The sequence below is a fragment of the Melanotaenia boesemani genome, assembly GCF_017639745.1.
Source record: "Melanotaenia boesemani isolate fMelBoe1 chromosome 2 unlocalized genomic scaffold, fMelBoe1.pri SUPER_2_unloc_6, whole genome shotgun sequence".
Taxonomy (NCBI): Eukaryota; Metazoa; Chordata; class Actinopteri; order Atheriniformes; family Melanotaeniidae; genus Melanotaenia; species Melanotaenia boesemani.
This window is the reverse complement of record NW_024580587.1, coordinates 32,392-94,328: the sequence shown is the minus strand read 5'-3', so window position 1 is coordinate 94,328 and position 61,937 is coordinate 32,392. Positions and strand designations below refer to the sequence as shown.

The 61,937-nt window shown below is 41.3% G+C and overlaps 2 protein-coding genes, 5 long non-coding RNA genes and 1 pseudogene across 7 annotated transcripts; 2 read left to right on the top strand and 6 right to left on the bottom strand.

Moving 5' to 3' along the window:
• Positions 1-13,336: 13,336 nt before the first annotated feature.
• On the bottom strand, positions 13,337-14,933 carry LOC121636092. The gene is made up of 3 exons (XM_041979403.1): positions 14,717-14,933; positions 13,406-14,634; positions 13,337-13,364 (listed from the first exon to the last, which is right to left on the bottom strand). The coding sequence occupies exons 2-3, from the start codon at positions 14,632-14,634 to the stop codon at positions 13,337-13,339; spliced, it is 1,257 nt and encodes a 418-aa protein (XP_041835337.1). The 5' UTR covers positions 14,717-14,933.
• A 1,374-nt stretch (positions 14,934-16,307) lies between these two features.
• On the bottom strand, positions 16,308-24,760 carry LOC121636100. The gene is made up of 3 exons (XR_006009638.1): positions 24,673-24,760; positions 18,953-18,963; positions 16,308-16,318 (listed from the first exon to the last, which is right to left on the bottom strand). It is a non-coding gene; the product is annotated as an uncharacterized LOC121636100 (long non-coding RNA).
• LOC121636096 (putative nuclease HARBI1) lies at positions 16,357-23,414 on the top strand. Its single transcript, XM_041979405.1, has 4 exons — positions 16,357-16,769; positions 16,850-17,244; positions 17,315-17,422; positions 23,156-23,414. The coding sequence occupies exons 1-4, from the start codon at positions 16,480-16,482 to the stop codon at positions 23,278-23,280; spliced, it is 918 nt and encodes a 305-aa protein (XP_041835339.1). The 5' UTR covers positions 16,357-16,479; the 3' UTR covers positions 23,281-23,414.
• On the top strand, positions 17,431-18,050 carry LOC121636097. The gene is made up of 2 exons (XR_006009635.1): positions 17,431-17,695; positions 17,817-18,050. It is a non-coding gene; the product is annotated as an uncharacterized LOC121636097 (long non-coding RNA).
• A 2,924-nt stretch (positions 24,761-27,684) lies between the features above and the next one.
• Positions 27,685-32,793, bottom strand: LOC121636091 (annotated as a pseudogene).
• Positions 32,794-44,378: 11,585 nt separating this feature from the next.
• LOC121636098 lies at positions 44,379-44,987 on the bottom strand. Its single transcript, XR_006009636.1, has 3 exons — positions 44,926-44,987; positions 44,630-44,665; positions 44,379-44,447 (listed from the first exon to the last, which is right to left on the bottom strand). It is a non-coding gene; the product is annotated as an uncharacterized LOC121636098 (long non-coding RNA).
• A 2,849-nt stretch (positions 44,988-47,836) lies between these two features.
• Positions 47,837-50,593, bottom strand: LOC121636099. Its single transcript, XR_006009637.1, has 3 exons — positions 50,541-50,593; positions 47,972-48,103; positions 47,837-47,875 (listed from the first exon to the last, which is right to left on the bottom strand). It is a non-coding gene; the product is annotated as an uncharacterized LOC121636099 (long non-coding RNA).
• A 3,209-nt stretch (positions 50,594-53,802) lies between these two features.
• LOC121636095 lies at positions 53,803-59,086 on the bottom strand. Its single transcript, XR_006009634.1, has 2 exons — positions 59,042-59,086; positions 53,803-54,080 (listed from the first exon to the last, which is right to left on the bottom strand). It is a non-coding gene; the product is annotated as an uncharacterized LOC121636095 (long non-coding RNA).
• Positions 59,087-61,937: the final 2,851 nt, after the last annotated feature.

Below are 61,937 nucleotides of genomic sequence, written 5' to 3'. Positions count from 1 at the left end.
GCTGGGTGGGACGTTTTGACCCAGTGGTTGTTGTTGGTGGTGGTGGGGACGTTTTGACCCAGTGGTTGGTGGTGGTGGGGACGTTTTGACCCAGTGCTTGGTGGTTGGTGGTGGTGGTGGGGACGTTTTGACCCGGTTGTGCTTGGTGGTTGTTGGTGGTGGTGGGGACGTTTTGACCCAGTGGTTGTTGTTGTTGTTGTTGGTGGTGGTGGGGACGTTTTGACCCAGTGGTTGGTGGTGGGACGTTTTGACCCTGGGGTGGGACGTTTTGACCCAGTAGTTGTTGTTGGTGGTGGTGGTGGTGGGGACGTTTTGACCCGGTTGTGCTTGGTGGTTGGTGGTGGTGGTGGGGACGTTTTGACCCAGTGCTTGGTGGTTGGTGGTGGTGGGGACGTTTTGACCCAGGCGGAGAAGAGAAACCAGGGGCGTTTTGACCCAGGTGCGAGCCAGGAGAGCGCAAGGGTTAAAGTAATAATCAGCTTCAATCAGAAACAGCTTAAATGCTGCTGTTGGGTTGTGAAATGTACTTTTATGGATGTGGAATTTTCCTCCTAAAATATAAAGATTGACAAAAGTGCCTCATTTTTTTCTTTGGTTCAAACTAAGTAACGATGTTCTTCCTTCTATGTTCATTTCATGAGTTGTTCTGCACAGAACATCGTTCTCACCTTCTTTCCAACATGCTTTACTGTCTGGAACCAGAAAACAAGCTGCTTTTAATAAAGCTTTATTGCTTTACAACATGTCTACAAACATGTGGGAAAAGCCACTATATCCATGTTATCCGTGTTCTATGTGTTAAGGCGGCTCTTGAACTCAGAGGAATAACATAAAGGAGAACAGAAAGGGGATTAAGAACAAACAGCAGGTGGGTCTCAGCCTAGTAACATGAACAAGTCCATCCAGGAAAGAAGTCTTTGGCTTCTTTTCATTTTCTACAAAGACATTCTGAGAAGATTTTCACTTCATTCTTCCAACCATTAAAGTGGGTTTAGTTCTGGCAGATTTACATCCATGAATAAAATGTTTGGCCAGCAGATCAAGTTATTCCCAAGAAATTCCAAGTTCTTCTCCTTTAATGTTCCAGCAGTGACTCAGCACATATTCAGAGGGGCGCTGGGATATTTTCTGAGTGAAGTCACTTTGAAAGTCGTCCGAGATTCATACGCTTGTTTGCAGTAGAAAAATAAGTTCTGTTGTTTCCATTTCTGTCTCACAGAATCCACATGAGTTGTTCTCCAAGTTAAATTTCTCATGTAGGAAGTTGTGTGATGGGAATTTTCCATTTAGGATTTTAAAAGACACTTCTTTAGTTGTAGGTAGAAGTGGATGAGACAAATATCTTTTCCTTCTTTTCCTCTTGTTTCTGTATCATCGTCCTTAAGAATGTCCTTTCTTTTTAAGTGGAAAGGGTAATAGTGGCTGTTAAGCCGTTTCCAATGAATCTGTTATTGAAGTCAAACTGTTCAAGTGTCGCCGCTGATCCAGAGTGGCTTCAGTTCTACTGGAATATCAAAACGCTCCCTGGTTTGTTGGATCATTCTTCTCACAGTAATGGGAACTGCTTTTAACTTTATTATACTCTTGAATTGTGCCGTGAAATTTCAGTTAATTACAGGAATCTGGATCATTTAATAGTTCACCTGTATCGTCCATTAGGTGGGTTATAGACCAGATTCCCTTTCCATCCGAGTTCTTAAGAACATTGATTTTCTATTCCATAGGATGCATCGGTTGTTCCAAAGGGGTGTATTGTGTGGTGTAACATGATGGCAGAACAATAACTTCCAGTAGAGGAGAACTTGCTGGTGGAAATCTGATCATTTGCAGGTAGTTTGCGTACATCATCGTCACATTGTAGTACAAAGTCAGTACCTCCCATTTTTTGGAAAACTGCCCTGGGAATGCAGAACCAGAAGGAATCTCTGTGTCTAGTAAAGGAATTTAAGCATTTAAGTTTTAAAGCTCCTTTCATTACAGAGAAGTCTATGGCATGGAGCAGGACCCACAGTTCAAGATAAAGATACTCCATCCGCCTCCTCCTTGTATTCTGACCAGTGATGCTGGTAACGCGTTACTAAGTAACGTGTTACTTTACTATGACCACTTTTTTCAGTAACGACTAATCTAATGGCGTTACTATTTTCAAAACAGTAATCAAATTAAAGTTACTAATCCAAGTCACTGTGCATTACTATTTTTGTCATTTTACTTAAAAAATATATATTTCCTTTCTTCTTGCATCTCGGGGAATTACGTCACTTATGCAACTTGTCACGTTTTTAGCCTGTCAAACACACCAAACAGACGTAAACAACAATGGAGGGAGGAGAGAGATGCGCGTTTTCTAGCTGGAAATATAGTCACTATTTTGAATTTGTGTCAGCTAAAGATGACAATATTAAGGTTCGTTGCACACTCTGTGCTGGCGACAAAGTGCTATCTAGCTTCAAAAACACTACGTCAAACTTGAAGAAACATTTGGAATCGCAGCACAGCACAGTCAAACTTACAGAGAAAGTCCCACCAGGTGGTGCGAAGCATGGAGCCGCGACGAATGCAAGAGGCCCCCCACCACCCAAACAGCAAAAGCTGGACTTCGGTCTGATACACAAGGTCTGATCACACCTCAGAGCAAGCCTAATGGTCCATCTACAACCAATCAGATCTATAAAGAGCTTCCAAGAAAAGAAGCTGCGGAAAATCACACTTTAAATCTGCTGAGTCATGGTTGGTGTTTTGGACACTCTTATTTTCTGAGTAATCCATTTGCCAAACAGGAAAAAGAGACGACACACACTGAAAAAGGACCCCGTCCTCTAACCATCATACCAAGCAAGATGGCGGCACGCAACCTCGTCTGAGCAGCACGTCTGGTGAATGAATGAGTTTGTACGAGAACAACGAGTATACGTCTCACAAGTGCTGAGTGGAATTCGTGTATCTCACTTTTTGTTCATGCTGGCCATCCTGGTCTCCACCGATGAAGTACTGGCACTAGGATCTACTGATGAAGAGTAGCCGGCGGTCGTCACTGGAGTCCTGGCATGCCGCCTTTGTTTGATGGGCCTGATTCTTCATCAGTAAAGCACCCGCTCATCATCCCGCTCCCATGGTGATAGCTAGTGGCTCCGCTCAAAGCAGAGCGTAAATCGGGGCATATGTTGTTCTTTGATGGGCCTGAAATTCTTCTCATAAAGCGACATTGGTAAGTCTTCCTGCTTACGTGTGACATCACGCTGAAACGGCATCCAAGCTGGGAACGGAAAACCCGGACTGGATTCAAAAGAGGAAAACGGATCCTGCACCTTCCTATTCTATGTTTCCTGCACCTTGTATACTACTATTCTACGTGTTTTATAATGACAAGGGCAAAATTGTCATTATTATTGGTCCTAGGGACATTAACTGTATCCTCCATTTGTGACTTTGGCATTGGACCCAGCGGGATAAATAACTCCCGTCCAGTGAATCCACTCCCCTGGGGTACAATCCGGGGAGGAACGAGGGCATCAGTCTGTGCACCACGTTTATTTCATTTGCCTTTGTATCTTCACGTAGAGTCCACTGATTTGTTGTATTTGAGCAGTGTAATGGCCCTTCAAGAGAATCTTGTTATAAGCTCAATATTTGTCTCAAGAGTATTTCCATCCATAGAATCTACAAATGTATCGCACAAAAAAACACAGTTTCTAAAATGCTTGATATTTTTATTGTTATTAATCTCTGGAAATGTCCCACCAAACCCTGGACCAGATTCCCCTGTTTTTAGTACCCCTGCTGAGTTTAAATCTAGAATTGGTCTTGGCATCATCCACTTGAATGTAAGAAGTCTGTTGGTAAAAATGGATATGATGCACATTTGGGCAGTCTCAACTGATGCAGATATAATAGTTGTCTCTGAGACTTGGTTAAATAAGTCAATCCCAGATAATGACATACTCATAAAAGGTTATAATGTCTTCAGAACTGACTGGCTAAAAAGAGGGGGCGGTGTAGCCATTTTTGTTAAATCAAAGTACAAAGTAAATATCATTTTGTCACAATCATTGACAAAGAAATTTGAGCTTTTAGCTCTTGATCTCGAGGTTTCTGATTCCCTACATATTACTGTAGTTGGCTGTTACAGAATGCCCTCGGCTGATAGCAGTGCTCTTTCTTCCTTGTTTGAACTGCTATCATCTTTGAATAACAAAGAAACTGTAATCCTTGGGGATTTAAACTGGAATTGGCTCCAGCCGGTCTCAAATGATCTTAAATCATATTGTGATTCTTTAAATCTGTTTCAACTTGTAAATGCTCCCACAAGACCAAACCCAAAGTTTCCTGAAAAGTCTTCCTTGATAGACCTGATTCTGACTAACACACCCTCAAAATACTCCCCGGCAGCTGTATTTGCTAATGATATTAGTGACCACTGTGTCATAGCAACCTCTCGGAACACAAAAATACCAAAAACCAAACCACACATTATTATAAAACGTAATACAAAACAATTTTCTGAGCAAGGTTTTTTCCATGATCTCTATGAATTTGAATGGGACAGAATAACTATGATTAATGACATTGAATTTGCCTGGAGCTATTTTTACAGTGGATTTATAAAAATAATTAATAAGCACGCACCAATCAGGCACTACAAAGTAAAAAGCCGTATCAATGCATGGTTTACTTCTCACCTGGCTGACCTGTTGCATGAATGTAATGTAGCATGGGCACGAGCAAGACAAACCGACAATGCTGTTGATTGGCTTACATTCAGGAAACTACGCAACAAATGTACAGTTGAAATAAGAAAGTCCAAGTCTGATCATTTTATTAAACAAACAACTGAAAACCTAAATAATCCATTAAAATTTTGGAAAACAATAAAGTCCCTATCCGACAATAGCTTAGGCGTTCAACTACCAACCAGCATAGTGAAAAACTCTCAAAGCATCACAGATAAGGAAGAGATGTTGACATGTTTTAATGACCATTTTATTGCTTCTGGTTCTTTGTTCAGTTCCCTCAATCTCTCACAGGACTTACACTTTTCCTCAGCAATAAATTATGAAGTCTCAAAACATAATTTTGTTTTTCAGCCGTTTACCATCTGTGAGGTATCACGTACCCTCAAGGAATTGGATATAACCAAAGCAGCAGGCCCTGATGGTCTAGAACCCTATTTCTTAAAACTCGCAGCAGATTTTATTGCTCCGTCATTGACATATATTTTTAACTTGTCCCTGGCCACAAATACAATTCCGCGAATCTGGAAATCAGCTCATGTTTTACCTCTGTTTAAGGGAGGTGACCCGACAGATTTGAACAACTACCGTCCAATATCAAAACTGTGTGTCCTGTCTAAAGTCCTGGGTGCTCATTTATAAAGCTTGCTTACGCACAAAAAGCGGCGTAAGTGACTTTCTACGGAAAGTTTCTGATTTATAAAAACTAACGTGGCGGGAAAATGTGCGTACCGGTACGTAAACTCTGAAACTTGCTTACGAACATTTTGGAGACGGGAAACTGGCGGTGCTGCTGGTGAGGTGATGAACTTCACCTTCATTCATGCATGCCATCATGCCATCATATCCGACACTAGTGCCATAGAATCATAAACACAGAAGCCTGAAATATAGATGCGTTCCTGAAATCATACCTGTAGCCGACTTATAGGCACCCCGTAGGAATTTAATGTTGTCAGTGCAGTATCCCACTGAGCGAAGTGACGTCCATACGACGTCTTTTTAAAGTCATTTTTGGACGTCCATTTTACGTCAACTGAAGGTGCAGACTGTTACTCCAGGCGACGTCTTTTCCCGACGTCTATTGAACGTCCATTTATGACGTCCAAAGTACGTCCATTTAAGAGCAATTTCGCGTCCAAATAGGGTCTTTGTGGACGTTTTTTATACGTCATTTTGCAGAGCCATTTTGACGTCATCTTCGGGGACGTCTTTTGGACGTCAAATTGGGACTTATTTTTGACATCGATCGATTTCTGTAGTCTCATCTCAGGTAGGCCATCATTTGCAATAAAGATGGGGAAAAAACGCTAGATTGGATTGATTTATCACCACTGTAGTCTCATGTCCAGAAGGTAGGAACCTGTTTACTTTACCAGTTTATTTTCCTGAAGCTTTATTTGACTCACCAGCAGATGGCCACTTGAATTGTATACCAAGACATACATTTCCATGTTTAATCTGCTGCCGAGCCAAATGAAGCTTCTGTAAAAATTAACTGGTAAAGTAAATAGGTTCCTACCTTCTGGACAAGTGACTAGTCATGATAAATCAATCCAATCTAACTGTTTTTCCCCATCTTTATTGCAAATGATTGCGGATCATTACAAAACATGACCACCAAATGAATACAACAATTCTCAATGCTCTTTATTTATATAAACATGTCAATGGACAAATGACAAATTCCATTAATTAAAAAACAAAAAAAACAAGAACATGTTAAAATATAGCTGACATCTATCGGACAAACGGTCCAAAAGTTATTGGCAAATGTACCTGCAAATTTGACCTGGTTGTGGCGCTAGAGGGTTGGGAACCTGAACTTTCTTGAGAAAAATCTTGACATTTTCCCGTGAACGGTTCTATGGGCTGCCATAGACTTCCAGAGGAGAAGAAAGAAAACCTACCTACGCAGCTTGGCCCCTATTAAAACAAAAACCTACGATTAACTTAAGGTCCCTTCGCTGCTTAGCCCTTAATAAAACAAAAAAACGAATCACTTTAGGTGCCTTCACAGGTTGTGAAGCCCCCTCCCCCACTCCTTTGCGGTGCATGCTTCAAATGGTCTGAAGCATACATCTTGATGAGCTCCACTGTGGCCGTAGTGTCAAATTGCATGACTCCATCTGTGCAAGCAGAAAAAGATAGATGATAGATGATAGAAGAAATATGCAAATGAAAACTGCGTTGATACACAAAGTCTGCATATCTGTAAGCAAAAATACAGCCTTGGAAGAAATTTACAGACCACTTGGAAATTCATTATTTTCTTAGTTTACTACTGATAGGCATGTGCTTGAGTAAAATGAGCCTTGTTTCATTTTTAAACTACTGACATTTCCTCCGAATTTCAATTAAAACGATTGTCATTTAGCAATTTTATTTGCACCACAAGAAAGGCAAGGAAAACGATAATGTTCCCCTAAACTCCAGGCCCAAACCCTGCTGAAAACCTCAGAAATGTGATGAAGAGGAAGAGGGATAGTCACGAGCCATCAACCAATTCTTGCACCAGGCCTCATCCAAAACAATGTGAAAAATTGATGGAAAGCATACAAAAACAGTAATTAAATAATAAATAAATAAATAAATAAATAAAAATTCCGGCCAATTCCACCAAATATGGATTTCTGAACATTACTATTATGTTTTTTTTTTTTAAGTGAACATCATTTTGTTTTCCTTGGCTTTTGTGATGTCTAAAAACATTGCCTCAGTTTTATTTTGACCATGTCATTATCTGTAAATAAAAGCTCTAAATGAATTGGAAATTCGGATGGAATGTAGTCAGTTGTTCAAAGAATGAAACAATGTTCATTCTACTCAATCAAGCACATGCCTTTAAGTAGTAACCAAACGGTCTTTTAATGTCCTCCAAGGCTGTATGTTGCTCATGGATCAACTAATAAAACAAAACAATCCGCCACTGTAGGCAGTTGGCATTATATTTGAAATGTTAACGGGGAGGAAATGTTTTGTCACAATTTTCAGAGATTAGCAGGACCAAAACCTTCTCTCTTCCAACATAAAATACAGGCTTACCTTGGATTGCTCTGAAAGTCTTGGTCAGTTCCAGGGGTTTTTTGGCCTTTTTCCCCCTTCCCTTCATGTTAAACTGACTCATGAGGGCATTGGTGAAGAGTCTAAAGAGGAATAAATTACATTTATAAATCAATTTGAACAATATACAGTTCAAAACGTATATTTACATACACTGTATGTGAAAAAAACACGTTTCCCTCTCATTCCCTGACTTCAAATCGGACAAAACCTGTTCAGTTTGAAGTCATTTAGAATTTATGCAGTCATTTCCAAATGCCAACATTTCCAGATCAAACAAAAAAAGTTAAAACATTGAAAAGGCACATACTACCCAGATATTACTTTATGTTGAAACATACCCGTCAAGAACTTTGTGGACACAGTCCTTGGTGCTCTTCCCACCGATTTTTGCGATTTTCGCCACCTGTTGAACCAAGTACACAACACAAATTGACTGACGCTCCCCAGAGGAATCCAGCAGTGCGCAAGTGCACTAAATCTGTATTTCCGACTTGTAAAACCTACCAGGGCATCAAAGGCGTCTTTATCACACAGCCGTTGCTCAACGTCCTGGAACTCCTCCATTGAGCCAATCTTCTCGATATGGGCAGAAGAGGTAGTAGGCTGTGCCATTTTATACTGATTTTTAAGGTCAATCAGTACACCCAACACCCGCTTCTGGTACACTGAAATACATGGGGTCTTGTCATTGATAAAACCAAAGTTTGACATTCAATAGAGCATTTTTGTGTGATTAAAAGCAAAAGTTTTTGCAGCAACTGATCTAGCACAACACAGCTTGCTGCAACGCTAAAAGATAAATCTCTGAAATGTAGGAATCAATCTGGAACTGTAGAGGATAAGAATCACAATTCATACATGAATATATTTTCCCCCTCCCTAGAAGTCACTCATAATAATTGAAAAGCAGTTTAGGGGAACATTATCGTTTACCTTGCCTTTCTTGTGGTGCAAATAAAATTGCTAAATGACAATCGTTTTAATTGAAATTCGGAGGAAATGTCAGTAGTTTAAAAATGAAACAAGGCTCATTTTACTCAAGCACATGCCTATCAGTAGTGAATAGAGGGAGAAGGTGGTAGTTTTGAAAGTGTCTCTAGCTCAGCGTCCTGTCCTTCATATTAGACAACACACTTACCATCCCAAGGCATTGGGAACGTCCATCTTCCACTCCCAGTCCCTGCATCTGCACCACAGAAAGTATGTTTGAGAAATCACCAAATGACAAAACTTAACATATTTGGGACACATTGGAGGAGAAATACTACATCTGTAATATTCTAACCAACAGGAATACAGATGCGCTCAAAATAATTACATTGCATTTATTATATTCCACTTAGCTGACGCTTTCATCCAAAGCAACTTAGTTATTACAGGGTATTGGTTACAACCTGGAGCAATGTGGAGTCTGTGGAGTCAATGTAGGTGCCTTGCTTAAGGGCACTTCAGTCATTACCTACTGGTTAGGGTGGGATTTAACCTGCAACCTTCTGATCCATAGACATTTTAAACATTCTTAATTTTCTGTGAATCAATTATGTTTTCCAACTTTTTCTGCTTTGAAATACATGCAGTGTCCCTAATGCATTAAAGCACAATTTATTTGAAGACTTTTTCCAATTATTCACCTTTTCAAAGACACTGCTATTATTTTGAGCATTACTGTACATCAATGCCACAGAGTGAGGCGTTTTGATAAAAATGGCTGTCTTTGAACAACTCACTCGGGCTTGGTGTGTGATGCGGGGGGCTAAGATAACTCCGGGAGCTGGTGGGTGTCCTGTTGCTGCCGAACCTTTGCCTGTCTCTTGAGGACTCCCTCTCACTGCCAAATCTGTGGCGATCACTGTGGCGATCACTGGGGCTGTCAGATGTATGGCTATACCGAATGTAGTCCCTGTTGCCAAGATAACTCCGGGAGCTAGTGGGTGTCCTGTTGCTGCCGAATCTTTGCCTGTCTCTTGAGGACTCCCTCTCACTGCCAGATCGGTGTTGATAATCGCTGTAGCCGCCGGATTGGTGGGGGTGTCTGGCGTCATCACTGCTGCTGCCAGACCTGCGGCGATATCTGGCGCCACTGCTGCTGCCGGACTTTTGGCCATATCTAGCACCACCACTCTTGCTACCAGATCTGTTGCAACGGCTGGTTGTGTGTGTGCGCTGGGGCGTAGACGTGGACCTGGACCTGGGTTGGGACACACTGTTGCGCTGGTTGTGTGCAATGGTTTCACTTCTGGTCGAGTGTCGAGATCCTGAAAAACAGAGAATGTTCTTCACAAGGCCTAATTAAATAGCAAGGTGATTAGATGAACACTAAAGTTTAAAATGACAGTTCAGACATGGAAAATGATAGAAATGTAAACAAAAAGATGGGCACTAGTTCTAATAAATATTTACCCGGTGTTGTTTCCCTCGTTTCCCTTGATCCACTGGTATCAAACAAGTCTGAAACACATGATTGAGCCCATAACTACCGCCTTGTGTAAATACACTGCTCAAAAAAATAAATGGAACACTAAAACAATACGTCCTAAATGTCAATTAATGAAATGTTCCAGTTGAAAATCTTTATTAATCACATAGTATAAGGTGTTGAGAACAAAATATCTATGTAAATATCTATGTTGAGAACAAAAATTATCTATGTAAAATTAATTTATTAACCCCTGGGGGTCTGGATTTGGAGCCCTACCCAAAATCAAAGTGGAAAATCAGAATACAGGCTGATCCAACTTCATTGGAAATTCCTCAGGACAAGTCAAAATGAGGCTCAGTAGTGTGTGTTGCCCCCTCATGCCTGTATGGCTATGTTCAGACTGGCAACTGAAATCCGATTTTTTTTCGACCGTTAGCATTGCACAAGCAAGTAGTCAAATCCGATCTGCATCTCCACGTTTCATCAATCAAATCCACGTGGGCTACCATAGTAACCAGAAGCACCATGCCCACAAATGGTAAACAAACCGCGGAAGGTATAAAGATGCTTCTTGGTATGTTGATTTTCCACTTTGATTTTGGGTAGGGTTCCAAATCCAGACCCCCAGGGGTCAATAAATTAATTTTACGTAGACAATTTTTATGTTATTTTGTTGTCAACACCTTACACGATGTGATTAATAAAGATTTTCAACTGGAACATTTCATTAATTGACATTTAGGATGTATTGTTTTAGTGTTCTTTATTTTTTTGAGCAGTGTATATGTACAGTGAATATTGCAAAGGGAGAAGTAAATACCCACCAGGACTGGACATTACATCTTTGTCCTGAATGGGCTGCAGCTTTTCTGGTGGAGCAGGGTAGTTGGGTAGCTTGACACCTTGAATTTAGTAGAACAAAAAAGAAAGCATGCTCATGCCAACATTTTCATCATATTGTAAGGGAAATTACGGTATGTATAGACCTATTTTCCATTGCTGGAAATCGTTTAGTATGGTCATGTGTCAAAATGTGAAAAATTGGTACAACCTCGGGCGGAAATGTTTAGAGACCGCATTTTAAGCAGACCAACTTATATTTATCAATTTACTCCTGCTCGCGAAAGCCCTTAACAGTTGAGTGCCGAATCTGTATCCACTCTCGTTTACAAACAGAATGCAGGGATACAATGCAATACCCAATACTAATCCATGGTGTTGGTGCACATGGAGTAAATTGACTAATGGATGTTAGTCCGCTTAAAATGCTGTCTCTAAACATTTCCATTGCACTACTGAGCTAAGGTAAAACTGATCTGATTCAATTTTTGACATATGCCAGTACTACACAGCTTCTGGCCAGGGAATGTAGGTCCATGCTTTCCAGAATTTCCCTGGAAATTCAAAGTCATGGTAGAAAAATATTACCCCCGTCACTATGCCCTTCCTCGTCGGAATCTGATAATTCTGCAAAAACGGTTAGAAACATTGCTGTGTAAAATTAGAGGCCAAAGGTATGTTAACAGATTTTATACAAATGTATTAAATACTTCAGAATGACAAAACATACCATTTCTTACAAAACCATCTGGAAGTTTTTTCTTCATTCGGTTCCTCTTCACCACACCCACACCCTCATCCTCATCCTTATCATCATCCTCTGCCTGACTGGTCAGGTTATAGTTCTCACATTGCCTATGAACATCTGGAAGCAAAATAATTGAAATTCAAAAAGAGATACATTTCAAACTTAAAGTATATTTTGACTTGGACATGCAAGTAATTTTCTATTGATCTAAATCAGTACTTGCCTGATGTAAATTTTATCTTTATTAACGGGAACGTCATCCAGTCATCCTTGGGGTTCATTTTGTCCTTAATAGCTTTTTCTGTTTTGGTGCTGCTCATCCGTGGCCATCTAAGAATTTTTTTGGTCCTGTCGATCCAGTTCTCGGGAACTACGCCCTCCTCCTCGATGTCACCCTCCTTCCACACTGCCCTCGCATACATGACCTGTAAAAGACGGCATACACATGTTAATTTAAGTTACATTGTTACTTAGCCTAAGCATTTTTACTAAGCAGAACAGTGGTTTACAAACGTACACGTATTTGATTCAAACAGTTACATGTTGAGGTTACATTTTCAACCTAGGGGCTGGATTACACATGCAAGATATATATATACCAAGATATATACCAAATGTCATGTTAGAAGACACCCCAGAGCTGGAAGTGGCAGAAATTCATAACTGCCACAATACATATTGGGAAAGGACGGATTACCAACAAGTTAATAGCACCCAGTGAGGTTAGTGGAGTTGAGCTTGAAATGGTTGGTTATGTGTGAAAGAAGGAAGATGGTTAAATTCAGAAATGGATGTTTTGACTAGAGGATAGAGGCCACAGCACGATGCAGTGAGAAAGGACATGCGGATGGGAGGATTACCGAGAATAAAACTAAAAGATGGATGGGATACGGCTTTAAAAAATATAAAAATATAAACCTTTAATATGTATTTTCCGGGCCATGGCGAAGGGGTAAGAGCACAGCACCACCAGATTCTTGTGGGAGGTAGGCCACCTTGCGGTACAGCTCCTTTTCATGCAGCAGCCCATTTTTCATCCTCACCTGACCACTTCCAATGCACACTATATTTAAAAGTGCAGAGCTACATGGTTGCTGAAATAGGGGCGAGGTGTGACGCTGGTGAAGGATTTTACAAGCCAAGGTTCCATCCGCATTTTTTTGTTGCACAAAAGCAAATCTCTCGTCTTTCAACAGAAAACAACTGTCCCTTTCTTTCACAGAAACAATCACTTGGGGGTGAGTTTTGTTCTTTTTCACAATTACATGTTCGCTTTCTGACAAACGTCTTGTCACTTGTTCGAGAGGATTTCTCCCACTTCTCACATGCTTCTTCACCTGTTGCAGATGGTTTTCAAATGGAAAACAGGAGATGTCATTGAGAGAGCAATTGAAGTGGCTGGCATCTTCATGAAGATGAGTAAGTCCGTGTACATTGTACACTGAGAATGTCTTGCCATAGAGGACAGCGCAGCTGGTGATAAAGTGTTTGATGAGGTCATGAGCATAATGAAGATAGGCTTTTCGAATCCTGTCATCGGACTCCAGCAGTATGGACATGGCTACTGATAAGGACAGGAAATGCTTGTACCTTTCAGGGGACATCACAGTTTTTAACACCACAGGTCCTGTGTATAGCAGAAACTGGCGAAATTCAGTGGCTTTCCACCTATCCATTTCATGTAGACCACGTGGTTGCCGAGCAAATTCACTTGGCATTCTCCCTCTCAGTCCAATTAGTTTTTTGGATATTGCATCTTTTTGCCTCACAGATAGTCGACATATTTTCGGGCCACGAGTCAAGTAGATCAACATTCGCCTAACTACACCAAGGCAGACCATATGCATGTAATCCAACACACACGAACTCACACAAGGAATCCCTGCAGCGATGAGGGGGCTAAGACCAGTTTGGTGGTTCCTGTACTCTACTCTAGCAAAGCGGTCATCTGTCCGAGGAGTGCATTCCTGATCACCGAATACCATTCTTCCCTCCACACGAGTACCTTGGATTACACACCTTTCACAACTCTCATATGAGGCATGACCCTTAATACATTTCAGATATGCCCTTGCTGGTGCATCACAGATGAGAGCATCAATAGTAACGGTGTAGGTCTGGCCTTTATAAACTATGCCATTATCTTTCAGATATTTGTATTCGGTCAGAAAATCTTTCAAAAAGTCCTCAAGTGGACTGGGCTTACTTTTCCCACTAAACATTGCGGCAATAAAGGGATCAAAATGGCCACACTTCACCAGTATTGGCCAAAATTGCATTCCACTACTTTTGAAAAGTGGGATGCCATCGATGTTTACCGCCAGGTGCACTTCATTACTATCCATAAGTCTTAGGTTTTCACTTATTCCCTTTTCTAAGCCGTAATACTTGTAGTACCCTCCACATTTAGACTCTGTTGTGTTTTGTAGTGGTGTAGCTAGGAGTGTCCGGCAATCGACTGGCAATGGGTGCCCCTGCTTTCTTAAAATGGACAATAACCCGTTAAGTGCCCTGTGTGTCACTTTGTGCTCTGTGGCCCATTGTCTCAGGTCATCTTCAAAACTGCTAATCACTTCACCTTCTTCCTCCCCCTCCCCCTCATCATCATCATGTTCAGAATCAGTAAAGCAAGCCACATCAGTGTCAAAATCAAAACCATAAGATGTCCCAGGAACGCTGTCCCCTGATAATGGGGTTCTAGGCACACTGCTACTCCCAGACTCAACACTGCTATTAATTTCAGTTCTTTGTTCATCTTCGCTGTCAGAATAACATAGAAGTTGATCCATGTCTCGTTTGCGTTTTCGCCATTCTCTCATTTTCATAGCCATCTGTAGACACAGACAGTTCAGTTTTAAAATTTTAGTGTTTACAGTTTATCTGTGTGTGCAAAAGAACATGGAAAAACTGTACCTTGTGACTTGTGTTACTCTTACACACTTTCCAATGATTTTTCACCACCTGATAAAGGGATACAACTGAATTAGAAGCACCAAATCAAAGCTTTACAATACATAGCTAAGTACTCTTATTTGAGGTCCCTTTCAAGGTACTCAAGGAACATCATATGTCTTGTCATTATGCAATTTTACTGTGGCACTATACTTCAGTGACTATTAAAAAAAAAAAAAAAAAACATTCATCATGGTCATACTGCAACAATGCACAACTGGCTTTTACGTAAGCAGTCAGAAGAGAGCGCAAGGGAAAAAAAAAACAATTCCCTCTGATCATGTCGAAGCAATCTCAAGTCGGGGATGTTTGATACAGGGCTCTGACTTGAGCTGGATGGTGTGTGGCTGCGCGTTATCCGCAGGCGAAATCTAGCAAGGGGGTGGGGGGCATGGCAGTTTGAGGGAAGTTCGACCAAACACCACTGCCAAGCCCCCTCCCCCCTGAGCGAAATCCCCCCCATTACTTATTTTGAAATCTGAAAGTTGGCAACCCTAATTGCAGTGCATGCCGCGTGCGTTTTAAAAATAATTACAAATCAACAATGTTGCGGCATGCAACAAATACTGTTAAACGCGATTTAGAACTAGGCTATTTGGAAATGAGGAACAGGCTAGTGCCATGTGTGGTGAGCTAGCGCGATGATAACTTAGCGCTTAGTGCTAGCATGCGGTTAGTGCTAGCATGCGCGCTAACACTTGTTTCCCAGGCTGCTCACCAAAACCACAGCCGGTCTAGCACATCTCTGCCAAACTCTCTACCTTTAAGACTACACAAATTATTAACATCCACGTCGTAACATCGTATGTGTTACCAGCTTTTCGCCGGCTTCGGGTCTTGCAAAAGCACATGCAATGCTATGCCGTAGCAACAACACGTTTGAAGTAGATTAACACACAGCTAAAACGACAACGCTATATTCCAACTTGACTATCGTTGCTATTCATAAATGACGATGAACATAAACTAGGAGGTCTATGGGCAGACCGAACTTACCTGCAATCTAGTAGACAATGACAGTGCAAGAGCTCCACTCTAGAATCTTTGGTGCAAAGTGCCAAACGATGGAGGTTCTCAGGTATGCAGGCTTGAAGCGGACGATTCAAATGATACTTCCACTGGCTGAGCCAATGGGGGTGGCTCTAGGATACACGTTATGATATGCCACTCTTCTTTTAGAATTTTACATTGTGGAACCCTGTTTTCAAGTAATGAAATATACCTATAACATTGTTCTCCAGAATGCCTTTGTATCTGCAATTAAGATTTATCTCCAAATTCACTCACCACATACTGTTTCCCCCACCCAAGTTCTTGAATTTAACAGCAATTAAATAATTATTATTTCATACATTTAAATCATGTCAATTACCTTAACCTGTTTTAGACGTCCAAAAAAGTGACGTCCAAAAGATGTCCAAAAGACTGACGTCCAAATTTTCAACTTCATTTTGACGTACAAATGGGGTCATTATTAGACGTCCAAATTGTGGACCTAGTTTGGACGTCATTTTGAGGTCCAAAATTGGTCATGGACTGACGGACATGATTTAGACATAATTTCTACGTCTATACGACGTCCAATGTTTAGTGGGATGGTCTTACTTGTTTTGATCGTAAAGCAAATGCACTCATTTGTTCACAGAAGCCTAATTGTGACAAGGTGTGTAGTAATGAGTGTAATTACTGAGTAAACATAAATAGGTGAATTACGACCGTGCGTAATGCAGAACTTCACAATGGATGCGCTGGCACTCCTTGAAGATTACGCAAACGGCAGGATCAGGATGGAGAGAGTTTTTAGAGACCATCAAGATTTCCTGGCCAACGATGATGACTGGCTGATATGCCGATTTAGATTTCCTAGAGCAGTGCTCTTAAATCTATGTGCTGAGTTGGGCCCAGTGTTGGAGCGATCAACCCGCCGGAACCATGCCATACCCGCGCATATGCAGGTGCTGACAACTCTCGGGATTCTGGCAACCGGCTCTTTCCAGCGGGAATTAGCCGACAGGTAATTTTAATTTAATCTAAGCTGACATGTTCCAGCCCAACACTCAGTGGGTTTCAATAAGTTGTTACATTCCATTTTAGGTCTGGAATATCTCAGCCATCGCTGAGTAATGTAATGCCTGCCGTTTTGGATGGCATTATAAAAATGAGCAGTCGATACATAAAGTTTCCATACACTGTAGGGGAACAGGCCAACATTAAAAGGCAATTTGCAGCATCAACCGGTTTCCCAAATGTAATCGGCGCGATTGACTGCACTCACGTTGCTATAAGGGCTCCAAGTCAGAATGAGTTTGTCTACGTTAACCGAAAAAATGTGCATTCAGTTAACGTGCAAGTCATTTCCGACTCAAACTTGCTTCTGACAAATTTAGTGGCACGGTGGCCTGGGTCAACCCATGATTCATTCATCCTGGCACACAGCAGTGTAGGGAATAGACTGCAGGCAGGTGCTTCGCGGGATGGGTGGCTTCTCGGTAAGTATCAACATACACTGTGGAAATCTCAACAAAGTCTCTGTTCTGAATTAATCTCCATAACCTGCAGGTGACAGTGGCTATCCCCTGAGACGCTGGCTCCTCACGCCTTTTGCGAACCCGCAAAGCGCAGAGGAGGCGCGCTTCAATTCCGTCCACGTTCGTGCGCGCTCTGTTGTGGAGCGAGCCATCGGCCTCCTTAAAAACCGGTGGCGGTGTCTTGATGCGTCGGGGGGGAGACTTCTCTACCAGCCCAATAAGGTGTGCAGGATCATCATGTCGTGTGGTGTCCTGCACAACGTGGCACTGAGGAATGGTGTTCCCCTCCCACCTGGCCTCCCTCCCATTCACCATGAGGATCCTGACGCACAGCCCCCTCCCCGGCATGAAGACCACCAACGGGGAGCCAGGCTACGTCAGCAAGTCATGCAGCGTTTGTGAAAGGAATACAGTAGGCAAATCTCATTTTTTTACAAGTTCTTTTAATGACGTGGAAATTTCAGACAGTACAGCACACATTCCGCTAATTACATGACGGATTTGATGTAATTCATCACGAATTTCCTTCACAGCGTCGATGGTGTCCCTTTGTGTTTGGAGGACCGCATCTGTCAGCACGCGGCCACCTCCAGCTGTGCCGTGCGCCCGGGGCGCACTCGTGGTGGGTCTGACCATCTCCTCTGTGGATGTACCGGGGATCTCCTCACCCACTGCCTCCATCTGTAGAGTGACTGGAGATAAATAAAAAATGTTATTCGCTGCTTTTTACATGGCTGTTAAATTAAATAAACAATAATTTACCGGTCTCTGCTGTGGCGTCCGCCTGGTCTGTGTCCCCCTCATTCTCTGGCACTATGCCGTAGATGCTTGCGGGCCCAAGAATGGAGGCTATTTTCAGCTCCAGCAGCGTGGGGTTTGGTGTGGCAGGACCCCCGCCTGTGGCACACATTCCCTGGCGGTGGCGTGCCATCCTTCCTGCTTTGCTGCCGTGCGGACGCTTCCTGCTTTGCTCTCCTTTCTGCCTGCATTTTTCTTCTTTTTTTCTTCTTTTTTCTTATCTTTACCGGCAAGAAATTTAGGAACAAGGACTCCTGGTCACTTATAAATCACTGGAACGAATATATTTTTGATAAATTTAGTTAAATTGCCATCGGAGAACTAGTGGAATGATGTCTCCTAACCCTGCAGTATCAGTGAGCTGCACTGAGTGTGAGCAACTTTCTTTGAGGATAACACAGCTAGAGAAGAGGATTGAAACACTGCAAGACATTCGTGTGAATGAAGAATTTATTGACTCTGTAGTAGCTTCTGTACATGCTACTGAGTTGTCAAATGGATTGAGTCACATCTTCATACGCGAAGGCATGTCGAATGTGGAGCCTCCCGCGACAGACCTGGCTGATACACTTCCCTGGATGTGTTCAAATGACATTGGAATAGCTGAGGAAAATCCCAAACCGGACCATCAGACTGATCTCTCCTTCTGGAACACTGTTGGTGCCAGACCAAAGTCCTCAACCCCGGCCAGAACCTGGTCTGATGTTGTTCGTCGCAGAGGTAAATCCAACAGGAAATTTAAAGCTCCAGCACTCACTCCACCATCTGAAGTCTCACTGCATAATAAATATGATGTGTTGAGTCATATTAAAATGAATGATGATGAATGTAATGCAAGGATTTATCAAAATTCAAGAAATAGCCCTAAAACTCAGCCCAGGGCTAACCAGACCAGGAGGAGAGGCCAAAATCCCACAAACAGGAGGACTAGAGAAGCTATCGGCGCCTCCACACAAAAACAAATAGACACAATTCTGATTGGGGACTCTATAACACAGCATGTGAGGATGGCAAAGACGGAAAATTTAACACTTTTTGATACATCAGTCAGGGAACTGACAGAGATGTTGCCGACCATTCTGTCTTCACATCCAGATGGTATGAAGATTATTGTCCACACAGGGTCTTTTGATATTCTGAGGAGGAAAATTGGCTCTGAGATCCTGAAAAAAGACTTTTCTCTGCTGTTGGAGAGACTGTGTCAGTTGGGAGCACACCATGTTTACATTTCAGGACCCATTCCTACAGCGGGTAAAGGAATTGAACTTTTCAGTAGGCTTCTTGGCCTGAACACATGGTTATCAAACGCATGTATCACCCATGGGATAAAGTTCATTGATAACTTCAATATCTTTTGGAACTGTAAGGAGCGATTCAGACCTGATGGTGTGCATCCAAATCTAACTGGATGCAGATTACTTGGTGCACACTTGCGTCATGCTGTTGGGACGGCAAACCCAAACATGAGTGTACAGATAAGAGCGAAGGACACAGCAGAGAAGCGATCAACTGCCAGCTCTCCCCCCTCACCAGACCCTCTTCTCCACATCACTCAAGGTCTTAAAAGGATGTCTCTATCCAGGTCTGAACCCCAGCGACCACCATCTACCAAGAAATACAGGGCTCCCCCTCCTCCCCCTCCTCATCCTCCTATTAGATCATCTGTCCTGACCGAGCAGGGCATGGGAGGAGGTTCCCAGAGCAGCAGAATTCACAACAAAGATAACATGCCATGATGCGTTCAGGGTCCTTGCTGTAGTTTTGCTACTACTGACAGCTGTTCTGAGATCAAGCCTGGACCCAGTAGGATTCCTGTGTTAGTTAGTAAAATAAGGAATCGAACACGGTCAGCTTGTGGGGTGAATCAATCTAATCTGTTAACTGTACCTTGTATAACTCAGAATACAACAGAGACCAGTGTAAACTTCATAAAGCTAGCTGTACTAAATGTTAGATCTCTGTCCAACAAGTCACTGTTAGTTAATGACTTCATCATTTCTCACAGTTTAGATTTTCTTTTTCTGACAGAAACATGGTTAACAGAAGACACAAGTGCTACAGTTCTTAATGAAACAGCACCCCCTCATTTTAGTTTCATGAATAAATGTCGAAACGGGAGGAAAGGGGGAGGAGAAGCTGCCTTATTTAAAGATTCATTCCAGTGTAAAGAAATGTCATTTGGTGATTTTACTTCTTTTGAATATCTTAGTTTTATTTTAAGGGGCATTCCTAAAATCCTATTTCTAATCATCTACAGACGTCCAGGACATTGTGTAAATTTTATTGATGAATTTTCTGAATTATTGTCGGTTATCTCTACTGATTTTAACCATTTCATCTTAACTGGGGATTTTAACATTCACATAGATAACATGACGGATGGTAATGTCAAGGAATTTTGTTCCATATTGGACATGTTTGGTTTGTGGCAACATGTTAAACAACCGACCCACATTCGAGGTCACATTCTGGACCTGGTTATTTCAAAGGGTGTTGATATTTCTTCTGTTGCGGTCACTGACTTGGCCTTGTCTGACCATTTTTGTATTTTGTTTGATTTACTGATCACTCAGAATGTTCAACCAACCTGCTTCTCCGTTAGGAAGAGGTACATTAATGAAAGAACAAGTGCTAAGTTTGTGGAGGCCATAGCTATGTTACCAACAACCAGTGCAGAGTCAGTTGATGGACTCCTGGATAATTTCAATCTGAAAATCTTGAATGTAATGGATGCTGTTGCACCGATAAGAATCAAGAGCAACTTGAGCAAACAGAAAACACCATGGAGAAACACCACTGTGGTTACCAGCCTAAAAAGAGAATGCAGAAAAACTGAGCGGAAATGGCGGAAAAATAAACTTCAAATTTACTATGAGCTGTACAAACAAAGCCTACGTAACTATAACAATGAGCTGTGCAAGGCCAGAGAGCTGCATTTATCTGAAATGATTAACAGGAATGTCAACAATTCTCGCACTCTGTTTGCTATGATTGAAAAACTTACAAATCCTCCCAAACAGATAAGCCCAGAGCTCCTTTCCACTGAGAAATGCAACCAATTTGCAAACTTTTTTAGCCAAAAAATTAAAACAATTAGGCAAAATATTAATTCCACACAGTCAAACAAGAAAATTAGTCTGTGTCTAAAACCCGGAAATAATTCTGATGTCATGTCACAATTTAAAATGGTGAATTTAAAAGTCCTACAAGAAACAGTTTGGCATTTGAAATCAACAACATGCACTCTGGACATGATACCATCCGACTTTTTAAAAACAGTTTTTACCTCAGTAGAAAGTGATCTCCTACTGATAGTTAACAGCTCGCTGGCATCAGGCATTTTTCCCAAGTCACTAAAGATAGCTGCTATTAAGCCACTCCTAAAGAAAAGGACTCTAGACGCCTCTATAATGAACAACTATAGACCTGTCTCTAACCTCTCTTTTATTTCCAAGATTATTGAAAAAAGTTGTATTTCACCAGCTTAATGACTTTTTAAATGAAAGTGGAAATCTTGATAAATTTCAGTCCGGCTTCCGACCTCATCACAGCACTGAAACAGCTCTGGTCAAAGTGTTAAATGACATTAGGTTGAATACCGATTCTGGTCAAGTATCAGTCCTGGTTCTGTTGGATCTCAGTGCTGCGTTTGATACTGTAGATCACAGAATCCTGTTGCACAGGCTGGAAAACTGGGTTGGACTTTCTGGAGCGGTCCTTAACTGGTTCAGGTCCTATTTAGAAGGCCGGAGTTATTTTGTTACGATCGGCAGCTATGAATCCGAGCGAGTGGCCATGACTTGTGGAGTCCCCCAGGGGTCAGTCCTTGGACCTCTTCTGTTCAACTTGTATATGCTCCCTTTGGGTAAAATATTACAAAACTATAGCATTAGTTATCAAAGTTATGCAGATGATACACAACTTTATGTGTCTCTGTCACCAGATGACTGCAGTCCAATAGACTTAATGTGTCAGTGTCTGGAGCAAATAAACACCTGGATGAGGGAGAATTTCCTACAATTAAATGAAGACAAAACTGAGATTATTCTGTTTGGTAGCAAAGAGAAGAGGGTCAGCATTGGCAAACACCTGGAGACTCGGGCTCTTAAAATTACCAACCAAGTTCGTAACCTGGGAGTGTTGATAGACTCAGATCTGACTTTCAGCAGCCATATCAAAGCTTCACTAAGACAGCTTTTTACCAGCTCAGAAACATCAACAGAATTAAAAGTTTAGTCTCCCAGAAAGACCAAGAGAAACTCATCCATGCATTCATCTCCAGTAGACTGGATTACTGTAATGGTCTTTTAACAGGACTTCCTAAAAAGAGCATTAAACATCTGCAGCTCATCCAGAACGCTGCTGCTAGAGTTTTAACCAGGACTAAGAGATCTGAACACATCACACCAGTTTTAAAATCTTTACACTGGCTTCCAGTCAGTCACAGAATAGATTTTAAAACCCTTCTGATCATTTACAAATCCCAGAATGGTTTAGGCCCAGAATACATCTGTGATATGTTCAGAGAATATAAACCTAGCAGAGCTCTTAGATCCAAAGACTCTGGTCAACTAGTCCAGACCAGAGTCCAGACTAAACATGGAGAAGCAGCATTTAGCTGTTATGCTGCAAACAAATGGAACAAACTGCCAGTGGAGATTAAACTTTCCCCAAATGTAGACATTTTTAAATCCAGGTTAAAAACTTTTCTTTTCTCATGCGCCTATGCATGAAATCTGCACGGTAACTTTTTTTAACTTTTTTTTTTTTTTTTTAACTTATCTTGCTTTTAATCATTTTAATGTAATTTATTATTTTATTGTGATTATGTGTTGATTATGTGTTGATGCCTTTTACTATTCTAATATCTGTAATGTCTTTGTTTTATGTAAAGCACTTTGAATTGTCCTGTACATGAAATGTGCTATACAAATAAACTGCCTTGCCTTGCCTTGCCTTGCCTCCACCTTGAGATCCGACCACTTTTTTTTAATGTCTGGCACGGACCTCTCCGTCACCCCCACACTATTGACAGCTGCAACAACGTGTTGCCACTCTTCTGTTTTCCGTTTGTTGCTGATGCCACTACCGAGGCCGCCAAATAATATGTTTTTGCGAGCCTCCACCTCACCAACAAGTACCTCCACCTCCGTCTCCGTAAAATTACGCTTCCTCGTCTTTTCGGTTGCCATGATTTAGGTTTAAATAGCAGAGATCAGCTGGTTCATTTATATGCAGAAATGTCCATGAGGTGCTTTGCATTGACCATTTATAGTAGAATGTGGGCGTGTAGGGGGCGGGCTAGCAGCAGAATTCACTTGCGCAAGCTTTCAGGCAGAGTGGGATTTATAAAGGGAAAATTGCTTGCACCTGTGCGCACGCACGGTTTTATAAATCAGAATATTTTGTTGCTTACGCAAACTCTGGATTCTTGGCGGACGTCCACTTTTAGTAGGAATCCTACGCAGAGTTTTATAAATGAGCACCCTGGAATCTTTAATAAACACGCAGCTTAAGAAATTCCTGACCACTGCAAATATTTTACCCACGTCCCAGTCTGGTTTTAGAAAGCGGCATAGCACAACAACTGCAGCTCTCAAAATTTTAAATGACATTATTGAATCGTTAGACAACAAACACTACTGTGCAGTACTCTTCATCGACCTCTCCAAAGCTTTCGATACAGTAGACCACTCTGTCCTTTTACAAACGCTTCGTAACATTGGTATATCAGATCATACCGTAGGTTGGTTTGAAAATTATCTGTCTGACAGATCGCAGTGTGTCAGGTTCCAGGAACAAAAATCCAATTTCTCAAAAGTAACCTCAGGTGTACCGCAGGGCTCTATCCTTGGACCACTTCTTTTGATTATTTATATTAGCTTTTTAGAAAGAAATATAAAAAATGCTAGTTTACACATGTATGCAGATGACACAGTTTTATACACCTCAGCACCTTCTCCTGAGCAAGCGCAATCTCAACTTCAAATAGCTTTTAATCAATTACAAGAAACTTTTTATCATTTAAAACTGGTTTTAAACTCAGAAAAGACCAAGTACATGCTTTTTACTAAATCCAGAGCAAGTCTTCCACACTTACATCCCATCAAATCAAATGATGGTCATCAAATTGAACTAGTTACACAATACAAATACCTCGGTATCTTACTCGACAGTTGTTTATCATTTAAACCTCATGTTCAGAAACTAGTCCAAAGATTGAAATTGAAATTGGGCTTTTATTTTCGAATCAAATCTTGCTTATCTTTCGAAGGTAAAAAGAAACTTGTTTCTGCTACTTTTATGTCTGTTCTTGATTATGGGGATGTTATTTATATGAACGCTTCTTTTGATACTTCACATGCCTTGGACTCTGTTTATCATGGGGCATTGCGTTTTATAGCGAATTCTAAGTCATTGACCCATCATTGTCTTTTGTACACTCGGGTGGGTTGGTCTTCCTTGTCATTCCGGAGAATGAAGCATTGGTATCTTTTAATTTATAAATCCATCCTTGGGCTACTTCCCCCATACCTCAATAATCTCGTTGAGATGAGGAGTGATAGCAGCTATAGTCTGCGCTCTCAGGACTTGCTTCTGTTCTCTGTGCCCCGCGTTCGCACTGATCTGGGGAAAAAGGCTTTCAAGTTTGCGGCACCTTACCATTGGAATGACCTACAGAAAGACCTTAAACTAAAAGACTTAGTATCACTCAACACTTTTAAGTCACTCTTAACTGAACTTGAAACTAAATCTTTTACCTGTAATTGTTTTAGTTAATTTTGTTTGTATTGATCTTGTATTGTATTTATTATGTGTGAATGTGTGGAAGTATGTTGCTGTAACCCCTTGTTGTAACTGTGCTGCTCCTGCTTGGCCAGGACACTCTTGCAAAAGAGATTTTTAATCTCAATGAGTTTTTATCCTGGTTAAATAAAGGAATAAAAAAAAAAAAAAAAAAAAAGAAGCTACATGGGAGTAACTCTTCATTGGCTCAGTAGATCCACATTAGAGCACAACAAAGCTGCAATAGCATGTAGGAGAATTCGCGGTAGACACACGTATGATGTCATTGGTGCAGAAATTGAAAACATTCACTCATCATATGAACTACTCAACAAAGTAGTTGCTACAGTGACTGATAATGGATCCAACTTTGTCAAGGCGTTCAAAGTTTATCAGCCTGTCACAGGGTCCGATGATGAGGAGTCCACCCCCACAGATAATGATGCCACTTTTTCAGATCTGTCAGAAATTCTTTCAACTGAGAATGAAAGTGATGGCCAACTGTCTCTTCCCCCACACCACAGGTGTGCTTCACACACCATCAACATAATTACCACAAGTGATGTGGTAAAATATTTAACCACCAATGCAGAGAGCAAGGCTGTGTATAGGAGCAGCACAGCGAAATGCACAACGCTTTGGACCAAATCAAGTAGATCTACCCTTGCATCAGAAACAGTGGAGGAAGTCAGCAAAAGAAAGCTTCTGGTACCAACATCCACAAGGTGGAATTCCTTCTTTGATGCTGTAAAGAGAATTTCGGAAATCCCCATGAGTGAGTTGAATACTCTGTGCGCCAAGCTGAGAGTTAAGTGCTTCAAAGACAAAGAATACCAGTTCCTGCATAGCCATGAAGCCTCTGACTGCAGCACTGGACATTTTACAAGGTGACTGTCCTTATGGGACTTTACTTCCAGTACTTGAAGTTCTGATGCAGAAGACCCTGGCTGTGATAGGATCCCTCTCCAGGGTGACTGCAGGCCTTCCAGATGCTATAGTGCAGGTATGTTCCATCTTTAAGAAAGTTCAAATTTCTTGCATCACACTATTCATGAAGATGGAACAGAATATTCATTACCATTGTAAAAGAAGATTAAAACAAATACAAATGTAGTAAGAAACCTAAAACAAAATTAGGCAAAGCTTGCAAGTATTTCAATAATATAATACATAATAGGCCTTACAGACAAAAACATATGAATTCTATTTTTTAGGCTACCCCAGACTCGTTTTGCCAGTGTGCTGGACGACAAAGATGCTCTTCTCGCAGCTGCCAGCTGTCCAAAATTCAAACTCCGATGGCTGAGAGATGCAGATAGGAGGGACCGAGTAAAAGAGCTTCTGATAGCAGAATGCCGCACAACTGCTCCTGCAGCACAGAGCCCCGCTAGTGTGCCCACCACATCAGCCAGCCAAGGTGAGATGGACTTCTTCACTTTTGAAGCAGAACCAGAGGAGAACACCTACTCTGCAGAAAAGGAAGTAATGGACTACCTAAGGTCAGCCTATGACATTCAGATTTTCAAACATAAAAGACATTTTCTTAAAGTATAACGCTCCAATCCCATCAAGTGCTCCTGTGGAGCGTCTTTTCAGTCTGAGCGGTTTGGTGCTCACGCCTAGGAGAAATAGACTTTCTGACAAGAGGTTTGAGAAGCTTCTGTTAATGAGATACAACCACTGGTTTACTCGCCCCACTCCGCTGTTTCACTCCTAATGTGTGATTACAAGTAACAAAATTAGACAGCAGAGCTTACATGTGGTGTTATGCACTGTTTAGTTTTGAAAAGCCGCTCCTTCCTGCTGTAATGCTGTAAACATCAGGTTCAATGTTCATAAAATATGTTGAAAAGAATTTAATAGTTACCATTCATAATCTACATTGTTTATAAATGTAAGTTTTGCCATATGTCAGGTCAAAAAATATTATGTTAAGTGAAGTCAAGAACGACTATTTATTTTTTTTATAAAAACACTGATTTTTTTCAGGACATTGTTTTTAAGTTCAACTTACAATGTCAGGAGATACATGTTGACATTAAAAATAAAGTCAGTATTGGCAAAACCGGTTGTCATTTTTATGTTGAGGTGGTGTGGGGTATTGTCAGCAGCTGCTGAAAGAAACTAATAAAGTAACTTCTAATCTAACTTAGTTACTTTTAAAATCAAGTATTTAGTAAAGTAACTAAGTTACTTTTTAAAGGTGTAATCAGTAATCAGATTATTTTTTCAAGGTAACTGTGGCAACACTGCTCCTGGCTCTAATGCAGACATATTTCAGACTTAGTACCATTCCGAGTGATGATTGGAGGCCTAACTACAGACTAACATTAACAAGTCAATCACAAGAGTTTCATGTTCATCAGGCTACAGGAGAACATACACAGAATATTGAGATCCTGGAAGAAATTTAAGCCGAATGACACAGAAACATATAATTGATTATATTGCAGCCCTGATTTGTGGTTATTACATATGATATATATATATATTTCTAGACATTTCCAGACAGTTACCACATAACACAATAGTTGATTATGTTGCAGAGAAAATCTATTCAGGTAAGGAACATGAATTTTCAAATATGGAAATAATAAGATTATTTAAAAAATCAAGTAAAACAGTTACTTTTCACACATTACAAAGATAAGAAGTAATACATATAAGGTTCATGACATTAATTAATGTTTGGTCAACAATGTAAGGTAAAAAAAAAAAGAAAAAAGAAATCTTGATATTATTTACGAAAAACATCATGTCATGCATCTCTATAATCTTGAAAAAGATAAAAATGTTTAGCTGAAAAACAACCTTTAAATGACCAAATATGTTAGATGTATTTTAAAACTAAATAAAAGATAACATTGTTTTCTCTTTTAGATCTTTTTATGTGATCTTCTCATCACAGTGTTTCTAACATTTATAATATTTTATTTAAAAAAAGATTGAGAATATATTGATCAATTAGATGTGTTGCCACTGATATTGGATCAGATGCTATTCAAGGCATATTTTTCTTTGTAATGGACACTTTTTACTAATTTTAAGAACAGTTACAGTTTTCTCACTGCTTGCACATTTCATCCAGACTTTCAATTGCTTTTTCTTTGCTGTACTTTTTCCATTCATTGGGAACTTCTCCTTTACCCTGGAATTTCAAGTTATGGAAATCCTCCAGTTCCTTCTGAAAGTGACATACAAACCATTTCCAGTATGTTAGCTTAGATTCATCAGCAGTAATCCTCCATGAAGCATACGGATCCCCAGCAGTCGGATACTGTTTATAAGGAACCAACTTCTTTGAGTCACGATTGGGGTAGAATTTTTTGTCACTTCCAACTAATGTGGTGCAGAAATCAATGGCCAGATCCATTTTGTCTCTTGTGTGCCATCCTTTAACTCCAGAGGGTCGATGAAAAGGAACATTGTGTTTATCAGGACTGTGGTCCTTCAGGGTGTTGGTGCAAACAGTTGCACAGAAGGGACAGCGTTCCCAGCAGCAGTTACACAGCTGATCAATGAGGATTTGATCAGGTGTCTGCCTGCACTCCATCACTTTATCCAGTGGGAGGCGGCTCATCTTCGTAGTGAATGTTTCAAGGCCTTTCTCTAACTTTTCTTTAAGAAAGTCAAAATTGTTGATGTCTCTGAAGTTTTGAGAAAAAATGGTATCAAGTGTCAGCTTGTTGTTCAGTGAGGAGGAAAACACCTTTACCCACATGTCTGTGTTTCCTTCCTGCTTCTTCACTTTGTCTGTTGCTTCAAATAAAGCTTGTCTGACAAACTTGTCAATGTCATCTACATTTTTTTTCAGTATTTTCAGTGCTTTTTCTTTCTCCTTTGTGAACATGAATTCTTTCACTTCTTCTTTTATAAAAGCCTCTACTTGCTTCCTTGGATTTTGGATGTAGGTTTTGTATTTACTGAAGTCTTCTTTCTCTGCAAGTGACATCAACACATGTTTCTCCAGGTTCAGTCTGTTCCCATTGAATGCTGGGAGACTGCATCTCATTTCTCCAGCGAGATCAACTGCAGTCTGATCAATGACGGCTTCAGCAGCTGAAACCTTCAGTCTTTCACACATCATTTCTCCAAACACCACAGCAGATGAGCTTCCCTGGCAGTAGCTTTTGAAAATGTTGTAATATTCATTTTTCTTGCTGTTCAAATAGGTGAGTACATTATTGTTTTTTTTGTACGTCTTGTGTGACTCTGAAAGCCAACTTGTTGCTCTGTCAAAAACATACAGTAAGAGATTAACTGTAAACTCCTTCTTGAAGATATACTTTTGCTCTGATTCAAATTCCGTCACTTTCTTTTGAACATGTTTGGCCAGTTCTTGTAGATAAGTTGAAGTGTAGCCTTGTGTTGCTACAGGTTTGGTCTGAATGGCCTTCAGTGATTCCTGTTCCACATTGTTGATGAAGCATCTGATTACTTCCTGGTCATCATGGGTTAAAAGACTCACTTTTAAACGTGTTTTCTCTTGGACATAATCTAATGCCTTTGCCACTCCTAAACACTTCATTAAGGTTATATAACCAAAGTAATTCCCAACTTCTGACAGTTCTTTGTATCTCCCTTTTTCTCTTGACTTAATGATGAGATCCCATTCAATCCCAAGCTCTTGAAGGACATTAAACTGATCGTCTTCCAGGTTGATGTCCTTAATGGGTATAGTATCTGAAATTAGTTCAGCTACCCAGTTACTCCAAACAGAGTCAAACTGTGCTTTGAGTTCTTCCTCATTTTCTATAACATCTTTTAACTGATGTGCAAGCTCTTTGCTCTTTTGCAGCAGGTTGTTCTCAAACTCTGTTTTCTTCTTGTCAAGCTTTTTCCGAGCATTCTTCTGCTGGATTACTTCATCCAATTTTCTTTTCACTTCTCTAATGTGCTCCTCATGAAACTCTTTAATTTTGTTTTCAAACTGGCCCCGCCACTGAACCAAGATTTCTTTGTCTTTGTCATCCTCAAAGTAAGACATCATTTGTTTTTTTAATTCTTCATATGTTTTGTTAATTTCTTTAGAAAGATAGATGTTCTCAATCTTGTCCAGCTGTCCCTTTTCAACTTTAGGATGAAGCTGGTTTTTAATTTTCAGCATCTCACTCCTGAGGGTCCAGGTCCAGTTACCATACTGGACCTCAAGTCTTCTGTATGCTGCAATTTCTTGAGTGTTTTTGAAGCTAAACACAAAGTGTTCAGTCATCAGTGCGTTCCACAGATCCTGGATTTTGGTGCTGAAATGTGACAGAGTGTTTCCTTTAGACTTTGAAGCCTTAGACAGGATGATGTTCTTCAGTTCTTGGACACTCTCACTATAACCAGGATTTGGAGGCGCCATTGGTGGACTTCCCTCCCATAACTGGGCAAAGTATTTCACATCCTTCTGCACATCAAATGCAATGACATCACTGAAACACTTAACGTCACACACCTCTTCCTCTGCAGCTAGTTGAGCCATCTTGTCCAGTTTTTCCTGCAACCGTCTCTTTCCGTCCATGTTTTTCTCTACAGCTGCAACATCTGTGACATTCTGGTGAACAAACACACAACTTGGGGAGAGCTTAACATTCTTCATCCTCATGATGGCCTGAACAACAATCTGCAGGACATCTTGCATGTCAGCTGGATTCTCACCAAAGATGTTGATCAATGTCATGTTTCCCACACCAACAACAAATGTTGCCAGCTCATTGTCGTGATGAAGAGTGGTGTTACCGGCCAAGTCAAGAGCATGCAGTCCTTCAGTGTCCACAACCAGAACATAGTCAAACTTGTAGTCGTTCTTGATTTCATCAGAAAGTTTGAGCAGCTGCATGTAGGCACCCTTGGTGCACCTGCCAGCACTCACTGCAAACTGCAATCCAAACATGGCATTCAGCATTGTTGATTTCCCACTGCTTTGTACGCCCAACACTGACAACACAAACACTCTCTGGTCACCCAGTTTGTTGATGACTTCCTGTAAAAGACTAGAGATCCATGTTAATGGAACATGACCTGTATCACCGTCCATTAGCTCCATGGGGTATCCTGATATCATCAGATCTGCTGCCAGCTCAGGGTATTTAACCCAGTCAGTGTGTCGGCGTACTATTTGTGTCTTCTGAGACTCATGGGCTTCGTAGATCTGTCCCATTTCTCTGAAGATGTGCTCCATGCCAAAAGTTGCTGACTGCAGCTTTTTTGACAACTGTTCAAGTTCTGCTTGTTTTTCTTTTAACTCTGCAGATTTATTGTCTTTCCTCTTCAGATCCAAGACCGCAGACCACATTTTATCATAGTTTTGGAGAATTGAAGAGAGATCATCAGTGGAGAAGCCATCTATTAGGATCTGAGTCCACTTCAGGAAATATTCTTTGTCTTTAGATGGCAGATTCAGGAGGCTTTTAGTGAATGACTTCATCAGTTCACTACGGGAAGCATCACGCTGTTTCTGTCGTATTTCCATCAGTTGTTTTCCCTTTTTTTCTTTTTCTTTCTCAATGTCTCCTCTGAGGTGATACTGCTCTTTGTTTATTCTGCACCAGTTATGCCAAAGTTGGCCTTGACAAGGGAGAAATTTCTCTTTGATCTTGGAAAGATCCATCCCCTCAATCATTTTCACTATTTCCATGGCAGCAGATTTCCCTTTTTGGCAGACTGAGTCGTTTTCATCCACTCTGATCCCAGAGACCTCGGCCAAAGATTCAAGCTGGAAGGTTGTATGTGGTCCAGAGAAATTCTTTCCAATAATCTGTTTCAGCTCTTCAGAAACATCTGACTGGCTTCTGTCCTTCAAACCCAGTTTGTATTTTCCTTTTATCTGATCTACTTCACAATCATTATCAGCAATGAGACAAATCAGAGGTTTTGTGGACTTCAGAAGGGATGAAACAACTGTCCAACTTTTTTCACTTTTCTCCAGAGTTGGCAGCAGAAGAACAATGACTGAAGATTTTTCAGTCAGTATTTCACGCTGCTTTTCAATCAACAGAGAATCACCGTGGAGATTACAGAAGGCAACGCAGTCAGTGAATGAATCATTGGGTCTTCCGGCAGGACAGTACCAGGTAATCTCTGCCACACCATCCATCAAATGACGAGATTAGGTGCTACCTGGACAGTTTCTGTGGAAGAAGGTGCTGTGACGGTCGTTGATCAAAGTGTTCATCAGCTGAGATTTAGACAGAGACAGTGAACCCAGACGGAAAAATGACACCAAGGGTGTCTCAGCTTTGCAGACTGGCATGCTCTTCATAGTGACAGTTTTAAGATCACCTTGAGTTTTCTTCCATGTTTTGGTTATTTTTCTGAGTGTCCACAGAGGACACTCAATATCCATTGAGACAGGATCAGGAACAAGCAAAGGTAGGGCATACTGACACTGTGACAACTTTGTGATCATATTCTGCTTAAGAAAGCTGTCTGAGCAGTGAAATACTGCCATTTGGACATCCATTGGGTGCACATGAGTCTGTTTTGATTGAGGAAAATCTTCACTGTTGGCCCAAAAAGCATCCTCGTCATCTGCATCAATACTCTCAGCCTCTGGGAGAGCCTCTGAATGGCTCACCTCAGAGCTGTCTTGTCTTGCAGGAATATATCTAGCTCTGTAATCTAACATCATCAACATTTGAAGAAACGTTTGAGCTAAATCTTTCTGACATGTTTCATTGTTCTGTTTCACCGGTGGACCTATTTTAAGAAAATCTGCTGGTGACATCTTCTGTTGATAACTCTCCTGGAGGTGAAGTTTGCAGAGCAGTATCTCTGTTTCTTCTGGAAGTTTTTCATTTTTATGTTCCTCAGTGAGAATCCTTGACTGCTGTAAATGATGAAAAGAAAAATAAGTTAGTGTTTAGGGGAAAAACAAATACTGCTTCCCACTGCTTCCTGTAAAATATATAAATCTATTACCTTGTTTCCACTTAGATCCATTTCACAGTTACCTGTAGAAGATCATCAGAACATATAGGTTATGAAAAATTTTAAACTAAAAGTAAATGTGTGTGCACAGTTACTTAGTCAAAAGTTTTTCATTATATTAACTTTTTTGGACAAATTTGTAAAATTGTGGGTTGAACAGAATAACAAAAAGAGAACTGCTTCAATCAAAAAGCAAAATGACTCCATTAGATCATGAAACATCTGGTGTTTTAAGTCGTCAAGCCTGACGAGATAAAACACCAGGTAAAGAAAAAACAATAAACATCTTCCACCTTAACTTTTGTCTGAAAGAAGAAACCTTTAATATATTCAAACAACCTAATCTATCAAACTGCTTTCTGTCAGGTGTGTGTTTCTGAACGACAAAACTAAACCATCTAACTTCATTTTTCCACATACTACGCCTTAATGAAATCCACAGACTAAATGTAAATTAAACTGATCAATTTTCTCTCTTTATGTTAAGTGAAGATGTTAACACGCATCCATGAGTACTGGCTGTGAGGCGCACACACAATTATTACACATTAAACATGAAATGCACTCTTTATTCTCACTGAGAAGACAGCACAGTGTCAGATGATCATTGTTACGGCTGACAGCTCTGCTGCCAAGGACCTGATTACATTAAGGAGCTGCAGCCGGCATAATGATGATTGACGGATCGAATTCCCGCCTCCTCGATCCAGTATTGGTTAACAGACGAGGTTGCTACCGGGAAGACCAGCCAATCCCTGAGGACGTCGCCTGTTAAAGACTCACCTGCTCCTACGACCGGGGCAGACTGTGGACATTAGTACGCAGTTTGCCAACAAGTTGGACTGTGGGACAGCTTGTTTGGGTTAGGGTTAGGGTTAGGTTAGGGTTATTAAATTGACTTGATTAAGTGCTAAGAGTAACTGGTTAACCCTTTAAGGGACATTTTCAGTTTGTTTATATTTTGTTGTTTGTTTCTTTTGCTTTAGTCGACACTTGGGTAAGATTTATTTGTTTGTGGAACCCGATTTTGTTTATGTGTACGACAAATAAATTGTGTTATTTTAGCTTTATCCAGTGGTCGTCTCGCTCTGTGTTCCGTCCTTATCCCCTAGACTAGCTAAGACGTAACATAGTGGGGGCTCGTCGGGGAGATCTGAGTCATTCAGTGGGGGATTATTGTGATATCTTCTCGCGTTTTGTTGCCCTTCGGTGTGCACTTCAATCACGGACGGTAAGTAACCATTAGAGTTGTGGCATTGTGCTGTTAAGTGTACTGTTAAGCTGGTAAGTTAAGCAAAATATTGATTTGGGTGGCGACATGCCTTTAAAAAGGGCTCCCTTTGATCTGGGACGGTTCCTTGAGGACCCGACCTGGGATCAGGTTAATGCCTGTCGCAAAGATGATTTAACGGTGATAGCGGATCACTTTGATATCCCGTGGCAGTCTAAGAAAAAGGAGTTGAGAGCTGTGGTCCTGGCCGGGCTGCTGGAAAGAGGTGTGCTTACGGGGTCAGCTATGGCTGACGGTTATGCTGCAGAAGAACCCGTTGTGGCGGGGCCGTCGCGCTGCGTGGAAGCAGACGATGGGGGGAAGGAAGCTCAGTCTGAGGCGTCTGAGGAAAAGGGCGGCTTTGCGATGCCTGTCACTCTTCCTTGGTTTGACCCTCAGTTATCTGAGGGCGGTACAGGAGCTTCCCCCGTTGAAGCCCATTTGAAGCTGAAGTTGGCAAAACTTCAGTTTGAGGCTCAAGAGAAGGCCCACCAGCAGCAATTATAGCTCGATGTTCGCAGGCTGGAGATAGAAGCCGACACAGCGGTACGCTTGCGGCAACTAGCGCTGAGCAGCCAAGCAGACCCAAAAACACCAGGACCTCTGGGGTGCCGGGAGGTTCACAGCGTCCAGCGGCCCTGTTTGACACATCCAAATCCATTTCTTTGGTGCCAATGTTCAGGGAATCAGATGTGGACTGTTATTTTCCGCCTTTCGAAAGCATTGCGCATGCATTAAACTGGCCAAGAGATTACTGGCCTTTGTTAGTACAGCGCTCCCTCTTGCGGCAAGCCAGGATTATGATGTTGTGAAAGCCACGGTTCTAAATGCTTATGCATTAGTCCCCGAGGCATACAGATAGAAATTCCGGATGCACAGGAAGGAAGCCTCCCAAACTTTTGGAGAATATGCACGTGAAAAGAGTATTCTCTTTGATCGGTGGTGTGCAGCTTGTGGTGTTACTACCTTCAAGAAATTGAGAGAACTGATTTTGGTAGAGGAATTCAAAAATCGGTTACCACAGGGACTTGTGGTCCATTTAAATGAACACTGAGTAGAGACGGTGAATACTGCTGCAACTCTGGCAGATGAATATGTACTGACACATAAAGCTGTGTTTCAGTTTAATGAGAGGACACCCGTTAAAAGGTCCTTTGAGATAGTTTGCTCAAAGAAAAATGAGGACGAGTGTGTTTTTATTGCCATAAACCCGGTCATTACATTGCAAACTGTCAAAAACTTAAACAGAAGGAACAGAATGGCATCTCACAAAAAGGAGTGGGGCTTGTAAAAACGACCCAATCTGTACCAAAAGTCAACGATGGATCTGTCGATCCTTGTTTCAAGCCATATGTGATGTCGGGGAAAGTATCCCTGACAGGCAAAGTTGAGGATGAGAGGGAAGTGTCAATATTACGGGACACGGGTGCTTCACAAACCCTTATCCTGTCGAGTGCTTTACCGTTTTCTGAGATTTCATATGCTGGATACGATGTAATGCTACGAGGAGTAGAAATGGGTTACGCTCCCCGAGCGGTGCACAATGTGCATATAAAAACTGGTTCAGTTGAGGGAATATTCCCTATGGCAATATGTACGGAACTCCTGATAGAGAATGTCACTGTGTTATTGGGGAATGATATTGCTGGCGGACATGTAGTCCCGATGCTGGAAGTATTGCATGTACCGCTGGGAAACATCGCCCCCCCGACTGCAGCGGTAACGCGCATAAAAACGCGTTCCCAAACAGAGGCACACAGAAAGAAACCCATATCGCTGAGGTGGACCACTTTGATAGTTTTCCTGTTTGCCTTTTTCAGATGGAGAAGAAGGGAACACCATGGGGAGAGGAACCGGGAGTCCTGACGTAAAAGATCAGAAATCCCTGGGGCTTCCCCCGGTGTCTCTGCTTCCACTTACACGAGACCAGCTGATAATTGCGCAGAGGTAGGATCCCACTTTGCGCCAATGCTTCGCCAAGGTGGTAAGTGCTGACAGAGCGGAAGCTCGGACGGGCTTGTTTTATTTAGACTGTGGTCTTTTAATGCGGAAGTGGTGCTCTGTCGTTATACCTGGAGAAGATTGTAACGTTATAAATCAAGTTGTTCTGCCAGCCGCGTATCATGAGTCGGTGTTGAAATTAGCTCATGACGACCTGTGGTCGGGACATTTGGGCATTAACAAAACGGAGTGCTGAAGCATTTCTTTTGGCCCCTGCTCAAAGCTGACATAGTGAAATACATAAATAGTTGTCATGTATGCCAGATAATGGGAAAACCAAATTAGGTAGTTCCGCCTGCTCCTTTACACCCCATACCGGCTATAAGGGAACCTTTCGAAAAACTGATAATTGACTGTGTGGGGCCTTTGCCAAGAACTCGAGCCGGACACAGATTCATGTTAACCCTAATGTGCACTGCCACTCGCTACCCGGAAGCAATCCTGTTACGAAGCATCACGGCTAAAACGGTAACTAGAGCTTTAGTTAAGTTTTTCTCCTCCTTTGGTCTCCCTCGCGTTATTCAAACAGACCAAGGAATGAACTTTAAGTCTGCCATATTCCAGCATGTGTTGCGAGATTTAGGAATTCAGTAGATTACCTCCAGTGCGTACCATCCTGAGAGCCAGGGTGCTTTAGAACGATGGCATCAGACTGTAAAGGCTATGCTGCGTAAATATTGTTGCAAAGAATTTAACCAGTGGGATGAGGGACTCCCGTATGCTCTGTTTGCTGCACATCAGGCAATGCAAGAATTCTTAGAATTTAGCCCTGCGGAACATATATTCGATCATAGACTTCGGGGACCTTTAAAAATACTGAAGGAAGGGTTGTTGACTGAACAGAGGTCTCCGAAGAGAAACGTACTAGACTTCGTTTCCCGATTTCGAGAAAGACTGCTGCACGCTCGAAAGTTTGCCGAGGATAACCTAAAAGTCTCGCAAGCTAAGATGAAGCGCAGATTTGATAAAAAGGCGGTAGAGAGAAAATTTCAGGTGGGAGAAAAGGTTTTAGTGCTGTTACCCCTAAACCGTACCGCCTTGTCCGCACGTTTTTCGGGCCCATATGTGGTTCAGGCCCGACTTAGTGATACTGGCTATGTGATAGCTACCCCGGAAAACCCGGGTATGACATATCAATATGCTGAAAGTGTATGTGATCCGTGACGCCGCTCCGCCTCGGTGACAATGTGAAATGGCTCTAGTGATAACAGACTCTGATCAGAAATCGGTCTGTCCACCCGCATAGAAACTCTCATGAAACCATGACTGCCAAACTCAGAAATGTTGAAAGCGTTACTTGCAGCATTTAGAGACTGCTCAGCGGGAGGAAATTCTTTCCTAAGTATCCCAGAACCTGTGCTTATTTAATGACGTTACGACCCAAACCCACATTCTCAAGCACGACATTATTGTTGAGGATGCACGTCCTATTAAGCAACACCCGTATAGAACGAATCCCACCAAGAGCGCCTTGATGAAAAGTGAGATTACGTATTTACTTGAAAATGGATTGGCAACAAGCAGCAGCAGTGCTTGGAGTTCACCCTGCATAGTGGAAATTAAACCGGATGGAACTCCAAGATTTATCACAGATTATAGAAAGGTAAATGCTAGAACTGTCCCTGATGCGTACCCTCTGCCGCGTGTTGATAATTGTGTAGACGCGGTTGGTATTGCAAAGTAAGTTAGTAAACTCGATTTATTGAAAGGGTATTGGCAGATACCCCTTACAGACAGAGCAGCAGAAATTTCTGCTTTTGTGACCCCCGATCACTTCCTTCCGTACACTGTCATGGCATTTGGGATGTGCAATGCCCCGGCCACCTTTCAGCGCTTGGTGGACATGCTGTTCCGAGACATCCCAAACTGTAGGGCATATTTGGATGACGTTGTAATCCACACCGGCTCTTGGCAAGAACACTTAGATGTGTTAAAGCAGGTTTTTACAGTGTTAGCCAATGCCAACCTGACGTTGAATCTGTCTTTTTTTTTTTTTTTTTTTTTTTTTTTTTTAAACCTGTCTTGTCCAGCATCGTTGCAAACAGAATGATTGTCTGGCTGCTGTCTGGTGCTGGGCAATTTTACTCTATCAAGCAGGGATTTATACTACATGTATAAAGTCCCTCTTGATGAAAAACTTTATTAAATCAGACTCTTAATGCTGGACTCGACCGGAGGGGACAGAGAGAGAGAGAGAGAAAAGAAAGTAGAGAGAAGAGGGAGGGGAGAGAGAGGGACAGAAAGGGTGTGGGGAGTGCGGGTGGGGACTTGAAACATCATACAGAAGACCATGTAATCCATACTACTTACAACATATATAGCTAAGATCATCCTAGCCAGTAGGTCATTACACAACTAGTTGATAATAGTAACAATAATAATAATAAGAGTAAGAGTAATAATAATAATAAGAACAGAAATAATTAAAAAAAGAAACAAAATATGATAATAGATATAAGTGAAACTGCTGTATTCAAGAACACGCGCAGAGAAACCTGTGTGGATGTGTTGGAGAACTCGGCCACACGGCGATGCAAAGACTGTGTGGAGACGTTCAGGAAGGAGTGACCATGCAGAGTGATCATGCAGATGCCACCTCACTTGAACAGAGGCCAGAGTCAGGCCAGCGGTCCCGAGACCCAGGCCACCAGCCCCCCCGCAGGCAACAGATCCCGACCGGTCCACAGAGACGACCACTCGCCCGCCCAGGAAGGCAGCAGCAGGAGACCCCAGCAGGAGCCGCCCTGCGGACACAGGGCACCGGCCCCGGCGGGCCGAGGCCAGCAGTCCTCGACCCCCCCGGGCACCGGCCGCCCGGGACAGACGGGGCAGAGGGCCCGGGCCCAGGAGCGCAGGGACACCCCCCTCCCCCACAGGCCGAGGGCCAGCACGCCACCCGGGGGGACCCGGCCCGCCCAGACGGCCACCACCAGAGGCCAGCCCCACACCCCAGCGCCCAGCCGCACACCCCGAGAACCAGTCCTGCCCCCCCCAGACCAACACACACACACACAAACACACACACTCTCCACTCCTCCATTTATCCTCCCACGCATACACCATTCAACCCTCACATACTCTGTCCTCCCACACACACACACCATCCTTCCACCATCCATCCTTCCACACACACACCATCCTTCCTCCCACACACTCACCATCCTTCCATCATACACTCTCCCACACCTATCCCATCCTCCCACACACACATCATCCGTCCACCACTCATCCTCCCACACATACACCATCCTCCCTCTCACACACCATTCATCCACCTTCACACCTCCCATACACACACACACACACACCTTCCTTTCACTACCCATCCTCCCACACATACATCATTCTCCTACACCAAACATCCACCTTCACGTACCCCATCCTCCCACACACACACACCACCTCTCCATCACCCACTCTCCCAAACATACACCACTCCCCCACACACACACCATCCTCCCTCCCATACACCATCCATCCTCCCGCACACACACCATCCTTCCACCATCCATCCTCCCACACACTCCCCCATCCCTGCACCATACATTCTCCCACACATACCCCATCCTCCCACACATACATCATCCCTCCACCATTCATCCTCCCACACCCACACCACCCCCCCTCCCACACACCACACATCCACCTCCACACACCCCACCCTCCCACACACCATCCCTCCACCACCCATCCCCCCCACACCCACACCACTCTCCCACCCACACACCACCCCCCCCCCCCCCAACACACACACACACAAACACCATCCCCCCACCACCATCCTCCCGCCACCCCACGCCACGGGGGGACAGCCCCAGCCAGGAGGCGAGGAGACACGAGCCAGGCCCCCAACCCCCCACCCCGCCCCCGCCCCCCCACTCCCCACCCCCAAAACAGCACCTTCCCCCCAGGGCCAGCAGCCAAAACCCCCCGGGACAGCCCGCCTACGCCCCGGGCCAACGCGACAGGCCACCCGGCCCGCCCCGCCCCCGGGCCATCCATGGAGACAGGGGCGCTTGAAGACCCCATCCCCCCTCCCTCCCCCACTAGTGAGGGAATATATTATGTGCTGTTTGCAATTAAAAAAAGAGGGTTAAAATTGGGGGGCAGTAACTGCATTGAGGAGGGGGTGGGGCCACCTGAGCAGTCCCACCCACCTGACCTCGCATGTTCCACCCCCCAAAACGTGTTTGTATGTTGCAAATGTTATTTGTGCTCAGTGACTAAGTGGAATTAAAAGCTGGGAGGCATGCTGCCGCTCGGCGAAGCAACAGGGCCACTATGATGACCCCCCTGCCCCGCCCAGCGCAACAAGCACACCTCCCACAGCCCTACCTGTGTATGTAGTGAAGAGTGGGGGAGGGGAGGGGTCAGGAGATGTAGGTCCAGAGGGGAGTAAGCCTCCCCCCTGGAAGACGACCCGCCAGTGGCTTAGGGCGCCCCCGTCCCCCGCCGGCCCCGAAGGGCGTCACAGGCCCGGAGCAGGCACCCCAACCCAGGCACGCCACGAACCCCCCCAGGGGCCAGCCACCAGCCCAAGGGGCCAATTTCCTCTTTCTGAGTGGGAGGGGGGCGAGGCAAACGAAGGGAACCCCAGGCCCACGCCCCCAACACCCGGCCAGGGCGCCCCCCAGAGGACACGTCCTAACCCCCTGCAAACGCACACACACCAACACCTCAATACGTGCACATACCTCAACACACACACTTCACACACATACCTATAAACACACACACCGGTGCCCACATACACACACACTCTCATACCCCTCCATACACATACACCACTACACACGCACTCACATACATACCCGCATATACACACAAGCACCTCCATACATACTCACGCCTCCACCCACTCCTTCACTCCTCCACACACACCTCGACCTCCACGTGCACACACTCATATATACACACCTTCACACACACCCACACACACATCCCACATAGACCTCCACACACACACCCGCACACCACTCACACACACATACACGCACACACCTAGACCTTCATACACACCCACACACACATACAGCACACACATCCCTCTACACCCACCCACACACCAGCATACCTACGGACACACACACACACACACACCCACCTATATACAAACACACCCCCACCCAGGTTCCGGGGCTGCGACCAAGCACCAGGGCACGGACCAACCCCCGGCACGGCACATCCGGACGGGCCCAGCTCCCCCCAGCAGCGGCAGACCCCCCACCCCCAGGAGAGGGGGGAGACCCGACACCCCAGAGCCCGGGGCCCCCACCCGGCCCACCCCGGGCCCGACCGGCCACCCGGCCAGGGGCCGACGGACACCGACCCAGGCACCCCGGCAGCCACCCTCCACCGCCACGAGGCAGCCCCACCCCGGGGCCCATCCAATGCCGCCCGCCCAGACCGGAACCCCCAGCCGACCCAGCAGCGGAGCAGCCGAGATCCCCACCCAGGAGACAACCGGAGACCCGAAGCCACCAGGGACCCCCCACCCATATCCACCCCCATCCCAGCGAAGCCGCAATCCTCCACCTACATTAGGTGATGTAGCCAGTCACAGGGGACCAGAGGGAATGAAAGTCATCTGATTGGTTCCTGGAGGAGGCAGACATTGTCTCAATGCTGATGTGATCTAACAGGAGATTTCTAAACTGCTGGATAGACAAATTATTCTTATCTTTCCAGTTCACAAGAATAGTTTTCTTTGCGATGCATAAGACTGCGAGGATCAAGTTTATGGAGTGTATTCCTATGTTAGTGTCACCCAGGTCGCCCAGTAGGCAAAGTGTGGGGTTTGCAGAAAAACTGGTTTTAAACCATTTTGAGAGATCTTCACACACCTTAATCCAGAACCTTTGGACAGGTGTGCAGGACCACAGCGCATGGATGTAGCTATCAGAAGTGTTCTCAGAGCAGTGTGGGCAGATATCTGATGGTGAAAGGCCCATCCTGAACATCCTGTGTCCTGTATAATGAGTTCTATGGAGAATTTTGAATTGTATTAGTTGTATATTTGAATTCTGAGTCATTTTAAACGTGTTTAAACATATTTGTGACCATCTTTTCTGATCAAAGTTATTAGATAAATCATCTTCCCATTTTGAAGTTGGGAGAGATATCCTGTCTTCTAGCTTTGCAAGTAATCTATATATTTTTGATAATAATTTTGGAGTATTAAGATTCAAGAATTCTGCTATTCTGACAGGAAGCTGCAAGTCTAACTGTACAGGGGTATACTTCTTACATATAATTGATTTTAGTTGGTGGTACTCTAAGAATTTATTGCTGTTGATTCCATACTGTGAGACAATTGTGTTGAAAGATACAAAGTTTCCATTTTCTATTATCTGTCCTAACTGTTGTATTCCTTTAGTCTTCCATTGAGTGAAGTTTATCATCTTTTTGTTCTGCAGGATGTCAGGGTTGTTCCAGATGGGTGTAAGTCTACATGGAAAGAGGGAAGATTTGGTTATCTTACAGAATTCCCACCAAGCCATTAAGGAAAAACGGATGTTAAGGCTTTTAAAGCACTTATATGGTTTAATGGTTGAGCTGATGAACGGCAGGTCAGAGATGACTAAGTCCTCACACAAAGCCTGCTCCCCATCTAGCCACGGCTCATCCAGATAACTGGGTTTGAGCCACTTTGAGATGTACTGCAGCCTGTTAGCTATAAAGTAGTGATTAAAGTTTGGTAGGTCCAGTCCTCCTCTATCTTTAGTCTGCTGTAAGGTTTTAAGACTGATACGTGACGGCTTGTTTTTCCAAAGAAACTTGGATATGAAAGAGTCCAGAGATTTAAACCAACTGGTGGAGAGTTTAGTGGGTATCATTGAAAATAAATAATTAACTTTAGGTAGAATCATCATCTTAATGGTGGCAACTCTCCCCATTAGTGAGATGGGTAAGCGCCTCCACCGTAAGAGATCATCTTCTATTGTTTTTAGTAGCCGAACATAGTTTAATTTTGTTAAATCTGATAATCTGGGGGAAATATTTATACCTAAATATCTAATGTTTCCTGTCTGTATTTTGATATTAGGGATGTTTTGTAGGTCACAGTTGATGGACATGGCTGTAGTCTTAGACCAGTTAATAGAATAATCAGATATTGATGAGAACTTATTAATAACTGTGATTGTCTCAGAGAGTGATGTTTGTGAGTTCTGAAGGAAGAGTAATACATCATCTGCATAAAGACTTATTTTATGTTCTATATTTTTGCCCTGGATTCCTTTAATTTCTATATTTTGTCTAATAGCAGCTGCTAACGGCTCTATGAAAATGGCAAAAAGTGAGGGGGAGAGTGGGCAGCCCTGTCTGGTGCCTCTTTGTAAGCGGAAGCTTGGAGAAGTTTGATCGTTGGTTTTCACACATGCATTTGGGTTATTATATAATATTTTAATCCACTCTATGAAAGAAATGAAAAATGAATGAAAAATACTTTATTAATCCCAAAGGGAAATTCAATATTGTAGTAGTAGTAATTTTTTTTTTTTTTTTTTTTTTTTTTTTTTTTTTAAAAAACAATCACATTAATTAATTAAGGGCTTTGTTCTTCAGCCTGATAGCTGCTGGAAGGAAGGATCTTCTGTATCTCTCTGTCTTGCATCGGACTTGAACAAGCCTCCCACTGAACACACTCTGTTGTTTCGTCACGGCGTTGTGTAGAGGGTGTGAAGGATCTTCCATTATCTTCGTCAGCTTGTACAGAATTCTTTTTTTGATGATCAACTCCAGCGGCTCCAGAGTTACTCCAAGCACAGAACCAGCTTTCTTGATCAGTTTGTTAATTCTTTTCAAGTCTCTGGTTCTGATGCCGCTGCCCCAGCAGATTGCTGCAAAGCTGATTGCACTTTCAACAACAGACCTGTAGAACATTTGCAACATTTTGGTGCAGACGTTAAAAGATCTCAGCTTCCTTAAGAAGTAGAGTCTGCTCTGACCTTTCTTGTAAATGTACTCAGTGTTGCTTTTCCACTCAAGTCTGTTGTCCAGCTGAACTCCAAGGTACTTGTATTCCTCCACCACCTCAAAGCAGATCCAAACCCAAATTTGTCTAGTGTTGCAAATAGAAACTTCCAGTTTACCCTGTCGAAGGCTTTTTCTGCATCTAGAGAAATGATTGTGGATTCTAGATTATGTAAAGTAGAGTAATCTATGAGGTTTATTAGTCTACGCGTGTTAGTAGATGAATGTCAACCTTTTATAAAACCTGTCTGGTCCGGATGTATTATAAGAGGGGTTATTTTTATATTTTGTGACATGCTAAACAAAAGTGTGCATTAATCAACTAAAAACAATCATGAAATTAAATCACTTACGTTTCGAATCCTTCGCGACACAACTTTAGTGTATGGAAAACTTTCCATGTTCTTATGGAATTCACAGTCTGAAAAGAGTTAGAGAAGAGCAGTTAGTTTTTAATAGTATTATTACTATTACCAATTATTATGAATATGATTATTATTAATTCCTGTTTGTGTTTATACACACGTGTGCACCTGCTTCACCTAATATATGTATTACTGTACACACTGTCAATGCAGAATGAATAAAGATGATAAACATTACCTTCTGGGGCCACTACGTGGCCCTGTATGCTGTCACCTAGGGAATTAGAAAAAAAGGGACAATTATCTCAATGTGACATGTAAAAAGTTGTTATTAAAGTTTAGACATTGTGTCTCATGTTTGATTTTTCAGAATGGAAGCCTTTTTGCATCCTCTAGGGGAAATGCAAAGTTTTTAAGTTAAGAAAATATCAAGTGTAAAGATGTTTTTGAGCAAAATACTGATCATACAATTGAATGGATTCTTCTTTTTCTCAAGTTGTTTGTTGCCAGCAGATGGTATTTATGACATCTTACCTTTGTGCTTCATTTGAAGGGGGGGCAATGGTGGAGAAGGTGTAGAAGGTGGGGGAAAAAGGCCAGGACATAAGGACTCTGAAAGCATGTCAAGGGGTGTCACTGCAGCATCTAGAGTACAGGCAGACAAAAAAGTTATCAATGAAAAATGTAATCACAATGTAAAAATCGCAATGTGAAAAACAGATAAAGCATTTGTTACCAGGTGACCCGGAGACTGGAGAGGATTTTGAGACTGTGGTTGGTGTTGCAGTTCCAGGCCCTAGTGTACAATTAGAAAAAAAAGAGAATAAACAGTTTTAAAGAGGTGAAAAACATTTTACTATTTTTTTTTTCTTTTAAAGGTGGCAAGATACATAATGCACAAATACCCATATTATATTAAGTATGACATTAAGTGTCATGTATCTAACCAAAATATATATACAATATAATTACAATGCTTTCTCCTTGTCTGAAAGAGAACCTTGATTCTGTTCTACTGTCAATATTTGATGTCAACTACCTTCAAAATTGCATCAGTTCTTGGGCAGCTGTAGCTCACCAGGAAGAGCCGCTGTCTAACAATCAGGAAGTTGGTGGTTGGCCTCTGGTGGTGGCCGTCTGGGCGGGCCGGGTCCCCCCGGGTGGCGTGCTGGCCCTCGGCCTGTGGGGAGGGGGGGTGTCCCTGCGCTCCTGGGCCCGGGCCCTCTGCCCTGTCTGTCCCGGGCGGCCGGTGCCCGGGGGGGTCGGGGACTGCTGCCCTGTGTCCGCGGGGCGGCTCTTGCTGGGGTCTCCTGCTGCTGCCTTTCTGGGCGGGCGAGTGGTCGTCTCTGTGGACCGGTCGGGATCTGTTGCCTGCGGGGGGGCTGGTGGCCTGGGTCTCGGGACCGCTGGCCTGACTCTGGCCTGTGTTCAAGTGAGGTGGCATCTGCATGATCACTCTGCATGGTCACTCCTTCCTGAACGTCTCCACACAGTCTTTGCGTCGCCGAGTTCTCCAACACATCCACACAGGTTTCTCTGCGCGTGTTCTTGAATACAGCAGTTTCACTTATATCTATTATCATATTTTGTTTCTTTTTTTTAATTATTTCTGTTCTTATTATTATTATTACTCTTACTCTTATTATTATTATTGTTACTATTATCAACTAGTTGTGTAATGACCTACTGGCTAGGATGATCTTAGCTATATATGTTGTAAGTAGTATGGATTACATGGTCTTCTGTATGATGTTTCAAGTCCCCACCCGCACTCCCCACACCCTTTCTGTCCCTCTCTCTCCCCTCCCTCTTCTCTCTACTTTCTTTTCTCTCTCTCTCTCTCTGTCCCCTCCGGTCGAGTCCAGCATTAAGAGTCTGATTTAATAAAGTTTTTCATCAAGAGGGACTTTATACATGTAGTATAAATCCCTGCTTGATAGAGTAAAATTGCCCAGCACCAGACAGCAACCAGACAATCATTCTGTTTGCAACGATGCTGGACAAGACAGGTTAAAAAAAAAAAAAAAAAAAAAAGGAAGTTGGTGGTAGACAGTGCATCAATTACAGACTTCTCCCGACTACATACTAAAGTCCTAATGCTGTCTATTGGGGTATGAATGTGTGATAGATGAAAACCACTTCGTCAAACAACAGAAGTGCTGTGTGAATAGGTGAATATGATGTGTAATGTAAAAGTGCTTTGAGAGGTCATCATATGTTTAGTAGAGCATTATATAAGTACAGTCCATTTACTGGTCTTTTGTACTGTGTTCACTAGCACAAAGTTAGTAATTTGTTAGGGTAATACACAAGTTTAACCAGCTATACAAAACAGATCATCATTCTCATATGTAGGTTCAAGAACAGACAGAACAACAACAGAAAAAAGATGTGTAGGAAAGTTAAAATGAGAGCTGTGTCCCAAAGCTTCAGGCACCTTTGAATGCAGACAATGAATCCAGGCAACTTTTGCCTGCTGTTTTGACTACATCATATGTAGCCATCACAGCCGAACACATCCCAAGATTTATCATAAACATCAGTTTCTGCACTTGAATGATATAAGTAATATCTGCAAATGGTATAATTAACTATTTTTGTTGGCTTTTTAGACATTTTAAGCTCTGTACTTGAAGACAGGTCCACTAGCGTGTAATGTACAGATGCTAGATACACCAGATATAGTCCTCTTAGGCTGATGCAGCTACAGGCAACACTGAAGTATGATGGAGGTTCCTGGAAGGTTTGAGGCTGCATTTCTGCAAATGGAATTATACATTTAGACAGAATACAAGGTGTCTGTTTTGCTGGAAAATAAAAGCAAATACACATCTACCATGCTACCCATTAATGGGCATTTGGTTCACCCCAACAGTAAGATAATCGCAACCATACAATTCTTGTCATACAAAAATATCTTCTGTCTAAAGAAAGAGGAGCTCTGGAAGTGCTGATATAGCCACAGAATATTTATTGTTAGTCCTCCAAGAAGTGAATGCAGTTAACCACAAGCAACATGCTAAGTTCCTTTAAAGACATTGTACTTGTGTACTTAGAGGTATTGATGCTGTTTAGAAGGCAAAGGGTGGTCAGACATAATATTGATTTGATTTAAATTCCCCTTCTACTTATTTAATCAACATTTTGTTAATAATAATAAAAAATAAAGTGTTAAGACTTATATTTGCAAAAAATATTCTTAGTTTACAGTATTTTGTCCACACCTGCATAAAAGTTCTGTCATTCTGCATCTTCAGGATGTTGCATTCATATATTGAAAAAGTGCCAGTGCTCCACGCAGCATACACACTTCCACAAACTTGTTTTTCTCTTGCAAGGGGTATTCTTTAGGTCTTACCTGTGTACACTGGTGGACAGTACACCTTTGTGGTGTACAATGGAGGAGATGATACAGAAGGCGGGGGACACAGCCCAGGAGATAGAGGGGCTTCTGAAGCCACAGTAGGGTGTGAAGTTTCAGGGTCTAGTACACAGTCCCACATGGAAAAGAATTTCTTTAATCTTCACCTCTGAATGAGATCCAAAGTAGATAAAGTACTTGTGATGCAGTCTTTCTTACCACAAGGTGTTGAGAGAGCAGAAATAGTTCCATTCTCCTCCATGGCCTCAGGTTGCAAGGAGGCAGGGTCCCTCTGTCCTTTTGCATCCAACAGAGTGGATGTTTTGGCCTCTCTCTTTCTTTTACCTGTGACTGTTTGCAAACATTTTATCTTAGTTATTGTTTTCATCATATATGTCTTCCCTGTTTTATAGACAATGTAAACTGCATAATAGCTGTCTTTAAAATTAGCAGGTACTGAAAAGTTATCAAATCCTACAAAAACTTGAGTAGTGTTGTAAATTCTGTAGGTGTGGTTATATAGTGTAAGCAATCTTTAGCTTCTTCATGTACATCAGTCTGTCCCAGTAAACAAAACTTAAGTCTGGTACGCACATAACAATTTTTGGGCTGATTTTGTCCCAATTTTGCCTCTTCCTGACCTTGGACGACAAACGCCCGATCATCATGAGATTTCCCTGTCCAATCATCATTTGGTCTGAGGTTACGAGCCGATTTGTCCCGATAATCCGCTCCGAAACGGGCCGTAGCCAACAATCGGGAATTTTGACCATGTTCAAAATTTCAGAGCCGATTTCTGAATAATGCCGACGACTCGTGCATTGTGACTGCGTGGATGGTGACGTGGTACGGAATGTAGCCAATCAGAGAGCGAGCTGGCTGGGGAACAAGGAAGTAAAAAAAGTCTGTGTTCACGTCATCTCCAGTCTGTTATTTCTGTTAACAATAGTCCCAAGACCGCCATCATTCCCTCATCCTATATATCCCCTTCCATGCTGGGTGTTGTGTTTTCCAGTTGTTACTATAGTTCTTTTCGACATTTGTCTGGCTCGGAGGATAGATTGTAGATGAGTTGCAGGACAGCATCATTATGTGTGTGTTGTTCTGTGATTAGATTATCAGGACACACTACACACAAAACTGTTTAATGCCTGATTTTTTTATCTTCATGTGTGAGGTCTCAAACAGATAAAAAATCTCATAAGATTAAAAAAATTGTTGTGTGTACCAGGCTTAAGACATTAGTCACTTGTGTTTGCAAGAGACTAGCTTGTGAAATCAACTAAGTAATGAACAGAGTGAAGCAGCATGTTTCATATCTGCAGACATCCAATCAAGGGAACATGTGCACATGTAAACCTTCTGCGTGATGCTGGTTTAGAATTAGAGAGTAACAGTAAAAAAATAAAAAATAATAAAACATAAAAACAAACAAAAAAAAAAAAAAATTAATGTAGAATGATCAACACTAAAAGTTTATTAATAGTCTTTTCCATAAAATGAGGATGTCTTTGAATAATTTCATCAGCACAGAAAACAGACAGCTTCAGATATGAGGATCTGGGTTTGAGACCATATTGCTCACACATGGTCTCCATGTAATAAATTACAATAATTAAACAGGGCAAAGGTTTAATCAGTTAAAAAAAAATTTCTAGGATTGTAAGCTGTTTTATACTTAAAAATTTCAGGACTGCACCAAGTTTTGGATTGTAAATTGTAAAGCAGCTAAATGTATATGTTACATTGAAATAAATACACATGAATAAAACATTATGGGGCTGAGTTATGACGAGGGCAAAACTGCTGCGCTATTTAACATTTGCTGCGCAGTTTTGCTCTGGTTATGTTTCTACGATTAGCGCCTGATCTATTAAGACTGCTCCTGTTATCATTTGCGGAGCAAACAGCAGTATTTAAATGAGGATTTAGTGGCGCTGTTTGCTCTGTCATGTAAGGTTCTGGAGAGCAAGGAAACCGCAAACTCAAAATTAACTTTTATCCGATAGAAGTTGAGACAAATAAAGGAGACAAATAAAAATATTGCGGAAGTCGAGGAAAAAAATCTAAATGTCATCAGAAATGCTGCAATATAGTTTCATATTCAAGTTCAATTTATTTATAAGGCACACTAACAACAACCTTTAGGAACCAAGGTATTGTACATATAAAAACATGCAAGGAACAAATAAGAAATAATAAAGGTTTAAAAGCTATAAAGAAATAATAATAATAATAATAATAATAATAAAAGACAGGCATGATAAAGTCTTTAAACTTATCCAGCAATTCTAATATTGCAACGCTGGATCGTCTCCACAATCCTCTTCTCTGGCATTCTAAATATATTAATATAATAGAAAAAAATGCATTATCTTAGTCGCCTTTCATGGTGTCTGTGCCTCCTCCTTAAAATTATTACTGCAGCCATTGCGCGTATACTGTTGTGCCAATTAGCACCTGCTTTTCAGAAACGCTATTTTTAGAGCAAACATAAACACCGCAAACTATTTGCGGGCTACATGAATCCCACTGCTGCGCAAACCAGATTTATTTGCATAGTCTCCTCCCACTAATGTGCACTTTCTGGCCGGAACGCCCATAATGCATATGCAGTAGCTTCAGAAACGCAAAGTGGAGAGCGGCGCAGTTTTGCCAGGATAACTGACGCAGTTCCATGTTTGCGGCTTTGATAGATAAGCTTGGGCCGATTTTAGCGGAGCAAAGCCGTCTGCACCTGTTTTAGTACACGCAAAGCGTTAATAGATCAGGGCCTATGTGGACTAACCTTGTACAAGGTTCTCATAAAGGGTTTTTATGAGCCTTATGGTGTCCTTCTCCTTCTCAGTTAAGACCTCTAAGCCATTCAAAAAGTCACAGAACACAGTGTGCTTCTTTTCGTACCCAAACATAAAAATTGGGTTCAAACCAGCCATCTTGAACTTGTGAATCTGCAAACAAATTATATTCCTTATAAAAATGGATGAAGTGAAAGGACCTACTGGTGTTAGTTGTTAAATGTTCTAAATTCCAAATGTGTCTTTTGACCATGCAAACTTTTTGGCTTAAACATGCTTCAAATTTAGGTCACATTTATAGATTTCAATCTTTTAAAATAATGTTAAAATGAAATTCTATATGGATAACATTAACCCAAAAGATCCAAAACTTCAGCCCTCCATGCTTCTCAAGTGCAAACACAAACTAGACAAGATCCAAATTAATAATCTACCATATCTTTTTTTGGAATTTCATTGGATCTGGTAATCACACAGATTGTCCAATTACCTAACAAAATCCGATATTTGAGGACATCAGACGCAAGACCTTGGGAGGCAAATGAAAAAAATAAATAAATAAAAAATAAATTGTTGACAAATTGAACAATATCTTCAGTTCAGTGTGTTAAACAAATGGTTTAAGTTTGTTTTAACTTTATTTTAGTATGCAGAAAGAAATTACAAATGAAATGCTACCTAAATATTTAGACAAGTCTAGCTTAGTACATCTGACTTTCTGATATATAGTTGTTTTAAAATGTGTGCAGTTTGACATGTCAGCAGTGTTTCTATTTCTTACCAGAATATGGGCAGAATCCACAAGTTTGCAGGTGTTACCTCCCATCTTTACTTTTTCACCCCATTGCCTGTTGTGCTTCTCTTTTGCCTTTTGAATATTTTTGTTTAAAGGCTGTTGAGCCCCACAAATTTTGCATATCTTGCATGCAACACGTATTTGCATCATGCACGATATGCATGATTTCACTGTTGAGCCTGGCATTTTAGCTGAAAGGAATAAAAAACCCAAAAACAAACAACCAGAAAAAAAATAAATATTTGTTTTATAATAAATACAAGACATACAGTGAAAAGCTAAATTAGCCTTATTTGTATAATTATCAGTGTTAAACTAGTCATTCTACAACCATGTTGGAAATCTATGTTCTTCACTGTGACCATTCAGCATCTTCAGTTATTCTTTACATTTATATAATCTATCAATCCATAAAATCAATCAGTAAAACCAATTAGTCAGTAATCAGTCAATCAATTCAGTCAATTCTGAGGATGACAAATTGGCTCATGAAGCACAGATAGACATGATCTGGCAGCAGGGTTACCTTCAGAATGATTTAGGATATCTCTTAAAGGAAAATAACTGTGAAAAAGCTAAATAATTAATTGTAATTTTACAACGTGTAACAAGTGCACAGGAACTTGCCATGTGCTGCTTCTTTGCTAACACTAGCTTTTTTATCCACTCAACTTTAGCAAAGCCAGAAGTTCTCGCGTAAAAAAAACAAAACAAAACAAAGAAAAAGTCCTAGTTAACTACTCACTGTTCCTGTTGCTCAGTTTAGGATTTGAATCTAATTTATTTGATTGATATATTCATATACATATGAAAAATAAATGTCTACTTACGTTCGAGGAAGACAGAGAAATATCCAGCAGAAAGTATGGCTCTCAGCTTCGGCACCGCCACAAACTCGACAGCGCCACCGTGTTACATCCGGTTAAAAAAATATATTTTTAGTAGAAATGACGGAACAAACTAAAGGCAATATCCATTTGCAGAAAATACAAATTAATAAATTAATGCATGTGTGTAGTTTTAAATATAGCACTTTCCAATGAAAATAAAGGAAACACCTACAGAGCAAACGTCACTTCAAAGCCTGGTGAGAATTTCGCAGGATATGTACGAATATCAGTGCATTACTTCTCGTATGAAATCATACGAATCATTTGTGAGAGTAGCCTGCATTCGTAGACATAAGGCCCATCGGCCATTGTTGCGACACGTCCACGTGATCGCCATCTTGGACCTGGCAAGTAAGCTCCTCATTAAATGAATACAAGTGAACGGTTGTTTCGTTTAAACTGGATTAAATATGAAACATTTGTACATTTTTTTGTGTGTGTTTTAATATTTATTTTATGGTTGAATCAGTTAAAACTGTTTCTTAATTGGTCAATAACCACTGACAGACAATCAATCGAGTGCTTATTGGGATTAAAGTAAGTTAAAAACTGTAACACTTTACAATACTGGACGCAAAATTTGCTTCGTTACTAGGGAACGCCTTGGGGGCAAATCAGTAAGTAATAAGTAGTTAACCAGTATTTACTGGTGACCACAAAAACCAGGCTTATTAGGGAACTACTGGTTAATTATTTGCTTCGTTACTAGCGAACGCCTTACAGGCAAATCAGGAAGTAATGGGTAGTTAACCAGTACTTACTGGTACCCACAAAAACCAGGCTTATTAAGGAACAAAAGAGAAATTCTTCATGTGAGTACTGGATTACTCTGACTCGTTGAGTGAACAGCTCATTTAGTCAAAAACCTGTTTCCTGGTGGTTTTGGAAGCCTTTGTAAGGATGAAAAGCAGTACCATTTATATATTCTTGTACTGCTGTGTCATCTTACCTTTACTTGTTCATCACTTACTAAGTAATAAGTCATTACTAATCATTGACTGGTCATTATCTGTTATATTGTTTACCTTCATAATAAAGTCAAACATAATACCAAGTACTTACTGAGGAACACATCATTAACTACTCAGTACCTGACCAGTATCTACTAGTTTTGTGGCATTTTTTCTATATTGAAAATAACAGTTTGATCTCTTTCTAACCAAAGGTATTATACCTATGTTAGATACCATTTTTATCATAAGGCTTTATGCATATAGCTATCTAACATGTGCAAACCATTCAAAATTGATAACAACTGCAGAAGAAGAGACAGTATTTATTACACAAAATGAACCTTAAAGTTAGACACACACACACACACACACACCCACACACGCAAGCATTTCCCCCAATAAATGGAAACTATTGTTTCCATATATTTTAAACTTTGTACTGTTTGCATATCTCGTGAAGCATATGTCCAAGTGCACCATTCTTGTGAGATTTGGCCACCAATGTGTCCACTCTATTGAGGCAAGCTGTTTTTTCAAGGTGTTCTCTGTTCGATTGCCAGGCAGTCTCCAGACCTGGGATTTGTAGGTAGACCACTCACAGTCAATGTTCTGTGTATGGGCACCTGTTTCTGCGTTTACAAATGACCCGCTGTAGTTTACTGAATAGTGAACATATCCACTATTAGCCAGTGCCGTCATCTAAACCCTCTATTGATCTGAGATGATAGTGGTCCCTTGGCAATCATAACACCTTATGACTGGGATCAAGTGCCACCAGGACTGTTTTCTGACTAGCCTCAGAATGGGCCGCCTTCTCATGCCTGTTATGCCTAGCATTCCAAAGACCCATGTTCGCCTCCTCCAGATTCGTCCAAATCTTCCCCGACCATACTGTTCAAAATAAGAAAACATTTCGAAAGTTTAATGTTGTCCACAAATTCACAAAGTTCTTTGTATTTACTTGTAAAAACACACAGAAATATCATATAATTGGATATACTATTAGATCATTTAATTGGCTGTGTAAATATCAGAGTTAAAAAGTACAAAAACAATGTATAAAAAAAATCACTTATAAAGATCTTTACAAGAAATTATCATTCAACTTTTAGATCACAAAACCAAAGTGTGGTCACATTTTCTCTTTTAAATGAAGAAAAAGTTGTCGAATTACACAGATTTGCAACGACATTAAAACATGACATCCGAAATAACATTATCTGGTTACAATAGTGTTGAGGAATCTGACCTCTGATGCTGATTTTTTGCCTAATTGACCACTGCAGGGCTTTGGTCTGAAAGCACTTAAGCTATCAGTAAAGTGTGTGTGTAAGTCTTGTAAATTAAATACAGTGTCCTAAAGAAACACTTCACGGTAAATAAAATACATCATATCAGCATAAATCAACTAGTATGCATCAGTGCTGCTATAACACTTAAACATATAGCATGCACATGTTAGCTTAAAGTAATCTGAAGTTAAGGCAAGGCAAGGCAAGGCAAGGCAGTTTATTTGTATAGCACATTTCATGTACAGGACAATTCAAAGTGCTTTACATAAAACAAAGACATTACAGATATTTAGAATAGTAAAAGGCATCAACTCATAATCAACACATAATCACAATAAAATAATAAATTACATTAAAATGATTAAAAGCAAGATAAGTTAAAAAAAAAAGGTACCGTGCAGATTTCATGCATAGGCGCATGAGAAAAGAAAAGTTTTTAACCTGGATTTAAAAATGTCTACATTTGGGGAAAGTTTAATCTCCACTGGCAGTTTGTTCCATTTGTTTGCAGCATAACAGCTAAATGCTGCTTCTCCATGTTTAGTCTGGACTCTGGCCTGGACTAGTTGACCAGAGTCTTTGGATCTAAGAGCTCTGCTAGGTTTATATTCTCTGAACATATCACAGATGTATTCTGGGCCTAAACCATTCTGGGATTTGTAAATGATCAGAAGGGTTTTAAAATCTATTCTGTGACTGACTGGAAGCCAGTGTAAAGATTTTAAAACTGGTGTGATGTGTTCAGATCTCTTAGTCCTGGTTAAAACTCTAGCAGCAGCGTTCTGGATGAGCTGCAGATGTTTAATGCTCTTTTTAGGAAGTCCTGTTAAAAGACCATTACAGTAATCCAGTCTACTGGAGATGAATGCATGGATGAGTTTCTCTTGGTCTTTCTGGGAGACTAAACTTTTAATTCTGTTGATGTTTCTGAGCTGGTAAAAAGCTGTCTTAGTGACAGCTTTGATATGGCTGCTGAAAGTCAGATCTGAGTCTATCAACACTCCAAGGTTACGAACTTGGTTGGTAATTTTAAGAGCCCGAGTCTCCAGGTGTTTGCCAATGCTGACCCTCTTCTCTTTGCTACCAAACAGAATAATCTCAGTTTTGTCTTCATTTAATTGTAGGAAATTCTCCCTCATCCAGGTGTTTATTTGCTCCAGACACTGACACAATAAGTCTATTGGACTGCAGTCATCTGGTGACAGAGACACATAAAGTTGTGTATCATCTGCATAACTTTGATAACTAATGCTATAGTTTTGTAATATTTTACCCAAAGGGAGCATATACAAGTTGAACAGAAGAGGTCCAAGGACTGACCCCTGGGGGACTCCACAAGTCATGGCCACTCGCTCGGATTCATAGCTGCCGATCGTAACAAAATAACTCCGGCCTTCTAAATAGGACCTGAACCAGTTAAGAACCGCTCCAGAAAGTCCAACCCAGTTTTCCAGCCTGTGCAACAGGATTCTGTGATCTACAGTATCAAACGCAGCACTGAGATCCAACAGAACCAGGACTGATACTTGACCAGAATCGGTATTCAACCTAATGTCATTTAACACTTTGACCAGAGCTGTTTCAGTGCTGTGATGAGGTCGGAAGCCGGACTGAAATTTATCAAGATTTCCACTTTCATTTAAAAAGTCATGAAGCTGGTGAAATACAACTTTTTCAATAATCTTGGAAATAAAAGAGAGGTTAGAGACAGGCCTATAGTTGTTCATTACAGAGGCGTCTAGAGTCCTTTTCTTTAGGAGTGGCTTAATAGCAGCTATCTTTAGTGACTGGGGAAAAATGCCTGATGCCAGTGAGCTGTTAACTATCAGTAGGAGATCACTTTCTACTGAGGTAAAAACTGTTTTTAAAAAGTCGGATGGTATCATGTCCAGAGTGCATGTTGTTGATTTCAAATGCCAAACTGTTTCTTGTAGGACTTTTAAATTCACCATTTTAAATTGTGACATGACATCAGAATTATTTCCGGGTTTTAGACACAGACTAATTTTCTTGTTTGACTGTATGGAATTAATATTTTGCCTAATTGTTTTAATTTTTTCGCTAAAAAAGTTTGCAAATTGGTTGCATTTCTCAGTGGAAAGGAGCTCAGGGCTTATCTGTTTAGGAGGATTTGTAAGTTTTTCAATCATAGAAAACAGAGTGTGAGAATTGTTGACATTCCTATTAATCATTTCAGATAAATGCAGCTCTCTGGCCTTGCACAGCTCATTGTTATAGTTACGTAGGCTTTGTTTGTACAGCTCATAGTAAATTTGAAGTTTATTTTTCCGCCATTTCCGCTCAGTTTTTCTGCATTCTCTTTTTAGGCTGGTAACCACAGTGGTGTTTCTCCATGGTGTTTTCTGTTTGCTCAAGTTGCTCTTGATTCTTATCGGTGCAACAGCATCCATTACATTCAATATTTTCAGATTGAAATTATCCAGGAGTCCATCAACTGACTCTGCACTGGTTGTTGGTAACATCGCTATGGCCTCCACAAACTTGTTCTTTCATTAATGTACCTCTTCCTAACGGAGAAGCAGGTTGGTTGGACATTCTGAGTGATCAGTAAATCAAACAAAATACAAAAATGGTCAGACAAGGCCAAGTCAGTGACCGCAACAGAAGAAATATCAACACCCTTTGAAATAACCAGGTCCAGAATGTGACCTCGAATGTGGGTCGGTTGTTTAACATGTTGCCACAAACCAAACATGTCCAATATGGAACAAAATTCCTTGACATTACCATCCGTCATGTTATCTATGTGAATGTTAAAATCCCCAGTTAAGATGAAATGGTTAAAATCAGTAGAGATAACCGACAATAATTCAGAAAATTCATCAATAAAATTTACACAATGTCCTGGACGCCTGTAGATGATTAAAAATAGGATTTTAGGAATGCCCCTTAAAATAAAACTAAGATATTCAAAAGAAGTAAAATCACCAAATGACATTTCTTTACACTGGAATGAATCTTTAAATAAGGCAGCTTCTCCTCCCCCTTTCCTCCCGTTTCGACATTTATTCATGAAACTAAAATGAGGGGGTGCTGTTTCATTAAGAACTGTAGCACTTGTGTCTTCTGTTAACCATGTTTCTGTCAGAAAAAGAAAATCTAAACTGTGAGAAATGATGAAGTCATTAACTAACAGTGACTTGTTGGACAGAGATCTAACATTAAGTACAGCTAGCTTTATGAAGTTTACACTGGTCTCTGTTGTATTCTGAGTTATACAAGGTACAGTTAACAGATTAGATCGATTCACCCCACAAGCTGACCGTGTTCGATTCCTTATTTTACTAACTAACACAGGAATCCTACTGGGTCCAGGCTTGATCTCAGAACAGCTGTCAGTAGTAGCAAAACTACAGCAAGGACCCTGAACGCATCATGGCATGTTATCTTTGTTGTGAATTCTGCTGCTCTGGGACCCTCCTCCCATGCCCTGCTCAGTCAGGACAGATGATCTAATAGGAGGATGAGGAGGGGGAGGAGGGGGAGCCCTGTATTTCTTGGTAGATGGTGGTCGCTGGGGTTCAGACCTAGATAGAGACATCCTTTTAAGACCTTGAGTAATGTGGAGAAGAGGGTCTGGTGAGGGGGGAGAGCTGGCAGTTGATCGCTTCTCTGCTGTGTCCTTCGCTCTTATCTGTACACTCATGTTTGGGTTTGCCGTCCCAACAGCATGACGCAAGTGTGCACCAAGTAATCTGCATCCAGTTAGATTTGGATGCACACCATCAGGTCTGAATCGCTCCTTACAGTTCCAAAAGATATTGAAGTTATCAATGAACTTTATCCCATGGGTGATACATGCGTTTGATAACCATGTGTTCAGGCCAAGAAGCCTACTGAAAAGTTCAATTCCTTTACCCGCTGTAGGAATGGGTCCTGAAATGTAAACATGGTGTGCTCCCAACTGACACAGTCTCTCCAACAGCAGAGAAAAGTCTTTTTTAAGGATCTCAGAGCCAATTTTCCTCCTCAGAATATCAAAAGACCCTGTGTGGACAATAATCTTCATACCATCTGGATGTGAAGACAGAATGGTCGGCAACATCTCTGTCAGTTCTCTGACTGATGTATCAAAAAGTGTTAAATTTTCCGTCTTTGCCATCCTCACATGCTGTGTTATGGAGTCCCCAATCAGAATTGTGTCTATTTGTTTTTGTGTGGAGGCGCCGATAGCTTCTCTAGTCCTCCTGTTTGTGGGATTTTGGCCTCTCCTCCTGGTCTGGTTAGCCCTGGGCTGAGTTTTAGGGCTATTTCTTGAATTTTGATAAATCCTTGCATTACATTCATCATCATTCATTTTAATATGACTCAACACATCATATTTATTATGCAGTGAGACTTCAGATGGTGGAGTGAGTGCTGGAGCTTTAAATTTTTAACAGTGATAGGGTTAGCTAAACGATGCTAAATCGCGATCATGCTAACGGGCAGAAATGGGCATTTTAAAGAGTGCAAACATACACAGGAGCGGGACAACACTAGCAGAAAGAGTAGATTACATTTAAAGATTAATCTTGTCTCAGAATAAACACAACTTACATCGTCAGTGACCGCTGTGCCGCTGGAAACATGTCGAAGGTAGAACGTGAAGAAAAGGAAGAGGAAGTGCATAAGCCGTCTTCAAAATAAAATGCCTACTTCAAATTAAAGGTATGAATACATGAACATTTATAATTGGAAGAATTCATAAAAAATTGCATAAAGCTGTTTAATACTTTAAGCAATAAGATTTTTTTTTTTTTTAAGAGCTTGAGCCTCATGTCTTGTAAAGAGGCAACCATAGGAAAACTTAATGGAACCATTGAAGAAAGTGGGTTAAACTCAGGGTTTTTTTTATTTTGGAAAGAGATTAAGTAATTTTTAGGCTACATTCACACAGCAGGTCTTAAAGCTCAAGTGCAATTTGTTTCAGTCGTATTTCATATTATTTACATGTGGCCTCTATTAGACTTCAGTATGAACCGTACACTTCCATGAAGCGGCCCACATACACAGAGGAACATGTGACGTCACATGCAGCACACTGTGTCCATCGAAATCCTACATCACACACTGTGGACAAGTAGTAACATCACATCACATTTATATACTTGTTAAATTTGTAAATGACGATTTTTTGGGATGCTTTGATCATGATCATTCTAAATGTTAAAACTGAAAAGTCAATTTTTCAAAAGTGATGTGTTTGATTTACTGTTCAGGGATATTTCTATTGAAATACATATTCCGAAGATTGATAAAACAGCTGGTAGAGTCCTGAATAATTACAGGTGAGAACTTTGATAGTGGTCATGGGTGTAATGGCAACCATTGAAGGATTATGGAAGAAAAAATTTATTTGAGTGGTCAACATGACTGGAAAAGTGCTATACATGTAAAATGTATTTACCAAAGAGTATTTTTAATTGAGGGGGAAAAAGCTAACTTTTTAAATAATTTACCATACTGGGTGGAAAAAGAAAATATCTTAAGAAATGGGCTTGTAAAAATGTTGGAATTCTTAAGTGCCCTGTAGGAAATGATCATGAAGGTACACAAAAGTAGTAGTTACTGGTCAGGTACTGAGTAGTTAATGATGTGTTCCTCAGTAAGTACTTGGTATTATGTTTGACTTTATTATGAAGGTAAACAATATAACAGATAATGACCAGTCAATGATTAGTAATGACTTATTACTTAGTAAGTGATGAACAAGTAAAGGTAAGATGACACAGCAGTACAAGAATATATAAATGGTACTGCTTTTCATCCTTACAAAGGCTTCCAAAACCACCAGGAAACAGGTTTTTGACTAAATGAGCTGTTCACTCAACAAGTCAGAGTAATCCAGTACTCACATGAAGAATTTCTCTTTTGTTCCTTAATAAGCCTGGTTTTTGTGGGTACCAGTAAGTACTGGTTAACTACCCATTACTTCCTGATTCGCCTGTATAGCGTTCGCTAGTAATGAAGCAAATAATTAACCAGTAGTTCCCTAATAAGTCTGGTTTTTTTGGTCACCAGTAAGTACTGGTTAACTACCTATTACTTACTGATTTGCCCCAAGGTGTTCCCTAGTAACGAAGCAAATTTTGCGTCCAGTATTGTCAAGTGTTATCTTAAAAACATAATGGGTGGACAAAATTACTGTCAAAAGTAAAGGCAAAACCGGGAGTAAATTTGGTTGGCTTCTTTTTTATTTGTTTATTTTTTTTTGTCTATTTGTTTCTTTGTTTTTTTTTTCTGTGTAACACAATAGATATTTATATTATAATTCTCTGGTTTAAAAGGTGTCCCTATATAAAGTAGTAAAGCCTAATTTGTTGTACATCAATACATCCATATAATAAAAAAATGGCACAGAATGTAGATTTTACTCAGTATTTTGATAATCATTGTCATTTTAAAACATCAAACAACAAAAACTAACACGATTACAGACTGAGACCTGCGTTTGTAACTATAAGAGACTAATGATGGAATTAAGCTTTGTTCAAATCCTGCATATTTACATCATAAATGTATATTAATATACACCGTGCCTTTTTAGGAAAAATAAACTCAAAATCAAATGTAAAAACAAACGTTCCCGATCCTCTGCTAAGGCTGCAGGTCAGTGGAGAAATAGGATTTACATGCTTTGGTTTCTGTAAGGATTTTGTTCTAATTTTCACAATCAATACCTAAAATGTTGCACAACATATCTGAACATGTTTCAGGGCACTGTGCAGTATACACCAAAACATGGACAAGATAATGGCGAAACTGGACCTGAATGAAGCGCTGGATAACTGGAGGTCAACTGGTGGTGGTAGAAGTAACAGAGTAGCTGTGGAACCACACACTTCACAGCATTTTCCTATGGCCAATCTGTAAGCTGTTTACTAAGCCTTTTTGTTGTTGTTGTTGCTCATGTGGAATATATAGGGGAAAATATTGCATGTTCACTGGTGAGTTATCAGTCTGAAGTTCCCTTAGATAAAATATGTCCACAACCACACAGAAACAACTTATTTTAGAATTATTAACCACTGTAATGAGGTGTAGATTTATTTATTGACCATCTTCCTCTTTTTACAGAAAGTTTCTAGAACTGTCAGCATGATGAGGATCGCGAGGAGACCAGAATGCCTGTACATCCTGAGGTGGTTGGATATGTACACACCAAAAACACTATTTTAAGCAGCTCAGTACAACTATGCTTGGTAGATCCTTGTGACGGAGAGAAAACTGTTACTTGATAAAATGTTTTCCGTATGTTGTGCAATGAGCAGTATGTATCTAAGTGTGTGTATAAATATATAGCTTACAGGTAGTACAGAATCAATACAGTACAGAATGCAAGTGTGACTGCTATGTCCCACAATGCACCATGTGGGATGACGTGCTTTCCCAATGTGGCAAGCTCGGGGGAGTAAAAAAAGATAATATGTTAAAATTGCAGACAACGCCACCC

Coding starts and splice junctions, on each gene's coding strand:
- LOC121636092 (XM_041979403.1), bottom strand. CDS start 14,634: ATGGCTATGAAAATGAGAGAATGGCGAAAACGCAAACGAGACATGGAT. Junction 13,365..13,405: donor GTGGTGTTAAAAACTGTGAT/GTCCCCTGAAAG, acceptor CCTTATCAGTAG/CCATGTCCATACTGCTGGAG.
- LOC121636096 (XM_041979405.1), top strand. CDS start 16,480: ATGCAGAACTTCACAATGGATGCGCTGGCACTCCTTGAAGATTACGCA. Junction 16,770..16,849: donor CAGCGGGAATTAGCCGACAG/GTAATTTTAATT, acceptor ATTCCATTTTAG/GTCTGGAATATCTCAGCCAT. Junction 17,245..17,314: donor GCGGGATGGGTGGCTTCTCG/GTAAGTATCAAC, acceptor CATAACCTGCAG/GTGACAGTGGCTATCCCCTG.